The 72,089-nt window shown below is 39.5% G+C and overlaps 1 protein-coding gene across 1 annotated transcript; it reads left to right on the top strand.

Annotated features, from left to right (window-relative positions):
• The first annotated feature begins 35,906 nt into the window (after positions 1-35,906).
• On the top strand, positions 35,907-37,682 carry LOC127101850 (membrane metalloprotease ARASP, chloroplastic). Its single transcript, XM_051039285.1, has one exon. It carries the CDS (start codon positions 36,060-36,062, stop codon positions 37,404-37,406), a length of 1,347 nt encoding a protein of 448 aa, XP_050895242.1. The 5' UTR covers positions 35,907-36,059; the 3' UTR covers positions 37,407-37,682.
• Positions 37,683-72,089: the final 34,407 nt, after the last annotated feature.

Here is a 72,089-nt window from a genome sequence, read left to right on the forward strand (position 1 = left end):
CAAATTACAGGTCACCTGCTATTTTTGGCAAGTTTTGATCTGACCTCAAATTCTTCAATGTTGATGTTTGAAATGTCAAATGAGACTTGTTTACACATGAATGAGGCATCTCTAACCATCTCCCACCTCCAAATCCATAGTTGAACTGACAATTGACTTCTGTTGACTTTTTAGGGTTTCAGATGATTTGCACATTGACTGATGATCTCTGTGCCTTCAATGCTTGACCAATCCACTTCAAAATGATCCTTGGGTCACATGAACTCATTGTACCAACCCTAGGGCTTTGATTCCATGGAAAATGCACTTGCTTGCTTGCACAGTTGAATCTTCTGACCAGTCTGACTGATGACATATGATGGACTATGCAAATGAAATGCAATGTTAATGACCTAAAATGAAAATGCACGTACAAAATGAGAGGTGCAAATTTGAGGTGCTACATACGGAAAATTGGTTGCACAACTTCAGTTCTGATGTTGAACGACCCTGGTTGAAATACCAATCTGGCTCTATTCTTGTTCTCGGTAATTTCCACCATACGACCTTATTTGTCAATGATGCCAGCATGAATGGCCTCTTGTGCATATTTCAAAGAAGACATGGGTGCCCCAGGTTTCTTCATTTCATCAGCAATAGATAATGCTTGGAACGGCGTTCCAACCTCCTCCTCAGTATCAACATAAGTGAAAGATGACAGATGGCTCACCAGCAATGCCTTCTCTCCACCAACAACGACAAGCTTGCCGTTCTTCATAAATTTCAGCTTTTGGTGTAGAGTAGACGTCACAGCTCCCGCTTCATGAATCCATGGCCTTCCCAACAAGCAACTGTAGGTCGGGTGGATATCCATTACTTGAAAAGTAATTTGGAAATCACTCGGACCTATCTTCACTGGAAGCTCCACTTCACCAATGACAGTTTTACGAGAACCGTCAAACGACTTGACAACCACGCCGCTGTACCTCACTAGGGAGCCTTGGTAAAAGAGTATTGATAAAGTTGATTTTGGCATCACATTCAAAGATGACCCAGTGTCAACCAACACATTGGACAAAGCGTCCTCCTTGCAGTTCATTGAAACATGCAATGCCAAATTGTGATTTCTGCCTTCCTTAGGAAGCTCTTCATCACAAAAGCTTAAATTACTACAAGAAGTAATGTTGGAAACTATGTGGTCAAACTGATTCAAGGTCACATCATGCTCAACATAAGCCTGCTCTAGCACTTTCTATAATGCTTCTTTGTGTGTCTCATAATTCATCAACGATGAAATCATAGAGATCTTTGACGGAGTTTGGAGCAACTGCTCTATAACATTGAACCCATTTCTCTTAATCAGCTATAAAACTTCATCATCATCGTTAGCCTTCAATTTGTTGGATCCACCAGACTGACACATTGAAGCACTAACTAGATTCACTTCAGGAATCTCTGCCTTCTTACTTGCGGAAACATCTTCTATTTCTTTTGAAAAAACTAGACCGAACACATGACTGCTACGGGTCACCTTTGCTATATCTACAATATTTACTGAAATTCTGGTATCAGATATGAGATGTCGAAGGTAATGTCACAACACTAATATCTGAGTAAAACAAATAGGATAAAGATAAAGAATAGTAATGCAAGAGACACAAGCAATTGTTAACCCAGTTCGGTCCAACTCACCTACATCTGGAGGCTACCAAGCCAGGAAGGAAATCCACTAAATAGAATCAGTTCAAAGAATCTCACTACACTCCACAAGTTACAGTCTTTTTCACCTAATCTCTTCCCGTGCGACTTCTACCTAAGAACTCTTAGATATGAGAACCCACTCACTCCCCCTCAATCACACCTTGTGATATTAAACAAGAATTATTCTGAAAAGAAGACACTCTTCAAAGACACACACTTGATTTTACTTAGCAGTTTCAATCAAGTAGACACACACTTGATCTTGCTTAACAGCTCCAATCAAGCAGACACACACTCTTGCTTACAAGCTTAGAGTGACAAATTACAACTCACAAATCACACCAATTCAATCATCTATGGATGAATTGAATGGCTTACAAGTCACACGACTAAACAAGACACAAACCCTTGCTCTCTCTCAGTATTTCGCTTTGTATTGGTTGTGTATCAAATTAGGTTTTCCATGTCCTATTTATAGAAGCATTCAGCTGGGCTTGGACATCTTGAAAACCCTAAAACTATTTTCCAATTAAATCTTCTCATGACAGTTGGTTAGATCTCTTTGGAAAATAAGTAAATCAGGTTGTAATTAATGATTGAATGCGCCTGCAAATCAGATCTTCAATCATACATAGATTGTCATTAAATGCGCAATCACATAACACATAACATTCACCCTGAATGTTCTGTGTACAGGATGTCATGACATCGGGTCTGACATCCTGGAACAATCCTGCATAATTCCATTTTAAATATCCAGCAGGTACATGATATTAGATGTCATGACATCGGGTATGACATCCTGAAACAATCTTGCATAATTCCATTTTAAATCTCAAGTAGGTACAAGATATCTTATGTTAAGACATCTCATGCAACATCTTGTGAACACTCTTTGTTTTACCAAAATTGCTGCCAACACTTAGAACCAACAAACTCCCCCTTTGGCAAATTTTGGCTAAAATATATATCTGTCCATTTTGTTCACAAGAAAAACTATCAGTAGTTAAACAGCATAACAGCAGTTTAAGCAGCAGCAGAAGCAAACAGAATTACGAGCTATAATAGCAACTAGTAAAACACACAAATGCACAAGGGTACTTCTTTTCCCCTAAGTCTGTTCAATACAGACATCTCCTTTAACAATAACAGCACCTGTAATAACAACACATGTAACAATCAGAGTATCCTTCTGACATCTCCTTCAACATCTGTAGCATTCAGAATCACATTTTGACATCTCCTTTAACATCTCAGAACATAACACCATTCTGTCTTACATCAGACATCTCCTCCAACATCATAGAACAGAATATTATTCTGTCATCATTATGTCTTACATCAGACATCTCCTCCAACATCTGTAAACAGAACACCATTTTGTCTTACATCAGACATCTCCTCCAACATCATAGAACAGAACATCATAGAACATCATTCTATTCAACATCATCAGCTATCATCTGTTTAGCCTAGCTAGCTACATCAGCACTGCAGATCTCCACAACCACACATTTAACTGCGAGCTCTCCACATAATCACTTCTCCCCCTTTTTAGTCAAAATAGACCAAAGGTGACCAATTAGACAAAATAAATGTCAATCAGCCTAGAAGAGAATGTCACAAGAGATGTTATAACATATAAAATGTTAAAATATAAATGTTAGGAGATACAAACCATAATTATACACAGCTACAATAGCTGAGATAATCAGAAATCCAGGGAACTTCTAAAGAGCCCAAATATTACTTCATGGCATCAGACAGGACTTCCAAACATCAAATCATCCAAGCATCTAAAACAGCATCCAGAACACACATGTCATCATAACAGGGGGAACATCAACACCACAACTTAGTCCGAGGAGGTAGCATCTTCTTTACATCAGATTCAGAACTGCCACTAGAATTGTCTTGACAATCAGACCTCTCACTTGAGGTATGGGTATCTGTCTCCTTGGCTTCCAATTCAACAGCTCCTTCTGTTCCTCTTCCTAGGAACTTATTGATTATAGTTGGGGAGAACCAAACACACCTTCCTCTCACAAACACCTTGCAAAATTCTTTGTTGTTCTTGTCAGAAATATCCTCAGGGATATTCACCACAAACTCCTTCAAAACACGGGGGTAATGCACTAACAGTTTTCAATAGACATGCAGATTTGATCAACTCCATAACCTCCTTCACTTCCATAGCATCTTTCCCTGGTTCCTTCTCCACATCAACTCTCTTCTATATAACAAATTTCCACTTGGCTGCACCATCTTCCAGATGAAAGGAAATGTTGCCCAAATGCACATCTGCAACCTTAACAGGAGATTTTCTAACAGATTGCCTTTTAGCAGTAGAGATATCTAGGACATCGTCTTCGACATCATCTTCAGAGTCAGAACTTTCTCTGACCTTTCTTTTCTTGACTTCCACTTTACTCCATGATTTAGAAGGACCTACAACAACAGCCTTCTTACTTGTTCTTGCTATCATCAAATGAGCCACATACTTGCCTTTCCTGGTCTTCATTTTCTTTGCAACACTTGGTTTCAAATGATGAACCAAGGTGTCATCTTTCTCGTCTGAGCTTTCTTCTTCCAAATCAATTACCTTCTCAGCAGTGTCATCTTCCTTATCTGAGTTTTTTCCACTCCACATTAATTGCTATAAATTCTCATGGATACAAATCCCCAATTTCCCTCTTAAACATTCAAATTGATTAGCATCCAAAGCCTTTTTAAATATGTCAGCTAATTGCATTTCAGTTGTAACATGCTCCAGTGCTATGATTTTCTCTTACACAAGTTCTCTAATGAAGTGATGACGAATATCAATGTGCTTTGTCTTGTTGTGCTAAATAGGATTTTTAGAAATATTTATAGCACTCAGGTTGTCACAGTACATTGTCATGACATCTTGTGTGACATTGTATTCTGTCAACATTTGTTTCATCAAAACCAGTTGAGAACAGCTACTTCCAGCTGCTATGTATTCAGCTTGATATCTAGCACAAACACCATTTTCATCTTTCAAATGTGTAGGAGCAGGTGTCCTTTTATGATCTGCATTCTCCATGCCAACCTTTTTAACCTTGTTCTTGGCATATTTGCTTTGAGATAGAAAAATAGACTCTTCTATCTGCTTGACTTGTAGCCCAAGTCCAACAAGGTTCATCTCAACCTTAGACTGCATTTGTCTAACAACATGTTCTACCATTTGATCTGACCTCCCAATATTATCCACATCTATTTGAGCCACCATGAGCTTTTCTTTTTCATTATTCACAGATAGGATCTTGTCAATACCTCCCCTCTTGTAACCATTGTTAGTGAGGAACATTATGAGTCTCTCATACCAAGCCCTAGGAGTTTGCTTCAAACCATAGAGGGATTTCTTCAATCTGCACACATGCCTTTTAGGTTGTTCAACATATACTTCCTCTTTCAAGTAGCCATTTAAGATTACTTCCCTTGATCTAGTTGTGACCCTTTTACTTGGATCTCTTCGAATGAGATCTTTGGGCTGATCCTCCTAAACTCTGATGGAGGGTCCCTTGTTGACTTTGTCAGGTTCAGCTTGAGGAGGTTCATTCACCTTGTCTGAGAAATCAGCTAGGGGATCATTCAGAGATGTCTTAACATCGTCTGAGACATCAGTCCGTTGATCATCAACCACACCATTAATAGATTCCATCATTATTTTGATTCTGGAATTAAGGACTCTATATGCTCTGTTGTAGCCCAGAAATAATCTTTTAGGATCCATCTTCCTTCTTTGTTCACTTCTAATTTTGATAACTTGACTTTTCTTTTCTCCTTGAAGTTTTAGAGAAAGATCTTTGAAGACTTCAAACACATCAGATTTGTTTCTTATAAAGTTGATCCAGGTGTATCTGGAGAAGTCATCCACCACTACATATGCAAACTTCTTCCCACCAAGGCTTTCCACCTGCATGGGTCCCATCAACTTCATATGGAGGAGTTTCAAGCCTTTGGAAGTGATGTCATGTCTGAGTTTTTGGTGTGACATCCTTGTCTGACATTTCCCACATACTTTTCTTTCATCAATCTTCAAGTTGGGAATTCCTCTAACAGCTTCAACAAATATAATCATCTTCATACCTTTAAGATGTAGATGGCTCAATCTTTGATGCCATGTCTTCACTCCTTCTTCTTTGACTAAGGTACCCTTTGAAGAATAACCAATTTGAGAACTCCACATGTAACAGTTGTCTTTGGTCCTGACTCCTTTCATGATCACTTCACTTTCTTTGTTAGTAATCAGACATTCAGTTTTAGTGAAGTTAACATTTAGACCTTGGTCACATAGTTGACTGATGCTTATTAGATTTGCAGTCAAGCCTTTAACAAGTAGGACCTTGTCAAGTTCAGGAACTCCAGGGCCATCAAGCTTACCTATCCCCTTAATTTCACCCTTTACTCCATCACCAAAGGTTACATAGCTCGTGGCATGAGGATGAAGGCCAGTTAGCAGGTCTTTGTTTCCAGTCATGTGTCTGGAGCACCCACTGTCAAAATATCAATCTTCTTTGGCTGAAACTCTGAAGCAAGTGTGAGCTATTAGACTTGTAACATTAGCCTTAGGAACCCATTGCTTCTTGTTGACAGGCCTGTTATGTTTGGGTCTTGGTTGATATTGAGTCTGATGATGAACAGGGCTAGGATAACCATACAACTTATAGCAGAAGGGCTTCAGGTGGCCAAATTTTCCACAGTAATGGCATTTCCATCTTTGGTGTTTCCCTTTCTGTTGTCTTCCCTTCTGATGTTGTGACATATGATGTGACATCTTAGGTTTGATTTTAATATGGCAACACTTAGGTTTGGATTTAGGTTTGCCACTAGTGTAACTGCACTCAGGCTTAGATTCATTATACCCAATGCCAGATTTGTCTCCTGTTATTTGTCCAGTTTGGAGAATCTTGTCTAAGGAATCAGATCCATTATTTAACATTCTTACATACTTGGTCATCTCTTCCAGTTTGGGATTCAAGAACATAGCTTCATTTTTTAACTTGGAGATGGTTTCCAGATGTTCTGCCTTCTCATTCTCCAACTGTACTATCACTTTCTTTTGGCTTTCAACTTGTTGACTTTCATCTAGCCTGGCATTCAGAACCAATGCTTCTGTTTTTAATTTTGAGATGGTTTCCAAGTGTTCTACTTTCTCATTCTCAAGTTGAGTTATTACCTTCTTCTTGCTTTCAACCTGTTTACACACCTCAGCACTTTTGTGACACAGCTTTCTGTAGATAGTGGCCAACTCTTCAAAGGTTACTTCATCATCACTTGAGTCTTCATCAGAACCCCATCTTCCAGTCAAGGCAATTACCAAATTTGCAGACTCTTCTGTTTCACTCCCATCAGACCAAGTGGCAGAAAGACTCATCTTCTGTTTCTTAAGGTAGGTTCCACATTCAGTTCTAATGTGTCCATACCCACCACATTCATGGCACTGTACTTCTTTTCCTTCTTTGGGCTTATCATCGGACCTTGTTCTTCTTCCAGCATTGTTGGATTTACTGATGTCAGATGAGATGTTCTTGACATTAGCTTTAGATTTTGCATCCATCTTTTTCATAAGTCTGTTGAACTGTCTTCCCAGCATTGCTACCTCATTTGCCAGATCGTCATCAATATCTTGACCACCTTCCTCATCTTCCCCTTCAGTGTTTGACATGAAGGCTATGCTCTTGGCTTTCTTTTCAGATCCATCACATATTCCCATCTCAAATGTTTGGAGGGATCCAATTAGCTCATCAACTCTCATTTTTTAGATGTGTTGAGATTCTTCTATGGCTGTCACCTTCATAGCAAATCTCTTAGGGAGTGACCTGAGTATTTTCCTCACTAACTTTTCATCTGACATCTTCTCTCCCAAAGCTCCAGAGGCATTGGCAATTTCAAGGATACTCATATGAAATTCATGAATATTTTCATCTTCTTTCATCCTTAAGTTTTCAAACTTGGTGGTGAGCAGTTGTAGTCTAGACATCTTCACTCTAGAGGTGCCTTCATGAGTGGTTTTGAGAATGTCCCAAGCATCTTTAGCCACCTCACAGTTGTTTACCAATCTGAAGATATTCTTGTCTACCCCATTGAATATGGCATTCAATGCTTTAGAATTTCCAAGGGCTAGATCATCCTCCTCCTTGCACCATTGTTCTTCAAGCTTCTTATCAGTAGTGGCTTCTCCATCCTTAGTAATTACTAGATGTTCCTAGCCTGTTAACACAACCTTCCAAGCCTTATTATCAAGAGATTTTAGGAAAGCTACCATTCGAGGTTTCCAATAGTCATAGTTAGATCCATCCAAAATTGGTGGCCTGTGAACAAATCCTCCATCTCTCTCCATAGTACCAGAAAGTATTGTCCCTAGATCTCACCCAGAACCAGAGCAGGATGCCTGCTCTGGTACCAATTGAAATTATGGTATCAAATATGAGATGTCGAAGGTAATGTCACAACACTAATATCTGAGTAAAACAAACAGGATAAAGATAAATAATAGTAATGCAAGAGACACAAGCAATTGTTAACCCAGTTTGGTCCAACTCACCTACATCTGGAGACTACCAAGCTAGGAAGGAAATCCACTAAATAGAATAAATTCAAAGACTCTCAGTACACTCCACAAGTTACAGTCTTTTTCACCTAATCTCTACTCGTGCGACTTCTACCTAAGAACTCTTAGATATGAGAACCCACTCACTCCCCCTCAATCACACCTTGTGATATTAAACAATAATTATTCTGAAAAGAAGACACTCTTCAAAGACACACACTTGATTTTACTTAGCAGTTTCAATCAAGTAGACACACACTTGATCTTGCTTAACAGCTCCAATCAAGTAGACACACACTCTTGCTTACAAGCTTAGAGTGACAAATTACAACTCACAAATCAGACAAATTCAGTCATCTATGGATGAATTGAATGGCTTACAAGTCACACGACTAAACAAGACACAAACCCTTGCTCTCTCTCAGTATTTTGCTATGTATTGGTTGTGTATCAAATCTGGTTTTCCATGTCCTATTTATAGAAGCATTCAGCTGGGCTTGGACATCTTGAAAACCCTAAAACTATTTTCCAATTAAATCTTCTCATGACAGCTGGTTAGATCTCTTTGGAAAATAAGTAAACCAGGTTGTAATTAATGATTGAATGCGCCTGCAAATCAGATCTTCAATCATACATAGATTGCCATTAAATGCGCAATCACATAACACATAACATTCACCCTGAATGTTCTGTACAGGATGTCATGACATCGGGTCTGACATCCTGGAACAATCCTGCATAATTCCATTTTAAATATCCAACAGGTACATGATATCAGATGTCATGACATCGGGTATGATATCCTGAAACAATCCTGCATAATTCCATTTTAAATCTCTAGCAGGTACAAGATGCCTTATGTTAAGACATCTCATGCAACATCTTGTGAACACTCTTTGTTTTACCAAAATTGCTGCCAACACTTAGAACCAACATTTACCATGGAGTCTGCGACTGGTAGAGGAACCTCTTGACCATTCTTAATCATTGTGAGGTTGTATTGATATGGCACAACTTTATCAGATACATATGGAACAGGGTCTGTAACACCCCGATAAAAATATGATAATTATTTAATTTAAGTTAATAGTATATTTATTAATTTAATTAAATAATTGGATTATTATTGGAATTATTATTATTGGAATATAAAGTTGGAATCAGTAAAAAGTCCCATTTTTGGTAAAAAGGGTTTTTTTCACGTGAAAAGGGAGAAGCGACAGAAAAGTGGAAAAGGGCAAAAAGGAAGAGCAAGAGAACAAGGGTTGAAGAAAAGGAAAAGCTTGAAGCTAAAGGATTGCCGGATTAACTCAGGTAAGGGGGGTTTATCGTCGTTTAATGGGTATTATGGGTTAACATGTAATGGGTAGTAATAAACCATTGAATCGACTCTAATTAGGATGATGAATGTTGCAAATTGTGAATTTGTGGATGAATGAGATATGGGTCTATAATTGAAGAAAATTCGTAGGAATTAGATGTAATAAGGTTAGAAATTGTGAAATTGAATGGGTATGATCTGTGTTAGATAATATGAACGAATGCTGTGTAGAAATTGGACTGTGGAAGGTTGGATTTGAGAACCTCGTAGCAGAGAAAAACCCATAGCAGATCTGGAATTTTGGTTCTGGTCATACGCGTATGACACTAGGCCATACGCGTATGAGATGGCTTGGAGGGGAGGAGATTGGCGCTGATACGTGCCATACGCGTATATTACGCGTAGCCTGTGAGTGGTACGCGTATGGGGTGAGGCCATACGCGTATGAATGAAGAAGATGATGTTCTAAACGTGGTTTTGTCCCTGTTGGTACGCGTATGGGAGAAGTGGTACGCGTATCATACGCGTATGAGACAGGCTATACGCGTATGGGCAGAAGTGGGATTTTTCTGAGCTGTTGTTGTGCAGTTTTTGGTCGTTTCAGCTGAGTGATGTAATTTAGATGATGTATGATGGTATGCATAATGTTGTGAATATATCTATTGTGTATGCAATTGTGAATGGACTGTTTATGGCTTAGAGTGTGAGCATATGTCTATCTTGGATTGTTGTTGATGTTTGCATGCTAGGTGATTTAGCGTGTATAGCATGGCCTTTATGGTGGTAGCTAATTCCCATGGTGAGGAATTAGTGAGTGAGTCACTAGGTCTCAAATGAGTGGGACTAGTGAGCTTGGTAGCCGTATCTGGGTTTGATCGGTGAGGTTGAACTATGTGTTCACGAATAGTCGGTACCGCATGCATGGAGTCTCATTGCATAATGTATGTATGGCGTATAATATGAATGGATGTATTCCAATATTATACGTGTGTTTTGTGTTTGTGTTGAGTATGATTTTGAGTTGATGTTGCCGTTGCTGAATGTGTGATCTGATTAGGGTGATGAATGTGTTAATTTACTTAGCATTACATGATATTTTATAATGCTTATTATATCGATTGAGGAACTCACCCTTACAACTATGTTTCAGGTAACGAGCAGTGATTGAGTAGAAGCTAGTGCTTGGAGTCTAGTGTAGTTCCTTAGTGGGTCATGCTCTGGTATATGTAACATCGGGACGGGATGTTTACTTTGTTGTCATTTGTGGTTGTTGAACAGTTTTACATGTAATGTGATTACATGGTTTGCATGTTGTTAGATTTCTATCCGCTGCGGATTGTGCAATGCCTTGTTTTGATTAATAAATGAGCATGACCAGTTAAATTGATGAGTGGTGTGAAGTGTCAAGTGTAACACCCTGAAATTGCATATCTACTCTGATTTATATTTTGTTGTTTTAATTAATTATTGGGGTATTTTAGAAGGGTGTTACGTTAGTGGTATCAGAGCATAGTCGGTCGAGTCGAGTCGTAATTATTCTGTTTCCCTGTATGTGATAGGTGTTGTGTAACCCTATCAGTACTTATTGTTTTAGCTTGTTGGATTAACTCAGAATAGAGATGGCTGGAAGAGGTAGAGACGATGCTGCGATTGCTGAGGCTCTGGGTATGCTAGCTGGAGTACTTGGAGGGAATCCGAATGTTGTGGGACTGGGAGCTGCTCGTCAACTGAGTGAGTTCCAGAGGAACAATCCTCCAATGTTCAAGGGAGCATACGATTCAGATGGTGCTCAGAAGTGGTTGAAGGAGATCGAGAGGATCTTCCGAGTGACTGAGTGTGCCGATAACCAGAAGGTCAGGTTCGGTACGTATATGCTGTCAGAGGAAGCAGATGATTGGTGGGTTGCTGCCCGCACTGGGTTGGAAGCTGTTGGGAGTGCTGAGATCACTTGGGCGGTGTTCAGAGAGAGATTCCTGAGGAAGTACTTTCCAGAAGATGTCAGAGGAAAGAAAGAGATAGAGTTCTTAGAATTGAAGCAGGGCAATCGGTCTGTTACTGAGTATGCTGCTAAGTTCACAGAGCTGTCGAAGTATTACACTCCCTATGATGAGGCTACTGGGGAATTTTCAAAATATGTGAAGTTTGAGAATGGGTTGTGTCCCGAGATCAAGCAGGCCATTGGGTATCAGCGGATTAGAGTGTTTTCTGACTTGGTTGACTGTTGCAGGATTTTTGAACAGGATACCAAGGCCAGAGCGAAGAGCTATCAGCAGAGGGTTGATAGGAAAGGCAAGAATCAGAATGATCGTGGGAAACCGTATGCAGCTGGCAGAGGTTTCCAGAGACAGAGTGGGATGAAGAGACCTAGTGGGGGAGACTCCAGTGCCCCTGCTAAGTGTTACAGATGTGGTCAGGCTGGACATCGTATCCATGAGTGTACCAGTACTGAGAAGAAGTGTTTCAAGTGTGGCAAAGGTGGTCACTTGGCTGCAGAGTGTCGGTTGAAGACTATGACTTGTTTCAACTGTGGAGAGGTGGGTCATATCAGTCCACAGTGTCCTAAGCCGAAGAAAGAGAACCAGTCGGGAGGCAAGGTCTTTGCGTTATCGGGTTCTGAGACTTCTGCAGATGATCGTTTGATCCGAGGTACGTGTTATATTAATGGCTTTCCTCTTGTAGCTATTATTGACACAGGTGCGACTCATTCCTTTATATCTTTGGGTTGTGCTGTGAAACTTAAATTAGAGATATCTGAGATGCATGGGAGTATGGTGATTGATACTCCTGCGAAGGGTTCAGTGACTACTACTTCAGTTTGTTTAAATTGCCCTTTGAGTATTTTTGGTAGAGACTTTGGGATGGACCTCGTGTGCTTTCCACTAGTGTAGATTGATGTTATCTTGGGTATGAACTGGTTGGTGTTTAACCGAGTTTATATCAACTGTTTTGATAAGACTATGATCTTTCCTGAGATTGAGGAAGGAAAGAGTTTGTTTCTATCAGCAAGGCAGGTGAATGAGGCAGTAGCAGATGGGGCAGAGTTGTTTATGCTGTTAGCGACTTTGGAGGCTAAAGATAAACTGGTGATTTGCGATCTAGCCGTGGTGTGTGATTTTCCCGATGTGTTTCCTGAAGAAGTGAATGAATTACCGCCAGAGCGTGAAGTTGAGTTCTCGATTGATTTGGTACCTGGTACTAGGCCGATATCGATGGCTCCGTACCGTATGTCTGCCGTTGAGTTAACTGAATTGAAGAGTCAGTTGGAAGATCTGTTGGATAAGAAATTTATTCGTCCAAGTGTGTCACCGTGGGGCGCACCAGTGTTATTGGTTAAGAAGAAAGAAGGTACTATGAGGTTGTGTGTGGACTACAGACAACTGAATAAAGTGACGATCAAGAATCGGTATCCTTTGCCGAGGATTGATGATTTGATGGATCAGTTGGTTGGTGCGAGTGTGTTCAGCAAAATAGATTTGAGATCGGGGTATCATCAGATACGTGTGAAAACTGAGGATATTCAGAAGACTGCTTTCAGAACAAGGTATGGACATTATGAGTATTCTGTAATGCCTTTTGGTGTGACTAATGTGCCTGGAGTATTTATGGAGTATATGAATAGGATTTTCCATACGTACCTAGACAAGTTTGTTGTGGTGTTTATTGACGATATTTTGGTGTATTCGAAATCTGAAGAAGAGCATGCTGAACATTTGAGAGTGGTTTTAGGAGTTCTACGAGATAAGAAGTTGTTTGCTAAACTGTCCAAGTGTGAATTTTGGTTAGAAGAGGTTAGTTTTCTTGGTCATGTGGTTTCAAGAGGTGGTGTTGCTGTTGATCCTTCTAAGATAGAAGCGGTATCTAAGTGGGAAGCTCCGAAGTCAGTTTCTGAGATAAGGAGTTTTCTTGGACTTGCAGGTTATTATAGGAAATTCATTGAGGGATTTTCTAAGTTGGCGTTACCGTTGACGATGTTGACTAGAAAGGGGCAAGCGTTTGTTTGGGACTCAAAATGTGAAGAAGGTTTCCAAGAGTTAAAGAGAAGGTTAACTACTGCTCCTATTCTGATATTACCAAGTCCGTCGGAACCATTTGAGGTTTACTGTGATGCTTCATTGTTGGGTTTGGGTGGTGTTTTGATGCAGAATAAGCAGGTTGTAGCTTATGCTTCGAGACAACTGAAGGTTCATGAGAGGAACTATCCGACACACGATTTAGAGTTGGCAGCTGTGGTATTTGTTCTGAAGTTATGGAGGCATTACTTGTACGGGTCAAGATTTGAGGTTTTCAGTGACCATAAAAGTTTAAAGTATTTGTTTGATCAGAAAGAGCTGAATATGAGACAGAGGCGATGGTTAGAGTTTCTGAAGGATTATGACTTTGGTTTGAATTACCATCCGGGTAAAGCAAAGTGGCTGATGCATTGAGTCGGAAATCATTGCATATGTCTATGTTAATGGTTAAGGAACTGGATTTAATTGAGCAGTTTAGAGACTTGAGTTTGGTATGTGAGAGTACTCACAATAGTGTTAAATTGGGAATGTTGAAGTTAACGAGTGGTATTCTGGATGAGATTAGAGAGGGTCAGAAATCCGATGTGCTTTTGGTTGATAAGTTGACTCTAGTGAATCAAGGTCAAGGTGGTGAATTCAGAGTTGATGAGAATGGTGTTTTGAAATTTGGTAATCGGGTGTGTATTCCGGATGTTACCGAACTTAAGAAGAGTATTCTTGAGGAAGGACATCGTAGTGGTCTGAGTATTCATCCTGGGGCTACGAAGATGTATCATGATTTGAAAAAGTTATTTTGGTGGCCGGGAATGAAAAGAAAAATTGCGAGTTTTGTTTATTCTTGTTTGACTTGTCAGAAGTCAAAGATTGAGCATTAGAAGCCGTCTGGGCTAATGCAACCGTTGGCTATTCCAGAGTGGAAGTGGGATAGTATCAGTATGGATTTTGTTTCTGGTTTACCGAGGACAATTAAGAATTTTGAAGCTATTTGGGTGATTGTTGACAGATTGACAAAATCGGCTCATTTCATTCCGATCAGAATGGATTATCCGTTAGAGAGGTTAGCTGAGTTGTATATTGAGAAAATTGTAAGTTTGCATGGTATTCCGTCGAGTATTGTTTCGGACAGAGATCCTAGATTTACATCGAAGTTCTGGGAAGGTTTGCAGAGGGCTTTGGGAACTAAGCTGAGATTGAGTTCTGCATATCATCCGCAGACTGATGGTCAGACTGAGAGGACGATTCAGTCACTGGAGGACCTTTTGAGGGCTTGTGTTTTGGAAAAGGGAGGTGCTTGGGATTGTTATTTACCTTTAATTGAGTTTACCTACAACAATAGTTTTCATTCGAGCATTGGTATGGCACCGTTTGAAGCTTTGTATGGTAGGAGATGTCGGACACCTTTATGTTGGTATGAGTCCGGTGAGAGTGTTGTGGTTGGACCGGAGATTATTCAACAAACTACGGAAAAGATTAAGATGATTCAGGAGAAGATGAGGATTGCTCAGAGTCGTCAGAAGAGTTATCACGACAAGAGGAGGAAGTCACTTGAGTTTCAAGAGGGAGATCATGTGTTTCTTCGTGTTACTCCGATAACTGGGGTTGGTCGAGCTTTGAAGTCGAAGAAGTTGACACCTCGATTTATTGGTCCTTACCAGATTTTGGAGAGGATAGGGGAGGTAGCCTATCGTATCGCTTTACCGCCGCCACTTGCGAATTTGCATGAGGTTTTTCATGTGTCTCAGTTGAGGAGGTACATTCCTGATCCGTCGCATGTAGTCCAAGTAGATGATCTACAGGTGAGAGACAACCTGACTGTTGAAACATCACCTATGAGGATCGAGGATCGAGAGTTGAAGCAGTTGCGGGGTAAAGAGATTGCTTTGGTAAAGGTAGCTTGGGGAGGACCAGCAGGTGGTAATGTGACTTGGGAACTTGAGAGTCAGATGAAGGAGTCTTATCCGGAGTTATTCGCTTGAGGTATGTTTTCGAGGACGAAAACTCTTTTAGTGGGGGAGAGTTGTAACACCCCGATAAAAATATGATAATTATTTAATTTAAGTTAATAGTATATTTATTAATTTAATTAAATAATTGGATTATTATTGGAATTATTATTATTGGAATATAAAGTTGGAATCAGTAAAAAGTCCCATTTTTGGTAAAAAGGGTTTTTTTCACGTGAAAAGGGAGAAGCGACAGAAAAGTGGAAAAGGGCAAAAAGGAAGAGCAAGAGAACAAGGGTTGAAGAAAAGGAAAAGCTTGAAGCTAAAGGATTGCCGGATTAACTCAGGTAAGGGGGGTTTATCGTCGTTTAATGGGTATTATGGGTTAACATGTAATGGGTAGTAATAAACCATTGAATCGACTCTAATTAGGATGATGAATGTTGCAAATTGTGAATTTGTGGATGAATGAGATATGGGTCTATAATTGAAGAAAATTCGTAGGAATTAGATGTAATAAGGTTAGAAATTGTGAAATTGAATGGGTATGATCTGTGTTAGATAATATGAACGAATGTTGTGTAGAAATTGGACTGTGGAAGGTTGGATTTGAGAACCTCGTAGCAGAGAAAAACCCATAGCAGATCTGGAATTTTGGTTCTGGTCATACGCGTATGACACTAGGCCATACGCGTATGAGATGGCTTGGAGGGGAGGAGATTGGCGCTGATACGCGCCATACGCGTATATTACGCGTAGCCTGTGAGTGGTACGCGTATGGGGTGAGGCCATACGCGTATGAATGAAGAAGATGATGTTCTAAACGTGGTTTTGTCCCTGTTGGTACGCGTATGGGAGAAGTGGTACGCGTATCATACGCGTATGAGACAGGCTATACGCGTATGGGCAGAAGTGGGATTTTTCTGAGCTGTTGTTGTGCAGTTTTTGGTCGTTTCAGCTGAGTGATGTAATTTAGATGATGTATGATGGTATGCATAATGTTGTGAATATATCTATTGTGTATGCAATTGTGAATGGACTGTTTATGGCTTAGAGTGTGAGCATATGTCTATCTTGGATTGTTGTTGATGTTTGCATGCTAGGTGATTTAGCGTGTATAGCATGGCCTTTATGGTGGTAGCTAATTCCCATGGTGAGGAATTAGTGAGTGAGTCACTAGGTCTCAAATGAGTGGGACTAGTGAGCTTGGTAGCCGTATCTGGGTTTGATCGGTGAGGTTGAACTATGTGTTCACGAATAGTCGGTACCGCATGCATGGAGTCTCATTGCATAATGTATGTATGGCGTATAATATGAATGGATGTATTCCAATATTATACGTGTGTTTTGTGTTTGTGTTGAGTATGATTTTGAGTTGATGTTACCGTTGTTGAATGTGTGATCTGATTAGGGTGATGAATATATTAATTTACTTAGCATTACATGATATTTTATAATGCTTATTATATCGATTGAGGAACTCACCCTTACAACTATGTTTCAGGTAACGAGCAGTGATTGAGTAGAAGCTAGTGCTTGGAGTCTAGTGTAGTTCCTTAGTGGGTCATGCTCTGGTATATGTAACATTGGGACGGGATGTTTACTTTGTTGTCATTTGTGGTTGTTGAACAGTTTTACATGTAATGTGATTACATGGTTTGCATGTTGTTAGATTTCTATCCGCTGCGGATTGTGCAATGCCTTGTTTTGATTAATAAATGAGCATGACCAGTTAAATTGATGAGTGGTGTGAAGTGTCAAGTGTAACACCCTGAAATTGCATATCTACTCTGATTTATATTTTGTTGTTTTAATTAATTATTGGGGTATTTTAGAAGGGTGTTACAGGGTCTGCTAACCGTATAACCAACGGTGATACCTATCTATTGACATTGTTATTATTGCTGCTATCAAACTGGATAACTACCTGCTTAGGGGTCTTGAATACAGGAACAGTCACATTCACATCATCCATATCCTCGACTGTTGAATCTAGACTACATTCTCATTCAATAACTTCTGGATATCCCTCTTGACAATCATACACCCACGGGGGTTCACACTGCAGATCACACAACCATCATGGTATTGTTCACAGCCACTGATTAAACACAAGGTTCTATGCATTTCTACCAATGAGCTACAGATACGTCGCACATCAAAAACTCGAAAATTCCTTGGACAACCGTCCACCATGTTGACAGTAGCATTACCATGAGCTGTAATGGTTTGGCTTTCACATTTGGCGCTCTATCCTCAAAAGACACCATACCAATCTTCACAAGATTTTGAACTTCATATTTCAATGGTTAGCAGTTTTCTATGTCATGGCCAGGGGCTCCCTGGTGAAAAGCACAGTGTAAATCAGGTTTGAACCACCACGGAAGTGGCTCAGGAATTTGCGGAGGATTTCTTGGTTGGATCAGATTTTTGAGAACCAATGACGGGTACAGTTCTACATAAGTCATAAGAATAGGGTCAAAGGAGACCTTCTTCCTCTCAAAGTTTTGCTGATGATTATTGTTGTTGTTGTTGTTGGCTCTTTATTGCGGTTGTTTTTGATGTGTTGTTGCTGAATCGAAACTGATTGATTAGAATTATTGGAAAATACAGGAATTACTGATGAAACTTGGTGTTGATGTTGACGGGGTTTATAAATCTTTCTGACATGAGGCCTATTCTGCCTCCCCACTGACACTGAATTAGTTTCTCCTTCCTTCCTCTTGGAGAAACTCCCGCCATACTTCTTGCTAGTTGATGCCCCTTCTTTAGACAAACGTCATTCACGGACTCCTTCTTCCAGCCTCATCCTCATATTTACCATTTCGGTAAAATCATTGGGGGCACTCGCAATCATACGTTCGTAATAAAATGAACTCAGCGTCTTTAAGAAAATCTTTGTCATTTCCTTCTCTTCTAATGGTGGACTAATCTGGGCAGCCAACTCTCTCCATCTCTGGGCATACTCTTTGAATGTCTCCTTATCCTTCTGAGACATAGACCTCAACTGGTCTCTATCAGGCGCCATATCCATGTTGTACTTGTACTACTTGACAATGGCCTCGCCTAAGTCGTTGAATGTACGGACGCTTGCACTACTCAAACCTATATCCCATCTTAAAGCAGCTCCAGTCAAACTGACTTGGAAATAGTGAATTAGCAACTAATCATTATCAGTCTGAGTAGACATCTTTCTGGCGTACATAACAAGATGACTTAGAGGGTAAGTATTCCCTTTGTACTTTTCAAAGTCTGGGACCTTGAATTTCACCGAGATCTTAACATTGGGGACCAGGCAGAGTTCAACAACACTCTTCCCAAACAAATCTTTTCCTCTCAAAATCTTCAACTCTTTACGCAGCTCGAGGAATTGATCTTTCATCTCATCCGTCTTCTCATACATATTTGGACCCTCATAGTGGTAGATATATCCTCAACACGAGGCAGAGTGTGAATAACAGGAGGTGGCACTAACATGACGGGGCTAGATGCCAGCAGAGAAACAAATGTGGGTGCATACCCTTCTGACATAAAGATTGGTGGCATCCCCCAAGGGAATCCAGCAGGCATAGAGGGAATAGATTGAGTGGTAGCAACAACGGGAACAGTTGAGGTAGTCACCTCAGAAATTACAGTCCTCCGGGGAGGAGTTGTAGGAGTTGGTGATGACTGGTTCTGTGCAGCAATGACAGATTCCATCAGCACCGTTAATCTAGCAATCTCATCCTTCAATTCTCGGTTCTCTTGCTCTAGATGCTCCATGATCCTTGGTTGATTAGCGCGAGTGTTATAACGGTGAGTCGGCTTGGATGATGCATAAAAGAAGAACTGATAAGACATCTGGAAGAAGAAAACCTGTTATGCAAATGATGCATGAAATGCAATGTTTTTGATTGTTTTAATTTTAAGAAACATATGAAGTTTTATTTACAAATATGTAATAATAACAACAATTTGATTGACCATAAAATTTCCTTTTATTCATAAAATTTGGAAGGATTACACTGAGTACAATTTCAGAAACCAAAGTACAAATACAAAAGAAAAGGAAACTATCATCCTAAGGATCCCTTAGCAATTGTATCAAATGGTCTGGATGTGGGTGCATACTTCCTTCGGATGTGTAGAATCTCGGACTCAAAGGACGTCTTCATCTGAGCCTTCTTAAGAACTAGCTGATCAACAATCTTCTTCAAAGCACCGGAAGGTTGAGGCATACAAGGGGAAGATGGACCCTTTGGATCTATCTACCTCTTCACTACTTGATCCTCAAGAATCTCAATAAGTGCATCCTTGTCTTTCGACTCAAGTTGCAACTCTTCATGCTTTCGGCTCAAAGCATAGAACCACTCTTCCCACATATCTTTGTCTTGCTTCATCTTGATGAGTGCGTCTTCTAACTCCTCTACATCTTGGTTCAGGAAAGTTAATGGCTCAGCCACAACCAAAGACATAGGTCTTTCACAAGCATACAACATCTTCAGCTTCAAAGCTCTCTTCTTCACCCAAATAGTGTAAGCTTCCAAAGCTACACAGTTGTGTAGGCCAAGCTCAGATCTTCCTTTCCTATGCATATTATGCCAAGCATGTACCATATTTTGCTTCAAATGTTGGGGATCTTTACCCTTTTGATAAAATAGACCTTCTAACTGGGTGTTATTAGGTTTATCTCTCTAGGGGAACCCAAGTTGACGACAAGCCAAGGCAGGGTTGTAGTTGATTCCTCCTCGTGTAACAATAAGAGGCACATTAGAGAACTCACTACAACTATCAATAATATCCACACTACTAAATGCAGAATCATACCAAACAATATCATCATTAGTGATAGACATAAGTCTCTGAGACCACCGTAGACATTTTTTGTTCTCTAGAAAAGAAGGCGGCTGAGACAAGTGTGAAATAAACCACTTGTACAGAAGAGGAACACATCACGCAATAGTACCACCACCTTTATAATTCCTCAAATGCAAAGATAAATACATATCACCCAACAGAGTAGGAACATGATTCACAATCAAGAAGATTCTAATGGTGTTAACATCAACAAAACCGTCAATGTTAGGGAACAAAGCTAGACCATAGATGAGAAATACAAAGATAACTTCAAACACATCAATGCTACCGGCCTGAGCAAAGACAATAGCTTTACCAACGAGGAACTCAGAAGTCAACCTAAGAATACCTCCTTTATTCACCAAATGAGCATCAATCTCAAATTTCTTCAAATGAAGAGCTTCAACTATGACATGAGATTTGGGAATCTCCTCCAATCCATTAAAAGGTACTTTGTTAGATACGGGTATTCCCAAGAGGTGGGCATACTCCTCTAACATAGGCACAAGCTGATAATCGGGAAAAGTGAAGCACCGGTAGAAAGGGTCATGGAACTGAACCAAAATACTCAGAAGTCCTTCAACCACATCAGTAGATAATACAGACAAAAGCTTCCCATGACGTTGCTTGAAGTCCAAGGGATCTAATACAATAGATGACAACTTCCTTAGCTCTTTCAAATCAGGACATCTGAAACTATACTTCCTAGTGTTCCTTCATCCATAATCCATGGTCTGAAAATATTTGCAAGCGAGACCTCAGTTCCTTGAAATTTATTTCTCTATGATGAATGTTTTGATGCGTATGTATGCATGAATGCAACAATCATAAACAAGGGATCACACACAAGGCAAAAAAAAAGGTCAAGGGATGGATTAAGTCATCATCAAGATCAATCATCCATCTGGGTGGATTATGGTTTTCACCTTATCAACACCCAAGTTCCATTGATATTGACAGGACTTGATCGGATCAATCAAGAATCAAAGGGTTTGTTGTGAGTCACGAGCATGGAGTCAGGTTAAGAACCATCCCAAAGGAGTGTACTAAGTATAAAAACCTGTAGATCATGTTCTAAGAAGTTCCCAGAGTCTTGATCCCATCTATTGGATATTACAAGTTAGGATGAATGACTCATCAACCCATAATATTCTCAAGAGAAACTCATCTGAGTGTAGTATCGCGTAACAACTCTTATCAAGTCTACACCTGAACAGTCTCTGCACTACGTCCTAAATAGGCCAAGTTAGGTTAAATGTTCTACGGTCCTCAGCTTCTCGGACCCCAAATCAGAGAAAGTAATGCCTAACCATAAATACCTTGTGTGACATTAGTAACCAAAAAAGGGTCTCCACTGAGTAGATGTGTCTCAAGCCAACTTGTTAAGGACTACTCCACACAAGTTGAACATGACTATACCATCCTCCTATCTTAATTTCACTCAAGTTCGGGTTAAAACTTATCTCACCATTCAGAGATCACCAAGCACAAGAGACAGATTATATCACACAATCAATATACAAACATCAAATATACAAATATATACACATAAAAAAGTAGGTTAAACCCACTGAGGACTAATCCCCAACAGAGTCGCCATTTAATATTTGTAGCGGTAAATTCATGACCATCAAGCTATGGGTGAGATTAACGTCAATAAAAACAGAGTCGCCACCACGCTATTATTGTTTCCAAAGGAAAATGGAAAAGCACGAACAAAACCTAAAGATAAGAAGTTTTCAAATCAAAACTAATAAAATGCCAGAGATTACATGTAAGGGGGTTGGTTACACAGAGGGAAGATGTTAGCATCCATAGTGTCCTAGGTACTCCTAGGGAGACCTTTTTTATGTGTGTATGTGTTTTTTGGTATACAAGATGTTTGAGAAAAATAGAGTGTGGGGATGAGAAAAGAATTCATTGATTATATTTTGTGTTTGACATGACCTTCGGTCTTGTGCCTACGTACCAACATAAAAATGAGGGATCATAACCTCGTAGTTCATGGTAAAAATTTCAAAGTTAGTTGGTGAATTGCTTTTAACAAGAGTTTAATAAGAAAGGCACAAAGGGCCAAAAGTTTGAATGAAGTTGTTATTTCTTTTTGTCTCTTGAAATTTTAAGTCAATATGATTAAGTTTATTTACAAATTTGATTTAAGAAAGAAGTTTGAAAATTCAATGGCATAAGGCCAAAGTTTCTAATCATTAAAACAAAGTTTAAGTTTGAAATTACAAGCAAATAAGGTTTTTGAAAGGAGATAGAGATTTTTAAATTTAAGAAGTGGGAGGAGATGAAGAGGTTTTCCTAAGCACAAATTAAAAGTTAAGAGTTGAAAAGATTTAACCAATGGGATGCAATCCAACAGGCAAGAGTGTCATATAGAAAATAGACTTTCCCTTTGGATTTTGAATCAAGCAATAATCAATGAGAAATTAGGAATATCTAGACATTATGAAGATTAGGGCATCAAATAAAGATAACCACATCCAAGCAAGTAAATCCCATAGCTAGCAGTCTTCTTTGTCTTCTTATGTATCAAATGAAATATTCCTTGATCAACTCAGAGCAAAGCATCAGACACAAGATCAAAATAACAATTAAGTACACATACAAAGTAGCAGATGAATTCAAACAAGATCCAAGGCTTGCATCAGATGAAGGCTCAGTTCACAATATCTTGGTCTCAAAATGTTGGCATTGGCCAAGTCCTTTTTGGACAGGGAATGTTGCCTAATCCTAAGTCCAAGAATTCAGATCAAGATCAACAGTCCACCAGATGTTTTTTTAGGGTTTTTGTTGTTATTAAGTATTTTAAGGTCCTAAGACCACAAACAAAACCAAAACACACAAACAATATATACAATCACAAGATATGGCTCAAATGAGCAAAGTGAAAATGGCATAAACATAAACAAGTTAAACGAAGTGTAAATGACAATGAATGATAAATGACTGAAGTTTAAAGTGCATAAAGTAAATAACTTGAAAGTAAAGCAATATTAATAAGAATTAGTCAATTGTTAGTCAAGTGTTAGTGGTGATTTTTAATTGATTAAGTCATTTTTCGGAGAACACTCAACCATTCTTTCACAAGTATGAATCCTTAAACCAAGACATCTTCCATGAGAAGGGATCTAACTTGGATAATTCAACAAGTATGCCACTAGATCTCATGAAAGGAAAAAAGATCAAGTCTCCACACAATACCATGAATAATGGGAGACTTACAATCTCACTTACTAGAATATTATGCCATTAGGGTCAAATTTAGCTCTATGTTAAGCAATCGTAATTGGACTTATGTAGAAGTCACAACTATCTAAGGTCGGGCAAAAAAAATTTAGGTGTTAATGCATGTTAAAGATTTGGTATGGAGAACCAAACTCCTAAATATACCACATAGTAAAAGAAAAGATCAAGAGGGAGAGACATATCTCAGTCATACTTGTATTGGTTCATCTGACACAATGTCATTGATGAACCAGTTAGCCTTAAGACATTAGAGATTTCATTGGTCAAATGAGGGAATGGCAAAAAGTTTAGGGATGAAGATGAAGAGGGAGGGGAAGATAGAAACACAAATTGGTCATAGGAGGAGTTTCATCAAATCAAAACCACTCATTCATTTTGGGAGATGAAATGTACATTTCACCAATCCCCTAAATTCAATGGTTTTGATCCAACAAAAGTCAAATCAACCTTGACCAAGGCCCAAACAGAAAGTCAAACATCATAAGACCATAAAAATGGCTCAACACAATTTTTAAGCATTTAATCAATTAAAAATCCAATTAAAAGTGAATTAAAATACATTTTAATTTGGTTAAAACCTAAAATCTATTCAAAACACCAAATAAGTGGCCAAGAGACTTATCCTAGGTCAAACAAAGTCAAAGGACCTTAGACAAAAAATTTCACTATTTTTGAAAAGTTAGAAGTATTTTTAAACAATTAAAAACATGTACAAAAACATTTAATTCATGAAAAATATTAAAAATAATCAAAAAAATAATTTTAATTCAGAATGTGGAAGATAAAAATATTTAAAGATTTTTGGTGAAAGTCCCATATATTTTTGGATTAAAAATGAAATTAATATGAATTAAACAAAATAAAAGGATTAAATGAAAATTAAGAAAATAAAAAGAAATTAGAAAAAACAAGGCCCATCAGATCTCCCTTATTAATTGAGGTGGCAGATCTGATGGCCAAGCGCGCGCTTCCATCATGTTCAGTAGTCAACACCTGTACACGCATGGTAATTAGGAAGGAGGGTCAGGATTAAAACGTTTCAACATGATCATATGGCCAGGAGGTGTGCCAACACACCCCCGGAGCTAGGGCTCAAATCATCTTCTCCGTTGACCTTCACCGGATTGGTCCAACTTCATCTCAATGGAAAATGAAAAACAAGGACACTATTTCAAAGAGAAAATGCTCAGGATCTCTAATCTGGCCTCAATTTTCTCCAATTCCAAGTATATCAAAAGATACAAGGATTTGAATTTTGAGGATCATGAACTGAGTTGCTTCAATTTGACCTCAAAGCAACTCAATCTTGTTACCTACATTAGTAGGACTTCATCCAACCAAAAATCAAAGAGAATGGTGAAGAATTGAGAGAGAATCGAAGAGATGAAGTTTCTGAATAATCACCTTTGAGGGAGCTTAAATCTTGCTTCCAATTGGCCTTGGCTTGACTTCAGAAGCTTGCAGGAGTTGAATTGGGTCAAGGAAAGGTTTGGATTCTTGGAGTTTCAACTTCAAAATTGAAGTGAAATTTAAAACCTTCAAGTTTGTCCTCTAATGGTGAGGGTTAGGCTTGCAGGTTCAAAGCTTGGGCAAGGTCTCCTTAATTCTGAGCATGAAGGGTCTTATTTATAGGCCATGCATTTACTTTCCACACACTTCATTCAAAATGGAAAAGATAGAAATCTCCCTAGCATGGATGCATGGGTATGTGATAGGCCCATCCAATGATGCCAAATGATCCATAATTCCGTGTTATCCAACCTGAAATGATGTCACATTGCCATACATAAAGGAAATGAATGTTAACCATAAATCTTACCAAATGGAACCTTATGAAGAACTCATGCGCAAGTCCCTCAATGCTTGGCCAAATGAGATTCTCTTGGACTTTTTGGAAAGTTGATATAAAGGGGAACAACTTTCATGTTGAACACTTTTCCATTTGAAGCTTGGATCGTGATGAATTTTGAGGTGGAAGTTTGGAAAATCAAACATAAATGAAAACTTTCTAAGTACCAAGCCAAATGTTCACTTCTTCCACCTTGAATAACTTTTGCTATGGGCTTCAAATGGAAAAAGTTCCTTCATAAAAGTTGTATATATTTCAAACCTCTTAAATTTGGTCACAAATTGACCTCATTTGGATTTGGCATGAAGGAGTTATTCATTTTAGAAGTTGAGGGAAATATCTTGTTCAATGGTAATGGCCCAAAGTGACCTATAATGTTTCCTCTTGGAACATGCATTTGCAAGTTGAATTTGAATTTCTTAAAAGAATAAAAGTTGGATAATGCATCTTGAATTTGATCATGAAACTTTAATGGCCTTCATATCATAAACATTTAGTAAGTTATGATCCTTGGAAGTTGACCTCCTAACTAGGGTTCAGACAAAATGACTTATAACCTTTCACCATAAACAATGACTTTACAATAAAAAATAGCTCTTGACTTCAACATGAAAGTTGTTTTTAATGTCATAAGGAGTAACTTGGATCTTGGAATCATTTTCATATGACAAAAATTGTAGGAGATAGGGTCTAGTGAACCCCAGTTTTGACCAGTTGACTTTCTCTGGTCAACCACCATGAACCATCTTGCAAACTTGATGTTCTATTGATCTATTAGACTCATGGAGGATCATATATGTATAAAATGATTTAATATGAAGTATCCCTTGAAATATTTGATCAAATGATGAAGAAACTTGTTGAGGAAGTCACACAAGATACCCAGATGAAATAGGATTTCCAAGGCAAACAAGCTTCAAACTCTTGATGAATTCTTGATCAAAATGATAAATGGAGATCATGGGGATACATATATGTTGTCTATAGTCAATTTTAACCATCTCTTGATTAGTATCCTTGCATTAAGGGTCTCAAACCTTAGATATGAGCTTGATGGAGCATGGGTGGATGCACACACTACCTACAAAAGAAGTAAAACTATACATAGACATGTTTTTGGCATTTTGGTTAGTAAACAAAGAAAAATAAAATATGATACAATCAAATGTGCTTGGTGAACTCCCCCAATGCAAACCCAATGAATGAGGGGTAAGGAGGATGCCAAGGTGTTATCCCAAAGCCAATGCATATGATGAGATAACATGAGGGATCTTAGGGTTAAAATTGGGGTCTTACACCTCGTAGCTTGGCGTAGGGCTCTGAAGGGAAGGTAAAGTTTACATAGTGTTTGGGTTATCAATTTGAGCTGCATTTACCTGGCGTGAAGGTCTTCCATGTACCTTCTAACAACGGTCAATAGTATGTCCAAGCCGGTTATAATGGTCACACTTGGGACGAGGTTTGGAGTTGGATGACCCTCCTCGAAGGCAATTCTGATTGTTGCCAAGATGCAAGGGCAAAAGTGTCACCTGGTGTCGGAGCAACAATAGATGGAGGGGAAACTGGACCAAATACATGAGGTGTAGCCAAACGCAACAGTTGTTCACTAACTGCGTCATAGTTAGGAACAATAGTACCTGATAAAATCTGGTTACGAATGGACTCGAGTTCTGGTGGTAGTCCCTTAAGTCCCATGACCATGAAAAATTTACTTTGTTGTTCAGAATGAGTTGTTGCATCTTTTGCACAAGGCATGAGGGTTGTGTAACTCTCTTTCAAGGCATCAAGCTTACTCAAATAGGCTTTCATATCCATATTTTACAACTTCAGTGTGTCGAGTTTGAGGATGACCCTGTATAGAGAATGAACGCCGTTGGAGAAGACTCTCTTAGCCTTTTCCTAAACCTCAATGCAAGTGTACCAAGCAGTGATAACACGACAATGATAAGATGAATGAATGGAAATGGATGAAGGTTGTGAGGCCAAGAACTTGGGTTAGGACTAATGGGCTCAAGCACAAATGAATGGAACCAAAACTAAGGAAATACCATGGATGAGAAGTTGAGTGAATCAAACAACATATACAACTAGGGTTAAGAGGCCCACCAATGAAAATGAGACCCTATTAGGGTTTAGATGAACCAAAGCATGCCACAATGAAGTCTCTTGAATTAAAGATCAAGATATTAGGGTTTGAAAGCCCTGAGGGGTGCCATGATGAGATCTTATTGAATAGATGATTCAAAGACCAAGAAATTAGGGTTTTCACTCCCAAGATGATCAGATGAATAGCCAAGTCATACCTTTAAGGTTTGACCCACACACAAACCCTAGGTTTGCAAGCCACGAGCTTTGAATTTGTAGTGATCAATTATCAAGTATCAATGAATGAAACATGAATTTGTACATATGAATATCAAGTCAAGGGTTGGATGAAAAAATGAAAAAGGGAGGGCCAATTTTGGGGTATGATAGGGGGAACTAAAATCAACAGTCTATTTATGCCTACTCACCAAATAGATGGAGAAGTAGTAGATAAAGCCGATTCTCTTTGGATCATAGAGGAAAAGAGAAAATTTGAAATTGATTTAAAAACCAAAAGTTTTATATTAATGTCCTTAGATATTAGTAAACTTCTTTATGTTTATAATTGCAAAACCTCCAATAAAATATGGGATACTATTGAAATGATATATGAAGTTTCTCCAAGTATCAAACAAGAGAAAATGAACACACGAGGCAAAAAATATTGGGGTCTCTTTAATAAATTAAGAATGTTAGAAATTATATTGGAATGTTTGTTGCTAACCAATATATAAGAATTAAGAATTAGAAACTTAATCCAATCCTTAAATCAATAGATGAGAATATTCATGAATTTCAAGAAAAATCAATGGAGGATGAAATCATAGAAAATTTGAATAAACAAGTTCAAATACTTGAAGATGATAGAACAAGCTCAAAGATTGAATAATCGTCAACTTCATCAAGGTAATCAAATCCTCGCATTGATGATAATCACTTAATATCTTGGAAATCTTGAACATTCAACCGATTGGAGCCATAAGCCAATATATTGGCACACCAATTTTGGAATATTTTGATCTTATTTTGAATATACTTGCAACAAGTACACATTCAAATTTGACATGAGGCATGCTATAAATAAGTACTCATCTCTCACTTTTTTGAATCTCAAACTTTCTTCTCTTTTAGTATCTTTCTTGTGTGAGTTTTCCCTCTCACCAGAAGTATCATCATGGCCTTATCAAAAAGTTATAAATCTGAAGATGCCCCAAAGAGATATGTTTTCACTGTGGGTCCAATAGAAATAATTCAAGAGAAGAAAATGGTGATACTATGAAAGAAGGTGATCTAACCATGAAACATGGAACAAAGCTTCATAAGGAGTTACAAATCGTATTCTCAGATCTGTTAAGCATCTCTAAAGGAATTCTTTACAAAGGTACCGGATAGAACATTTTAAAACCTTATAAAAAGAATTTTATTCAAACTTACGATTATAGGAACATTCCTAAGATCACTTGTAAGAGGAGTGGAAATAGATATCCACACGAATAATTTTGGTAGAATTTTTTAGTTAACCAGTTGAGTGAACATTCTACACATATGAGGGACCCTTAGGTTTCACGAACTTCAAGCGTTCCATGACCTTATTCTACACATCGGAAGTTTCCTTTCAAATCAACCTTCTTGAAACCAAAGGTTCGCATAATCCACTACCTTCAAACAATAATACTTTTTTTACAAGAAGTGCCAAACTAAACTATGTAATTAAAGAAGACATTATACCCCTCGGATCTTAACACAAGAAGTTCCAACAAACTGGATGGAAGGAATATTTCTCCATATGATTCGCTCCAAAGATAGCCAGTCAACTGGACTTCCCTATAGAGCAATGATCACTAAACTCTTAGAAACTTTTAATGTTGATACCATGGGAGAAACTATAGACTCATACAACCATAAGATCAACTACACAACTCTAAGATATATGAAGGTTATCATCAAATATGGATAATTAAGGGATGACTCAGTGGTTGAACAAGAAGACCTAGAAGAAATAGAAGACATATCAATTAACAAAGTCTTTGAGATCTACCAAAGCATAGCGAAAGAAGTGGTGGAACTAAAAAAGATCATCACAATTAGTGATTATGTTCATGGCAAAGAATAATATCACTTATATGTCTTAGTTTCAAATTGTGTTAGCATGTTTTCCCTATTTTTTGTACTACTTTTGAATTCTGCAATTTTTTGACTTTTTGTACTTCAATTATAGTATGATTTAAATTAATAAAGTGCTTCCCAAAAAACTAATAATAAAGTGTGATGTTATTCCTTTCCTAAAAGTTTGTGTGCCAATACATTTTCATATTTAAATTCTTGCAATGCATCTTTTACCCGTCTTTTTAGTTTTGATAAAAGGTCGAAGTATACTCTCAGAGACAGTAGAGTATACACTCTACTTAATTGAGGGGAAGTTTAACCACTCCAAATATATTTGTTTTGTTTCTTTTACCACCTCTCTGAGAGCACGATGTCATCATAAAAAAGGTGGAGAATATGGAACCGTGTTTTGCAGGTAATCAACAGAGCTCTCAATAAAGTGCTTTTGATGATGACAACTAAAAGAAGTGTTTGAAACCTATACGTAAACTGGTCACCTTTACCATCTATGAGGATTCAAATATCACAAACGGTTAAAGATGCAAGCAGAAAAGTTAGAGTTTGATGATCACTGCAAACATTCTCTGATGATGGTACTTAACTTGAATAAATCTCAAGCCCCATCTTCAAGACGAATTCAAGCAAATGTCTATTTGACTGAGTTACCTAATAAGTCTTAAAGTTTCAAAGTGTTAAAGAGAGGAAATGTGAAATCTCGCGATGATGCGTATGAGTGAACAATATGTTGCAAAAACACAAGGGCTTTCTCGTAAAGTTATACGACTAAATCACACACACACACATAATAAAACAATTTTAAAGTTTCTTTTTCTTAAGAAAATATTTCTAAAATGTTTTGGAGTCGTGCCAGTTGAATGAAGAGCTGGTGTAAATGAATATTGTATCAAGAATAAGTTTCTATGAAGAAAAAGTTTCTCAAAAAAGAAAAAGAACCAAGTTATATCATTCATGTAACAAATGAAGATGGTTAAGAATTAAGTGAAGTTTGAATCATTGGAAGCATAACTAAGGTACACGTTACAATACATACTATTACACATTCAATTGTTCATAAAAATCATGTTTCACTTCATCTAAACCCTTTTTGCATTATCATTCATGTTCATACATTGTGTCATACTTTAAAATGTAGTTTTTAAGCAAAATGGCATAGTGGTATTCAAATATCATACCGAAGTATTCGAATACCAGTTGATTTTTTTTTAATTTCACTTCTGGAAGGAGTGGCTTTCGATTACCACTTATTCATATTCAAATACCAACTTTTAAAAATTGAATTTTTTGAATGCTTGAAATGTGGTATTCGAATACCACATTATGGTATTCAATTATCAACCTGAAGTAGTACAATTTTTCAAATTTAAAATGTTTCTAACACATTGAAATGCTTCATGGTTTGTTTCAAAAGTTGTGCATCATTTCATAGCAATGTTTCATGATGTATATATATGCATGTTTACAATAGAAACAAAGTCTACCTCTTTCCAAAAACTAATCTTCATATCAATCCAAACATATCATTAAAGTGTTCATTCATTATTTTATTTGAAACTTTGTGCATCATTTTTCAAATCATCCAAAATTTTCAACATCCATTCTGAGAACTTGAATTACTTTAGTTTGAATTATATCATTGTGAAAGAGAAGATAAAACTATCATCTTAGAATCATCTCAAGAATAAACTTTATTCAAATTGTTCAAGGTGTAGATTGTGTTAACTTAATAATAAAAGTGTTGGTGATAAGTTTTTATAAAAGAAAGTGGTATGCTTTCTAAAGATGTGAAAAAATGGTGTGCTTTCTTTGTTTATGATAATAAGTTTGTACTTGGTCTTGGTGTGATACTTGCAACAAGAATTTCATCATAATGGAAAATCTTTCAAGGTATGAAGGGAGTAGATATACCTTTGGTTATAAGTGGAACTAGAATACTTCCTTGTGTTCATTTATTCGTCTGTAATTTATTTTCTGCACTATTCATTCAAAGAACCATTAGATCCGATAGTTACTTTGTTTAAAATAAAATAAAATTCAGAATCCTTCAATAAAACAAGAAAAATCCCATGAGTGAGGGAACCTTTAATATCGGGCGATTCTGAAAAACTAAATCATAAAATACCACTTAACTTATTTAATATATATATATATATATATATATATATATATATATATATATATATATATATATATATATATATATATATATATATATATATATATATATATATATAATTACAAATACCTCAAATTTCCAATAGTTGCAATGCAAGGATACATGATTGTTGTATTGCATAAGCACAGTCAAGCTGATGGGTCCTCCTAGAAACCCATCTGCGACCTACTCTCTTTAGAATTGTTTACCCAAATACCCCTAATTTAAAAAAAAATTACCAAAATAACCCTGTTTTCAAAAAAAATCCCAATCTACCCCACTTTTAAGATGAGGCGCCAGACCAATTGGCGCCAGCTACTAATGTTAGAGAGGAGGCGCCAATTGGATTGGCTAGGGCACATGGTGCTACCAATCCAATTGATACCCATGTGTTACTTTGTAGAGGAGGCGCCAATTGGTCTGGCGCCTCAGTGTAAAGTGCAATTTTTTTGGTTATAAATAGAGGTGTTGTGTGAATCATTTTTCCATATGTTATTTCATCATTCTGCAAACATGTTTGGTGTTCGTCGCCACTATGGAAATGTGGTTTATTCGAGAGACAAACTTCTGATGTTGATGCTCTTCTGGAACATCACTAGTTTCGATCAACTGAATAGGGAGTTGGTTCGTTGGTTAGATGGAAAAATACCAGAAGGGGAAAAATTAGAAGTATTGAGACTCGACAGTATATTTGGTTGATTGCGAGTCAAAACTGATAAGGATGCTAAGGAAATGATGTTTGAACGAGATGACATCAGTTTGATTGTTGTAATAAGTTAGAAATATTATGTTTTAAGTTTGCTTATGTTGTAGTGATGTTTGTTGTGAACCTTGTTGTAATAAAAAGTTAATGATATATAAAAATCCAAGGCTACAAAAATTAAAAGGAGATACTATCTTATGATGAAAATGTTGATCCTCGATTGGGACAGTTGTTCTTGTTGTGTCCTGGTTGACGACATATACTATATAGTCTTATCATTTTATCAATCGTATCCATTTCTGTTCTAATACGCGTGCTGTTTGGCCGTCCTTTTTTCTTTCTTCGTATCTCGTCGTTGTGCCAAACTATGTCACCTTCATATGGAGGCCAGTATTCCTCCATTGGTAGCACTTAGAAGCTTTTGTTATACACATTCATGACGGTAATGGCCGTGTAAACATCATACAGACGGCTGTAAGCGTCATGGCGAGTATGTGCGCATGCCGCAATGACATGGGAACAAGGAATACGAAAGGCCTGGAACTTTCCACAGTCGCACCAACTTCTATTTATTTTGACAGCATAAGATAAATTTGGTCTCCCCTCATTGTGGTCCATTGTTTCCTATACGCTAAAATTTTGCCTATGATGGTCAAACACTGTTACCGCATGTGTGCTAGCTTTGATTCTCCCCTCTTTCATCACTTTCATACAACATTCATTGAATTTTTGCCCAGACATTAACACTGCACTCCATCTTTCACCTCTGGTTGCGAAGGTAGAAGCCAACCAATAATAGGTTGATCTGATCAAAGCGATTATTGGTAGATTTCTAATCCCTTTGAATACGCCATTCATGCATTCCACAAGGTTTGTTGTCATGTGACCCCATCGACAGCCTCCGTCAAATTCCCCTGTCCATTGCTCTACTGGTATATTATCCACCCATCTTCCTGCATCTGTATTAGACAGTCTAATTTCATCACGGTAATATTGAAATGACGACTGAGTTAGAGCATATCCAGCATTCACCACTTTAATTAAAAATAACTGATGATTTATACTTTAATTGTTACAGGACCGCGTCCCGTTAAAGGTGCTCACCCATTGGGAGAAGTTGAAAAAATTCTCAGATGTCCAGATGATTGATAAGGTCAGACAGATTGTTGCTGATACCAATTTGCGTCCGTTGGTAGACTATTCGTTGGCCAAGCTCGAGGCTCCACTGTAGTTCATGTTTGTTGAGCAATGGCCTAAGAAGACATCCTCATTTCATCTTCAATTTTGTGAGATAATGATTACCATGGTTGATGTATCATGTCTCTTCCATCTCCCAATTGTAGGTAACTTCTTCACGCCCCTCTCATTAACTAGGAGCTTGCACCTATTATTGACGATACTATATGCCATCCTTGGATAGGTGATGTCTTTAAGACGAGGCACCTTGATGGTTATATGAGTCTATTTCATGTATGAATATTTATTATGTTTTATTTATCTAGTTCTTATTTATCAAATAAATTTTGTATATGTAATTTCTTCTTCTTGTGCAATGTTGGATACGCAAACATTTCCTGTCCATTTGTCGTAAGCGTGTTTATGTTCCTATCACTAGCTCCCCACAAGCTACTAGATGGAAGGCCAGACATTCACATTCAAGAGGTCTTTAGGAATACAAGCGGATGACCAATGCACTGATCATAGACGATGCCATATGGACACCTTATGTAGAGCATAAAATGCACTAGGACTTTGATGACACTATCCTATTTTTGGGTTATCTGCGATGGGAGAGTTCAGCGGCTAGATATTTACCTAAGATGTTTCTGCGCCAGTTAGGGTATGTTTATGGAATCCCTCGATCAGTCCCCGCTATTCCATTTGAGGGGATTGATAGATGGTTTGTGACTAACATTGTCAACAATGCCATTGCTATTAGAGATAATGCAGTGAAGGTGCAATTCTCTAAGCAATGTAAGGATGGTTACTTGAAGTGGTACGTTATAATATCACACTCTCAGATCATTTCACTTGCTCAAACCTGTTGATGATGTTAAACCTTTTATGATGAATGACCTTTAGATGACGTGCAACTGCCTCCACCTAGTATGACTGACTAACAACAACTACCGAGGATACAATTTTTTTCAGATAACCTCATGCGTTTGGCAAACCCAGATGGTGAGATGTATGTCAGGTTGTCTCAGATATCACACATTACCCGTGGTGGACCTAAGTATATTTTATTAGTTTGTTTATTTTTTGATGTTGCTGACATTATTTGTATATTATTGACATCTTATCTTATTTTAACATTTTATTAAAAGAAAATTAGCATTACATTGCTTAACACAACTTAACAAAATAATAAAATGAATAAAACTTAAATAATACTAGTTGATTAAAGAAGATTTAACATCTTGATAATATCGTCGACATATCTGACAATTGTTGCATTCACCTCGATCGAACCCTTTGTTTCATATCGACGATATGTGTTCCATATGACTTTTAAATCTTCATCCGTCTTCAGTTCGAATTTACTGAATCTAATTTTCCCTTCATTATCGATTGATGGTGAACGATACTCGATCTTAACCATTTTTTTGTTGTCAGTATGATGCACATGGATGATCCAGTTTGGATTTCAGAACATCAAAAGGAGTGTCCTCTGCGAGCCTAAAATCAACTAGAGGTTTCACATCGTTGAAGTACACAAACGCGAGATACCAATTTTGAGACATTGTGAGATGTTTTTTTAACAACATACAATGTATATTTATACAAGTTTGGAATCATACCACACAAAATTTTCGGTGCAATCACAATCCTACAAAGTTGTCGGCAAAATTCCATCGTTAAAAATTAACACTACTAAATTTTTCAGGGGTATCAGAAAAATCTGATAATCATTGGTATTTTAAAAAAAACCGACAATCTCTGGAGATATTTGAAAAAACAGGTAAATTAACACTATCGAATTTTTCAGGATTATGAGAAAAATTCGACAACCTCTGTTGTTTTTGAAAAAGACCTATAAATTTTGACATGTACTATTTCTTTTAAAAAAATCGATAAAAGTAATTCTTATTATTTAATGGGATATCAGATTTTTTGATTGCTTGCCGTATTTTTAATTGGTCTACCGAACTTTTTGCACGACATCTTTTGAATATTTTGTTTTGGTATCACGAAAAATAGAGGGTTCGGGTTTAAAGTTTAAGGGTGCCAACGACAAATTCTTCAAATAAACTACTCCATAGACCCATGGGCTTTGGTTTAATTGTTTGAACCCAAATAAACGATTACCTAAACGTGACAAACAAAACAACTTGTGGAAAATAAGAGGAAGACATGTCTCTCACTTCTCCTCCACAATTCCCAAACAAGAAAAAAACCATTAAGCCAAAATAAAACAAAATGAATTATCCAAACCCACTTTATGTACACTTCTCACAGTCACACACACCACCACCAAGCTTTTTCAACCTTATTACCACCACTTCAATTTCTCCAAAACCATGGTCATATACCTCTCTCCCTCTCCACCTTCCCATTCAACTTCCATCACTCAATTCTCCAATTCAAAGAGACCCATTTTAGAATCTTCATTAAGGCTCAAAACCCATTTCTCAAAATCACTTCTTTCTCCTTCATTCACTTCCCCAAACGTGAAACTTACCACCAAGAAGCAGTTTTTACATCAAAACAGAAACAGGGTTGTTGATTTTAGAACCTCTGCTATTGGTGGTTTTGATTATGGAAGCTTTGAAGGTCCTCAGTCTGTGCTTGAGGCTGCTGCTGTGCTGACAGCTATCATTGTTGTTCATGAAAGTGGCCACTTTCTTGCTGCTTCTCTTCAAGGTATTCATGTGAGTAAATTTGCTGTTGGGTTTGGTCCAATTTTAGCTAAGTTTAATGCGAAAAACGTTGAATATTCCATTAGAGCTTTTCCACTTGGTGGATTTGTAGGGTTCCCTGATAATGATCCAGATAGTGATATTCCTGTGGATGATGAAAATTTGCTTAAGAATAGACCAATATTAGATAGAATCATTGTGGTTTCTGCTGGTGTTATTGCAAATGTTGTTTTTGCATTAGTTATTATATTTGTTCAAATCCTTGCTGTTGGTTTGCCTGTTCAAGAAATATTTCCTGGTGTCAATGTTCCCGAGGTTCGGCCCTTTTCGGCTGCCTCTCGAGATGGATTGCTTTCGGGGGATGTGATCCTTGAAGTTAATGGAAATGAGTTTCTTAAACCTGGTCCTAATTCTGTTTCTGAAGTTGTTGATGTCATTAAGAGTAGTCCCAAGAAATATGTTTTGCTTAAGGTAAAGAGAGGGGGACAAGACTTCCAAATTAGGGTAACACCGGATGAGAGTTTCGATGGAACCGGTAAAATCGGAGTTCAGTTAGCTCCGAATATTAAGTTATCTAAGGTTAGACCGAAAAACGCAGTGGAAGCTGTGACCTTTACTGCAAAAGAGTTTTGGGGTTTATCGTCGAATGTTCTCGATGGGTTAAAGCAGACATTTTTTAACTTTTCTCAGACGGCTAGTAAGGTTTCGGGCCCTGTAGCAATTATTGCTGTCGGCGCAGAAGTTGCGCGGTCGAACATCGATGGTCTGTATCAATTTGCAGCCATACTCAATATTAACCTTGCGATTATAAACCTTCTTCCTTTGCCTGCTTTGGATGGAGGAACATTGGCGTTGATTCTCGTCGAGGCTGCTAGGGGCGGGAGAAAGCTACCTATAGAAGTTGAGCAAAGGATCATGTCATCGGGAATTATGCTGGTTTTGATTCTTGGGTTATACCTTATTATTCGCGACACTCTTAACCTTGATTTTATCAAGGAAATGTTGTAATTGTTACGGAGTCATGACACTAATCTGCAATGCTGTTGCGTCTGGTTCGTAGCCGATGATGTTTTATCCGTAGAGGAGACAAGATCAATGTAAATGGTTGACACGAGTTCTTCCTCTAGTGATGTTATACTTATGCGAGATGCATCTTTGTTACGAATTCATTGATATGATAGAATCGAATTTGTGGTTCTGGAATATCAATTTACAAGTTACAAATACTAGTTTTTATATTTATTTTGCCTCAAAACGCATAGAAATACAAGTTTTATTTGTGAAGTTTGATATATTTTAGCCTGCACTTTTTATGGTATTCATTTTATTATCCTTTAAGGGTGTATAGATATATGGTTCTGCATTGATTTTCTGTACTATTTGATCTGAATTCCTTCCCTGTCTCTTGAAATATCATTGATCTGTTTGTGAAAGATAAGGATTGAAGATAGGGTTAACATTTGTGTGCATGTTCTACCATCATGTTGAAATCCAACATTTTTGGATTGACATACAAATATTAGGCTATATTTGTGAGAGTTGGAAAGAAAGAGAATAGAAGGATTTTTGGAGAGGAGAGGAGGTATAAAAAATAGATAAATCTTCTATATTTGTTGAGTGAGTGCTGTTTCTTAAAAATGATATTAATATATTTTTAATTTTTTAAATATATAGATTAAATTTGAAAATTTTATATTAATCCCTTCAATGTTCTCTTTTAATATAATATTTAGTTCTTTTTATTATGTGGAAATTCAAAAATTATATTGAAAGATTTAAATAAATTCTTTGAATCTAATTTGTGTTTTAAAAAAAACATATTAATCATAAATAATTGTTTATCATTATATACAAAAAAAAAAAAATTATTTATTTTTCTCGCTACTTCCCTTCCTCTAAAATCATTCATTCTTCTCCCATGGAAACTAGCAAACAAAAGTCTAGTGTTTGTTATCTTCTCGAATATTAATTATCAAACAAGAGGGTCACTAGGAGTTCATAAATAAGTGTAATAATTATTGATAAATTCTTCGGTATCATGAATTTAAGTTGAGAACTGGTATTTTTAGTATAAATCATTTTAAAATTTTATTTTATTTTAAATTAAAATAAAATAAAAAATGATATAACATTGAATCATAATTTTTGATTGGTTTAGAATATCGATACCTAATTAAATTCAAGAATATCATAGTGTTCCCCATAATTATTTGATCACAACTATTATTTGAAGCAAGACAACGTGTCTATAAAAATGACTAAATGTCTACCTTCTTGTGTTAGCTCAGCCAAGCTATCTTTACGGAATCAACTAGAAGGTAGTATCATTCTTAGGCAAAGTAATTCGAATAGGCGTGTCTGTGACCATTTTAATTCCATTGTATTAGAAGAAGAAACGATTGATCGAGGGGAATTCTTGATATTTGAAGACGAATAATTTCGAAGTGTTTATTGAAAATTCTAATTAGATTGATTTTTGTTATATGATGGTTGGTGCAACATTTGGCCTAATAGAAGCCAACTTGCATTGATCTCAAGCATACCTAATCATTGTCCAGTTATATGTTAATTAGGACGATGACCTTATCTTTACTAACTTCGTCGGGTTATCGTCTAACTGGACAGTCTCAAAATCTCCGTCTAGAATAAGTCTTAGGATCTTCGCTACGATCTCGGTTGAGCGTCCCAACTCGTCTCCCAACGTGATTCCTTCTTTACGAGCATTGAGGTCGGCGATGTCTGTTACATTGATAACTTCCTCGACTCCTCCCTCGGGTATAATGGCAATTGTTAAAGGATTTTTCAGTATTGCTTCCTGTATCCCCACAAAGATTTGTTTTGATTACCATAAGTTGGCCAAAATCGTTGTGATACTTTAACTTCAAGTGCGTTGGGGAAGCCACAACGTCTAGGGATGTCAGGAATGGTCGGTCGAAGATGCCATTATAGACACTTTCACATGTAATCACGAAGAAACGAACATCCATTGTTCTCTTACCTCTTCCTTCCCTCTGGAAGACTGGAAAATATACTTGTCCGCAAGGAGGAGTAAAAGAATCGTTGAATGCTAAGAGGCTCTTCCATTTGCACGGTCTCAGATCTTGTTTTCTTAAGCCAAGTTCAACAAGATTTATGAGGCAGATCAGATTGCAAGAACTTTTGTCATTTACAAGGATCCCTGAGACAAAATGACCACTGGTGGTAGTGGTAATGACAAGCAAGATTGTAGCATTCAAGATCTTGTCTACCTTATCATGATCTTGGAACCCCAAGATTAACCTATCTTCACCTTGCTCGTTATCTAGAGAGATAGGTTATCCAAATCCTAACAATGGAGGTTATGTCTGCTTGAACTGGTCTTCACCGACTTGTCTATGGCAAGCATCTACGAAGAGTTCAATTTGGGGTAGAAAAATCTTTTGGAAGGAAAATTGTTGTTACTTCCATCTTACCATACCAGTCGAGTTGGCTAAGATTTAAATCGGAAGAGATATGATTGAATTAGGATAAATTTGATCAAATCAGAGATCTAATCATGGAATTTCGTAGGAATCAACAACCAGTTCCCATAAACGGCGCCATTATTCTACGATGGAACCAAATTTAATGATGTGGGTCTTTGAAGTGGTGAAACGTTGCTTCGTGTGGTGATGTAGTGATACGTGTTGTTTTAATGCGGTTGCACGAAGTGGACCTGCAAGATTATCACTCAAACACACAAGTTATCTAGCTTAGAAGTCCACTCCATGCAACCACATCAAAATAACGTGTATCACTACATCACTATACCTATCGTGAGTTCTCTTTATAAGCTTGTCACTATAGTTCAGGAATCCAAACTATTTGAGGTCATTGATACACTTGTTTCCTATAATCATTTGACTTTCCTTAAAGGGAGGTTGTTGTTCATGGATGGAGTGATTGTTGTAAATGAGTTTCTTCATTTGGCTATGAAAACAAATAAAGTGTCTTATTTTTAAGGTTGATTTTGAAAAAGCATATGATTGAATTAGTTAGACTTTTATGGATTATATGCTTTTTAGGTATGAAATTAATGACAAACACCGGGAACACCGGTCTTGGATTCATGCCTGTGCTTTTTTTCCTGGGAATATTGTTGTGTTAGTTAATGGCTGCTTGACCCAAACTATTAATATTCAAAGGGGGATGTATAAGGAAACCCCTTAGCTCCATTTATTTTTCTTCTTATGGTGGAAGGTATTATTGGATTGTTTACCAGAGATGTGGAGTTTTGAGTCTCTTTTCTTTGGTTTTAGGGTGGACTCTTCTAATTTGGTAATTTTGTTGGTGTAAGCCCTAGAGGCCAATACTTTTGGTACTTGTATCGAATTATTTAAAGGCATTTTCTTTATTATGGTTGATTAATAAAGTCCCTGGAATAGATAGTCCGTTTAATGTATTAAGTGTGACTTAATTATGAGAACACATTAAACATAAGGACACTATTCTTAAAGTATCCGTAGTCGAGCTTTAATGTGAAGTGGGATAACATTAAAGCATTAAGACTATTATGTTTGTAGACTGATGATCACATCTCATGGATCATGGATAAAGAGTTATCAAGTCTTAAACATAGGTATGATTATTAGGAGTAATATTTATACCGGATTGACCCGCTATGAGAATACTATATAGAAAGTTATGCAAAGTGTCATAAGTTATTCTCATGGTGATAATAGTGTATACCACTCTTCGACCTGAAACCACTATGGATCCTAGATGTAGAGTCGAGTGCTTTGTTGCTGATCCAACGTTGTCTGTAACTGGATAACCATAAAGACAGTTGATGGGTACTCCACGAAGCATGCTGAGGGACATGAGTGTCCTAGATGGAATTTGCCAATCCTGCGTAACAGGATAAATGTCTATGGGCCCAATATTGAACTGGACAAGGGTGACACGGTATATACCTTGTGTTCAATATAGACATAAGGGCAAAGGGGTAATTATACACATAATTATTATCACAGGAGGTTTTGTCAGATCACATGACATTTTCGTGACTTGGGTAGCAGTGATGTGTTGCTAGATACCGCTCACTGTTTATTATGTTAAATGCGTGATTTAATATAATTGCCAACGCCGCGAAAACCTATAGGGTCACACACAAAGGACGGATTGATGAGAGATAAAGTAACTAAGGAACACCGTAAGGTACGGTGCACTTAAGTGGGAGACGAAATATGGTAAGGTACCAAATACTTAAGTGATTTTGGGCATATTATAAGATATGGGCCAAAATACACTTAAGTGGGCTTTTTAGCTTGAAGCCCACACAGGTGGTTCTATAAATAGAAACCCTTGGGTAGAAGCATTGTCACTCCAATCCACTCAGACAGAAATTCAAGTAGAGACTTGGAATTTTGTTTCCCTCTTTCTCTCACTCAAAGCCTTCATTCATAACAGCTAGCACTGCGATTAAAGGAATCCGTTCGTGTGGACTGAGTAGAGACGTTGTCATCGTTCAACGTTCGTGATCACCCCGTGGATCTGTATCAAAGGTTTTGATCATTATCAGAGATCTACACCAAAGGTTTGAATCGCCACAAGAGGTAACGATTCTATCACTGATCATGCCCATTCGTAAGGATCACTAAATGGAGAAATTTTTAAATTCCGCTGCGCCTTGGATGGCAATTCTCCTACAGTGGTATCAGAGCCACTTACGAAACCATGAATCTGATATTTGTTTTTGTTCTGTAATAATATGATTAAAGACAGAATGAATCAAAGGTTAAATTGAGATCGATCAAGTTACATATATGTGATATATGTAATCCTGATGCAAAATACATTATATATGATATAGTGTTCTCGTTTTGTTCATTCAAACCCTCGATGATTGTTTTCCTTTGAGCGCTCAATGGTCGTTTGCTTCTTGATCCGACATTAGTATGGTGAAGCAATGACGTGTTGATCAATCATACTGAATTAACAATCGAGATGTGTTTGACGGTCTGAAATTGGTGCATCAGGGTTAGTGACGACACAAGGGTTGTGTTGTCAGAGAGTTATGCGATTGGGGTTTGACTGCACAAGAGTTGTGCTTTCTAAACACTTTTTGGAACAGTGTTAACCGGTTAACGCATATGGTTAACCGGTTAACGCATATGGTTAACCGGTTAACGCAATGCGAAATAATTTTTTTTTTGAGTTTTTAACAGTGTTAACCGGTTAACGCATATGGTTAACCGGTTAACGCAAGGCGGAAAACAGTTTTCCAAGACATTTTCAAACAGTGTTAACCGGTTAACGCATTTGGTTAACCGGTTAACGCAAGGCAGAAAACATTTTTTTTTTCAGATTTCAAACAGTGTTAACCGGTTAACGCATATGGTTAACCGGTTAACGCAAGGAAATTTTCACCCGTTCGGCTAACTCAGTGCTTTAAAAGTGTCAAGTGTTGATACGAAAAGCGACATCGATTTTAAATGAATTGTTCATTAAAATGTGATGATCGGTCGTCGAAATTTAATTTGATTTTAATTAATTAAAGGAATTAATAATAATAATAATAAAGTGTTTATTATTGTCTTGTGGTGATCGGTTATGGCCTTAGTTTTCCTTTGTTTTGTTTTGGGTTTTTAAAATACGACCTGCGTGTCGTGCCTCTCTCTTAATCTCCCAAATGTAACTTCTTTTCTCATCTCACTCCCTCGTATGTAAAACGAGTTTCTTTCATGTAATGTAATGATATGAAGAAAGCAAAGAAGTTAGTGCCAAAGGAGGACAACCTTGAAGATCTTGCTTGGAGAAGCTTAGATCGTTGTAGGTTAGCTTAGGTTCTCTCATTGGCTTGGGAGAACAATTGCGCTAGGGGCCATAACTGTTTCATTATGTTTGTATGTATGTTGATGCATGTGAATGTATGTTGATGCATGTGAGAGACCGTTTATATGATAAACAAGCCGGTGAGATCAGAAAAATTGCAATTCCCTCAAAATAAATATTAAGTTTTAAGCTTTCCAAGTTTTAACACTCATCAAGACTAGTATCGAATAATGTAGGTTTCGCCTACGCGAGGTGCATGTTCTATATTAGTAAGGTGCGATGGGATAATTGTAATATCCAACTATTAAAACAGTGGGTCAAACTTAACCAAACAAATTATAATAAGATTATATATATGTTTAGAAGCAAGAGTTGGGAATGATCCATATGATGGATTGGAATAAGGAGTTATTCACCCAACTGAAATTTTCGAGAGTTGTATGAGATACAATTGGAAGGAGTTCCTACCTAAATAACCTAGTTTTGTGTAATCCGCCTACGCGGACTTAGAACAAAGTGAAATATGGATCTCGACCCACTAGAAAATCTTCCAACGGGATTTTCCGAATCAGATGATGAGGGTCATTTGTTTTGAGTAAAATAGTGGGAGCATGTTTAATTAAAGGCCTAATTAATTATGTCAATGATACTTATATTTTCATTAATCCTTGTGTAGATTACCATGACAACAAACACCTCTAACAACATATTGCGATCAAACCTTGAGAAGGAAAAATTGTCTGGGACAAATTTTCTGGATTGGTACCGAGACATGAGGATTGTCCTCAAACATGATAAAGGGAAAGGCAAGGAAGTTGCCAAACCCAAACCCACTAGTGCTGCTTTGAAGCCTAGTGGAAGCATAGAAAAGGAAGGCACCTTCTTCCATTGCGGTAAGACTGCACACTGGAAGAGGAACTGCCCAAAGTACCTGGAAGATAGGAAGAATGGAGTAGAGACTCCAACTTCAGGTATTTTTGTTATTGAAATTAATTTATCTACTTCTGCATCATGGGTATTAGATACTGGATGCGGTTCTCACATTTGTACAAATGTGCATGGACTGAAAAGGAGTAGAGATTTGGCAAAAGGTGAAGTCGACCTACGAGTTGGCAATGGAGCAAAGGTTGCTGCCTTAGCCGTAGGAACTTATGAATTGACTTTACCTAGTGGTTTAATAATTCAGTTAGAGAACTATTATTATGTACCAGCAATTAGCAGGAATATTATTTCCGTCTCTTGTTTGGACAAGTTCAGTTTTTCATTCATAATAAAGAACAATTGTTGTTCAATTTATTTGAATGATATATTCTATGTTACTGCTCAAATGAACAATGGATTATATGTCCTTGATCTTGAAGTGCCAATTTATAACATTAATACTAAAAGGATGAAACCTAATGAGTTAAATCCAACTTACCTCTGGCATTGTCGATTAGGCCACATAAATGAGAAACGCATTTCCAAACTCCATAAAGATGGACTGTTGGACTCTTTTGATTAAGAATCATATGAGACATGCAGATCTTGTTTAATTGGAAAGATGACAAAGTCTCCATTCACAGGAAAAGGTGAAAGAGCTAATGATCTTTTGGCCCTCATACATACTGATGTATGTGGACCACTGAACATACCAGCCAGAGGAGGTTTTCAGTACTTCATCACATTCACTGATGATTTCAGTAGATATGGTTATGTGTATTTAATGAAACATAAATCAGAGTCCTTTGAAAAGTTCAAGGAATTCAAGAATGAAGTACAAAACCAACTGGGTAAGAATATTAAAACTCTTCGATCAGATCGAGGTGGTGAGTATTTAAGCCTAGAGTTTGATGACCATCTGAAAGAGTGTGGGATCCTATCCCAACTCACTCCTCCTGGAACACCCCAATGGAATGGTGTGTCTGAGAGAAGAAATCGAACCCTGTTGGACATGGTCCGATCCATGATGAGTCAAGCCGATCTTCCAAACTCCTTTTGGGGACATGCGCTGTTGACCGCAGCTTACACACTTAACCGTGTTCCATCCAAAAAGGTTGATAAGACACCATATGAGATATGGAGTGGTGAGAAACCACATATGTCTTACATGAAGATTTGGGGTTGTGAAGTTTATGTGAAACGACAAATTTCAACTAAGCTTGAGCCCAAATCTGACAAATGCTTATTTGTGGGATATCCTAAAGAAACAAGAGGATATTACTTCTACAATCCTTCTGAGGGCAAAGTGTTTGTCGCTCGAACTGGAGTTTTCCTAGAAAAGGATTTTATTTCCAAAGGAACCAGTGGGAGGAAAGTAGAGCTTGAAGAAATTCAAGAATCACAAGGCATCGATACACCTATGGAGGAATTAGAGCAGGAAACACAAATGGTTGTGGAAGAGCAACCTGCTCAAGTAGAACAAGACCAGCGTAGGTCAGGCAGGATACGTCACCTACCTGAGAGATATGGATATCTCATAACAGATCAAGGTGATGTATTACTCATGGATCAAGATGAGCCTGTGACCTACCAAGAGACCATAACTGGTCCCGAGTCTGAGAAGTGGCTAGAGGCCATGAAATCCGAAATAGATTCCATGTACACGAACCAAGTTTGGAACTTGGTAGAGTCTCCTGTAGGAGTTAATCCTATAGGATGCAAGTGGGTCTTCAAAAAGAAGTCTGACATGGACGGTAAGGTACATACCTATAAGGCAAGACTAGTTGCAAAAGGATATAAACAAATTTATGGTGTTGACTATGATGAAACCTTTTCACCAGTTGCAATGCTTAAATCTGTTCGGATTTTACTTGCTATCGCTGCATATCATGATTATGAAATATGGCAGATGGATGTCAAAACTGCTTTCCTTAATGGGAATCTTCTTGAGGATGTGTACATGACACAGCCTGAAGGATTTGACATACCAGAAGAAGCCCATAAGATATGTAAGCTACAAAGATCAATCTATGGATTGAAGCAAGCTTCCAGAAGCTGGAATCTTCGTTTTGATGAAACGGTAAAACAATATGGATTCATCAAGAACGAAGATGAACCTTGTGTCTACAAGAAGGTTAGTGGGAGCATGATCGTGTTCTTGGTGTTATATGTAGATGACATATTACTCATTGGAAACGATGTCCCTACCCTGCAACAAGTAAAGACTTGGTTGGGGAAATGCTTTTCTATGAAGGACCTAGGTGAAACAGCCTATATATTAGGAATCAGAATCTATAGAGATAGATCACAAAAACTGCTTGGCCTAAGTCAGAGTACATACATAGACAAAGTGCTGAGACGCTTTAATATGCATGATTCCAAGAAAGGATTCATACCTATGCAACATGGCCTGTGTCTATCAAAAACACAATCCCCTTCAACTAAGGAAGAAAGGGAACGCATGAATAAGATTCCATATGCATCTGCAATAGGATCTATCATGTATGCCATGTTATGTACTCGACCAGATGTCTCGTATGCTTTAAGTGCAACGAGTAGGTACCAATCTGATCCTGGTGATGCCCATTGGGTAGCTGTTAAGAATATCCTTAAGTACTTGAGAAGGACTAAGGAATCATTCTTGATAGATGGAGGTCAAGAAGAGTTGGCTGTAATTGGTTACACTGATGCTAGCTTCCAGACAGATAAGGATGACTTTAGATCGCAATCTGGTTATGTGTTTTGCTTGAACGGTGGCGCTGTGAGCTGGAAAAGTTCGAAGCAAGATACAGTTGCTGATTCTACAACCGAGGCCGAGTATATTGCTGCCTCAAATGCAGCAAAGGAAGCTGTTTGGATCAGGAAGTTCATTAGTGAACTTGGCATAGTCCCTAGCGTTGTGGATCCCATTGGTCTCTATTGTGATAACAATGGTGCTATCGCACAAGCTAATGAGCCTAGATCTCACCAACGATCCAAACACATACTTAGGCGTTGTGCAAAAATATGTAAAGTACCTACACTTGACAATGTTGCTGACCCACTGACAAAGCCTCTTGTGCAGCAGAAGCATGATGGCCATACTAGATCATTGGGCATACGGGGTATGCCTGATTGGCTCTAGTGCTAGTGGGAGATTGTTGGTGTAAGCCCTAGAGGCCAATACTTTTGGTACTTGTATCGAATTATTTAAAGGCATTTTCTTTATTATGGTTGATTAATAAAGTCCCTAGAATAGATAGTCCGTTTAATGTATTAAGTGTGACTTAATCATGAGAACACATTAAACATAAGGACACTATTCTTAAAGTATCCGTAGTCGAGCTTTAATGTGAAGTGGGATAACATTAAAGCATTAAGACTATTATGTTTGTAGACTGATGATCACATCTCATGGATCATGGATAAAGAGTTATCAAGTCTTAAACATAGGTATGATTATTAGGAGTAATATTTATACCGGATTGACCCGCTATGAGAATACTATATAGAAAGTTATGCAAAGTGTCATAAGTTATTCTCATGGTGATAATAGTTGTCGCATCGCGCGAAAAACCGGCGGGAAAAGAAAGAACAACAGAGCCGCCACCGTGCGTTATTTATCCCAAAAGAGGGAAAGGAAACGCTCAGAGTAAACCTGGGAAAGAACATGGTCTCGCGACCAAAAAGAATGGGTTCGGGAGTCGGTTATGCGAAGGGAAGGTATTAGCACCCCTACGCATCCGTAGTACTCTACGGGATCCACGCACAAAAGGAAGGAATATTGGTTGCTAAACACTGCTCAAACTCACACACACTGGCTGAAGGAGACAAAAGAGACTGACTGAAACTGACTCGGCAGGATGTCGCATCCTGGGCCTACTTAGTCTATCAGGCATAGACATCAGAGTCGAAGTAGTTCGGACTGGGGAAACGACACATGCTCGCTAGGATATCGCATCCTATGCATACGTATCTTCTCGGACGAGAGAAGAATCAGAGCATTCGTAGCTCGGCTGACACGCACACAAACAAACACAGGCAAAGGCAAACGTGGAGCCCGACTGCCAATCACTGGACTTATGTCAGCATCCGAACCAAAACACACGCAAAGAGGCAAACATGGAGCCTGAATGCCAATCACTGGACTTACATCAGCATCCGAACCAAAACACACACACACTGGTACCCAAATGCCACTCGAGGGACTTATATCAGCTTCCAAGCACACAACAACATAACAAGTTACTAGGGAGTCGGGGACTCGGGCCTATAACTGTCAAGCACACACTCAAACAGACAGGCAACAAATTGCTAAGGAGTCAGGCACTCGAGCCTAGCAACTGTCAAACAACACACACAAAAAAGAAAAAGGGCGCCCGGAGAGATCAGCTCAATCTCCTGCCTACATACTTCATCTGGTATGAAGATCAGGGCGATGTAGTTCCCCTACGCAGGGACAAAGGTTCTAGCCTAACCAGATAACAGAGGGAGACACAACTAGGGAGACTACGACTCGAGCCTAGATGTTATCATGCAAAATCATCCCTAAGTTAAGGTTTCTAGCTAAATGGCACAAGGGCCAACCTATCCTAAGCATGGCTCACACAGGAAGCAAACCACACACACTTAACTTGCACAGGAAGCAAGCCAAGCAAAACCTAACTTGCACAGGAAGCAAGTCTAAACTAATCCTAACTTGCACAGGAAGCAAGTCAAACTATCCTAACTTGCACAGGAAGCAAGTCAAACTATCCTAACTTGCACAGGAAGCAAGTCAAACTATCCTAACTTGCACAGGAAGCAAGTCAAACTATCCTAACTTGCACAGGAAGCAAGTCAAACAATCCTACAAGCACAGATAGCACACGCTATACACAAACAAGTGGCTCAAACAAGGGTTAGGTTTTAGTCAAGGGGTCATATCAACCTCAACAAACAAACCTCTGGAACTGGGTGAATGTTGCTCTTAACCTTGCCATTGAGAGGCTAAGGTGAAGCAGATGAAAGGATGAAGTGAGGATGAGACCTCACAGCTCTTATCCCTGGCCTGGGAGAGCTCAAGACAAGAATGTGTGGGTTCAGAAAGTGGGAACCCTTCTACACATTAAAACTGACTCAACCGTACAATTGTACAAGATCTTGGGTTTGTATCTGCGATGCATCAACACAGTGGTGTGAGCAAAGCGGATGACACACTGAATAGTGGGGGATAGATTGCATATCCCTACCTTCCACCAATTGCCTCTTCACTTAGGAGGTCTTTGACTCTATGCAAGGACAAAAATAAACAGTCACAAACATTGCCTCTTAAGGAGGACTTCAGACAGTTGCCTGGCCAAGTAACAGGCCAGGTCTTCCAGACTACATGAAGTACAGGAGACATACCTCAATGCAAATTGCTTATACAAGCAAAGCAAAGCAAAAAGTTCACAAGGAACTAAGCAACTAAAGCACCTGAAATAGTCAAGCAGATGTTAGTATGCAATTTCAAACAAAACAAACAGAAACAGACACCAATAGTCAATTAGAGGCACATGGATGTGCAAGGCACAAGGCTTAAGGCATGTGAGCCAAGCCACCTACAAAACAAACAAGTTAGTCAATGATAATCAAGCAAGCTCAATCAAAAGAATTGGTCTCAAAGGCCATTTGTTGGTCAACCTGAAAACACAAACTCAAAGGTGAGTAACAGGACCACTAGGGCAAGCCTAGGGTCAAAAAGGAATGAGAAAGTCCAAACAGCAAGGGGTAAGTATCCAAAATCATGTTCAAACAATTAGGAAACAAAACCAATTGGGTTCACATTCATATCAATCACTACCATCATTTCATGAACCATTTAGGTAAAAGCATGGCAAACAGAAGCTCATAGAAGTCAACAGCAAGACTTGCATCAAAAGCAATCTAAACATTTTCCAAAAATCACCAAATAAATCATGATCATTCCTAACTCATGGCATGGTAAGCATGTCAAATTTCATCCCATTTGGACAAGTGGAAGGCAGTCAATAAAAATCAGAAAGTCAAAGCAAATTTGAACATGCTCAATGAAGTCAACCAATCATGCATCAACTTAGAAAAATCATAAGTCAAGAATGGTGTATGATAAATGAATGGGATCAAAACCATGGCAAAGATGAGGATGTCTAGTTATCTCATGCAAAATTTCATGTCCATCCAATAAATTATGAGAATTTCACAAATGAAATGGGAACATGTGTCACACAAAGTCAACATTTGTCTAGGCAGGGAAGAAAAATCTCAAACAAATGGAAAATAGTTCAAATAAATCCAAGAAAATTCACAAGGCAACTAGACATTCAAGAGTAGGCTCATGCAAAATTTCAATCCATTTAGAGGTCAAGAAGCATAGCAATGAAAATCATGAAGTTGGTCATCAATGGTGTGACACAACTTGTCACACCCTAGTTCAAAAAATCATATCTCACAAACCACAAACGATAAATGCACAAACTCTATACCAAAATCACCATGAATGTGTCTAGTTTAAGCACAAAAAATTTGGGAGCCATTGGATAAAGTAACATCATTTCACAAATGTTTTGGCAAGATGTACAAAATTTGGTCACATGTCACAAACCCTAGCACCATTTAAAAACCACTCACCCAAAAATTCTGGAAAAATAATGATAAAAAAGTAGAGATCATGATGAACACAACACAAAAAATCCCATTGAATTTGGATCAAAAATGAGCAAGTTATGAATTTTGGAAGATTGGTAATCAAAGTGAAGAAATTAATTGAATTAATATTGAGAAAATGGCATTTTGGTAATATTTGGATCCACTTAATGAAGTGATGTCGTTTTGGCCAATAAATGAAATAATCTGATTGGTTCTTGAAGCTAAGCCATGTACACACGAAAATGGGAAGAAAACTGGGAAATTCACAGGCTAGGGTTTTACCATTCCAAATCGTGTTTCTCAATTTTGCCCAGAAATCGAAATTGATTATACCATGGTGTTCATCAAACATCATACAACAACATCCTAAAATGGGTTTTCATTAATTCGAGCTAGGCAATAAGAAACAAGCAAAACAAGTTTGAATCATCCATCTTCATTTCAACACAACTCGACCATTACTCAACCATTTTTAAAAACACAAAGTGCAGTGTGATCAGGGTGAAAAGACCTATGAGATGTACATCACAATTTTTGAAAAGATTGAGGTCGAAAACTCACCTATTTTTGAAGTAGAAAGAGGAACAGTGGTTGTTTGGCCTTTTAATGGTGAAGCAGATGAAGCAAAGCCTTCCAAGTGTTGATTGGTTGAAGAGCTCTGGCTTGTGGATGCTTGGAATGACCTTAAACAAACCCTGCCATGGCTGTATGCTTCTTTAGAACAATGCTGGCAAATGAACTCCCAGTTGATGAATGGTGCTGCAAGTAACTTCCAAATGATGGCCAGATGATGGAACAACAAAGGGATCCTTGAGTTCTTTAGAAGTTTTTTGACAGACTGTTTGAAATGCCAACAATGAAGCCCTTTTTAGAATGAATGATTTCTGTCTTCTCATGTGTCATGGCTGCTGCTAGCTGGTTTCATTTGATGGAAAATGTTGAGGAAATGCTGTGTTGAGCAAGGCAGGTTTTTGTTCTTTTGAGGGTTTGACAAGTTTTTTTGGAGTTTGGCCAAAGCAAGGTGAATGGTTGATCTTGGTTGGTCTGTTTTGTTTTTGACAGCAAAATTTGCAAGATGTCTGGTGTGTTGGCTGCAGCTAGCAAGGGTTTTGATTGGAAAAATGAGTGAAGGTTCTTTGTGGTTTTTGAGCCTTGACAGTTTTCTTCAAATCTGTCAACAACAAGGTGAATGAAAGATGAGTGGAATATGGTTGGCCATGTGTTGCAAGGCAGGGTTTGACAATGTTTGCAAGTGAAGGTTGCTAGGCTGCTGCAGGTTTTAAACAGGGTTTGCCAATGAAGGTTGCTAGGTTGCTGCTGTTAGAAGTTGGCAAGGTTTGGCCATGAGAAATTGAGATGAACAAGACTGGTATGGTTGGCAAGGCAGGACGGATTTTGAGGGAAAGAATGGTCTATGGTCTTGTGCTTGTTGGTTGCAGATTTTAAAGCAAGGCCAAATGGATGCAGTTAGGAGGAGTGACCTTTTTGCTGCAAAATGTGTTGGCTTTTGATGAATGCTAGTGGTTCAACATGATGAGGGGTTGTGGAAAATGCAATGGCTAGGTTTAGGTTTTGGAAGTTTTGGACAGCAAGGGTTAAATGCAAATAACAGGATCCTTTTTGAGAGGAGTGTGAATCAATGAAGTGCTTGTTATGTTGGTGCTATCTAGTGAGGTTTTTGCCATGGCAGGAAAAATGATGCAGTATGTTCAAGCCAGCCTTAGTTTGTTGGTTTAGGACTTGACAGTTTTTTGTAAGATGCAAGTAAGCAAGGGTTTTAGTTGGTCTTTGCTGCAGTTTTTTTTTCATGACAGAAAAAGGGTGGTGAAGCTGTTGGTTTGTGGTTTTTTCAATGACAGAAAATGCAGCATAGAACCTGCTGTTGGTCGTTGTTCTATGGTATGGCAGGGTTTTGAGTTTTGTAACTTTGGTCTTTTGGATCAGGTTTTGACAGAAGAATGCAAGGCAAGGTTTGGTGCTGCTTGAGTTTGAATAGGCAAAGTTCAAATGCCAGTAGCAAGGTCAGTTGAGAGAGTGAGAGAACCAATGCCTCCTGCTGTCCTGTGTTTTATGCTGCTGCTGGTTTTGTTTAATGGGAGTTTTGACAGGTTTTTCTTGGCAAAATGCAAGTGGGGTGGTTGGTTCTATGTGGCTGCTACTTCTGTTTTGTTATGACAGAAAAACAATGCTTAAGTCCTCTGTTGGATGTTGCTGCCATTGATTCCTCATGACAGAAAAGGATTTGAAAGTCTTGTTTGGATGTGTTTATGTGGGAGAGCCAGGGCCAAGGTTTTTGTCTTTTGGTCCTGTTTTAGCCAACAAATTGGAATCTGCAAGATGTGTAGTGTGGTGACAGAAAAAAAATAGGAAAATGCAAGTAAGGGTCAGTTCTTTTTTTGAAAATGAGGATGCATCCCTTTGATTTGCCTTGGCCAAAGTGGCTTTGTCCTGCTGCCCCTGCTGCTACCAGTGACAGCAAATTATGGCCTTGGTCTGCTATGAGCAGTACCAGGCATGGCAAGGCTCATGCTTTTGGATGCTTTGACAGCCAATTAGAAATGCCACAGTAAGGTGAGATTTTTAGAGAGTGAGTGGTATGCAATTGGTTATGTGGCTGTGTTATGTGTGTGTCCAAAACAGAAAATGATGGCCAAAATTCTGCTATGTGAGAGTGGTACAAGTATGGTTCATGAATTGGATTTGTTGTAAACATGTCCTTTTGCCAATGTTCAAGTAAACTAGTAAGGCCATATGTACTTGTTGGTTATTATGCTGCTAAATGAAGCTTCAAAATGACAGCAAATGATGGTTTAGATTTCTGTTTCCATAGTACAAATCATGGTATGGTGGAATGTATGGACAAGCATGGTTGAATTTGTACTTTTCTTACAATTCAAGCAACCAAGCAATGGCTTCATGTACTGCATATTTTGACTTTGCAAACACATTCTAAATGACATTTATGAGCTGTTCCAATTGGCCAAATGTTGAAAAAATGTTTAAATCAAAAAGTCAACTCTTGGTCAAACTTGCATTTAAATGAAAAAGGTCAAAATATGCCATTTTGATTGGTGAAGTTTTGGCTCATGAAATTTATATTTTTGGAAAGAGGGGATCAAATGTGACTTGTAGGAAAAAACCCCACCAAAATTGGCCAAACGGTTTGAGAGATATGGCCCTTTGAAGTTCAAGATTTTCTGAAATCGATTCGATCATAACTTGCCACCCACACATGGGAATTGAGAGTTCTAGGACTTTTTGGAAATGGGAGAACAAGATCTTCAACTTTCATGTTTGGCAAAAATTCATTTGAGGCTTGTATCAAGATGTAAGTTTGAGGATCAAGACTTTCCATTTATGGCAGGTTTCAGTTACAGGCCCAGTTTCCATTTTGGGAATTTTTTGATCTGGCTTCAAATTCTTCCATGATGGTGTTTGGCATGATGTATGATGACTATTTGGACATGAATGAACTCTCACAAACCAATTCCAATCATCCAATCACTGATTAAACAGACAGTTGACCAACAGTTGACTTTTAGGGTTTCTGACCGATTGTGCATTGACTGATGACTTCCAAACCCTAATTCCTTGAGGACTTGACTTCAAATGATGTCTCAAGTTGTATGGACTCTTGATTATTGACCATGGTGCCCAAATTCCACAAGAATGACCACCATCCACTGCTTTGACTGACAGTTGACTTTCTTTGACTTTTGACTGTCTGTGTATGAACTGCTGACCTCTGAGTCTTCAACCCTTGACTTTAACACTTCAAATGAACCCTCTAGTCATGTGAACTTGTTGCACAAACCCCAAGGCCTTGGTTCAATGAGAAATTCCTTTGCTTGCTTGGTTGACTGATCAGGAGATTAGTTTGACCTAATTCTTGATTGCTTGCTCTTGAGGCAAAAGAAACAATGCAATGCTATGTAATGAACCATGACATGCTATGACCTAATATGAAAATGTATGCATGATGATAGGTTCAAATTTGAGGTGCTACAGCTGCCCCTATTCAATCAGCTGGGAACCCGAATGGATGAGAGCAACGGCTGTCAGACTTTCAGGGTAAACAGGGATTGAATACCAAAGAACCGTAGAATTTGCACAGTACTGGATATGATGCAAAAGAACCACGTCATTTACCGATGACAAACTGCATGACAGCTTCAGAAAAGCAAAACCATTTACCGATGGTTGGAGAACTGGAAACTTGATATTTACCGATATCAACTTCAACACGACCATTTACCGATGGCGGCTGGGGAAAACAAATTTCTGAAAAGCAAAACCATTTACCGATGGTTAAAACTGGGACCTTGATATTTACCGATATCAACTTCAGCCAGACCATTTACCGATGGCTGCTGGGAAATAAACTTCTGAAAAGCAAAACCATTTACCGATGGTTAGAACTTGATATTTACCGATATCAACTTCAGCCAGACCATTTACCGATGGCTGCTGGGAAACAGATTTCTGAAAAGCAAAACCATTTACCGATGATGGCTTCAAAGAAATTTGACATTTACCAATGTCAAACTTAGCAAGACCATTTACCGATGGCTTCTGCAACTGGGAATTCGACATTTACCGATATCGAAGGTAACTGGGCCATTTACCGATGGCATCTCCACTTGGGGAATCAGACAAGACGTTTACCGACGACTTCTGGGGATTTTGATTTTACTGACCAGACATTTACCGATGACTGGGATGAGACTCGATGTTTACCGACATCGAAAGATGATGTTTACCGACATCAAAAGAAATGACCAGACATTTACCGATGACTGGGATTGAGAAATTTATTGGGGAGATACAAATATTTGCAACAGGAAACCGGGTAGGACATTTACAGATGACTCTACTGGGGATTTCTAGTTGGGGAATTATCAGACATTTACCGATGGCTGAAGGAAAGACTCGATGTTTACGGACACCGAAACAATGGTGTTTACCGACACCAAAAAAAATGACCAGACATTTACTGATGACTGGATAAAATACTCGATGTTTACAGACACCGAAACAATGGTGTTTACCGACACCAAAAATGATGACCAGACATTTACTGATGACTGGATAAAATATCCGATGTTTACAGACACCGAAACAATGGTGTTTACCGACACCAAACAAAGAAACACACGCGGGCGCTAGCATGACACTTACTGGTATCACAAGAACGACATCTGAGATATGTCAAGGCAAGGTTGACCACTTGCTGGGGGTCTCACTGAGGAGAAACAAACTTTCTGTCACCATCGGGTGAGGAAATAAACCTCTGTCACCATCGGGTGAGGAAAAAAACCTCTGTCACCATCGGGTGAGGAAATAAACCTCTGTGGGGAAAATCAATTCTGAATGCTGTCAAGAGCAACTGTAGCAGTCTTGGTGCTGATGTTGAACAAAAATGATCCGCCTCTGTCGGGGATACGGTCCGGCGAAGTTAACACATGAATGCATATGTTTGAATTTTTCTATGGCGTAATGCTCCATATGGAATGGAAATGCCACGCAATTTGAGGATGCAATGATTACTACATGCAAAATGCAAATGAACCCTGGCTAGGGAGCCAAAATGATCAGATACTCTGACTCTGTGGGGAGACTCCTCTTGGGGAAATATTCTGCGGGGAACTCTGCTTGAGGAATGGTAAAGTGACTTCACACTCATGTTTGAAGAACAGTACTGCTGCTGGGGAAGGGTAAACTCCGCCGGGGATATCCTTCAGTCCACAGGTAGGATAAATGTTGGAGGTAAATCTCAGTGAACCTGCCTCACTCGGGGAGGAAAACGGCAAATACAGGCCTGCTGGGGATAGGCAATCCTTAGATCTGTTGGGGAATAGAAAGCACTATCCACAGACGTCTTCGCAGGGGAACATAGCTCTGATAGCCTCCGAACTTGCTTTGGGGAAAATATCTGCTGAGGAAACGTCCTCACAGATGCCAATCTGAAAAAAAACAGCACAACAAGATGCCCCCAGGGGGTACCTGGACAAGATACGCTCAAGTGTCCTCAACATTCAAAATGATTTTCAAATGTTTTGTCATCCTGCAAGCTATTGTGTAGCCTTCATGTTTTTATATGCAATGCTTATCAAAAATTCGGACATTTTTTGCAAACAAAACAGTAAAAGTAAAAACAAAAGAGCTATTTATCTGAATAACAATTTTTATTGATTAAAAATGTGCCTGAAGAGGCAAATACATTGGGAAGCAATTCCTAGAAAGAGGTAACTGCGCACAAAAGGAAAAATCTATCCTAATGGCAATGTGAACACGGCATCCACTATTTCCCAATTCTGTTATAACTCACAGATCATCAGTTTTCCTCCCAATTCTTTGCTTTCTGAGAAGAACGACTGGACGGATCACATCTTTCGAGATGGCAGACGACAAAGCTTGATGAAGTACAGACAACTCAGACTGTAGTCTTCGCTTTAATCCCTAACTTTTGCCTGGATCGCCCTTTCGGGTTTTCAATCCACCGGGATACCCATTTTTGCCTAAGCCGCCCTTGCGGGTTTTCGACTTACCGGGTGTACAAATTCTTTTCATTTTATCCCTAATTTTTGCCCGAACCTTTTCTTTCTGTTTTTTGGTTCGCCGGGATGCCCATTTTTTGCCTGGACTCTTTTATTCTTTTTGTCCAGCGGGTCAATTTATGCGAAGTATTTTTTGACTACATCTGAGTTGACAGGAGACGGAAAATCTTCACCATCCATAGTTGTAAGCATCAAGGCTCCACCGGAGAAGACCTTCTTCACAACATACGGACCTTCATAATTAGGAGTCCACTTGCCCCTGTTATCTGCACCGGGAGGGAGGATCCTTTTCAAAACTAGATCACCAATCTGATAGCTTTGAGGACGCACTTTCTGATCAAAGGCTCGCTTCATCCTTCGCTGATACAACTGTCCATGACATACAGCTGCTAGCCGTCTCTCCTCGATAAGGCTCAACTCGTTAAACCTTGTTCGAATCCACTCGGCTTCGTCCAGCTTGACATCCAATAAAACTCTCAGAGAAGGAATCTCCACTTCAACAGGTAGGACAGCTTCCATACCATGCACAAGGGAGTAAGGGGTTGCCCCGGTCGACGTACGTACTGAGGTACGGTACCCATGCAAAGCGAAAGGCAGCATCTCATGCCAATCCTTGTACGTAACGACCATCTTCTGCACAATCTTCTTGATATTCTTGTTTGCCGCTTCCACAGCACCATTCATCTTCGGTCTGTAGGGAGAAGAATTGTGATGTTCAATCTTGAAATCTTTACACAGCTCCTTCATCATCTTGTTGTTGAGATTCGAACCATTGTCAGTGATGATTCTCTCAGGAACTCCATAACGACATATGATTTCTTTCTTGATGAACCGGGTAACCACTTGTTTGGTAACGTTAGCATAGGAAGCTGCTTCCACCCATTTGGTGAAATAGTCAATCGCAACCAAGATGAAGCGATGTCCATTAGAAGCAGTAGGCTCAATCTTCCCAATCATATCAATGCCCCACATAGCAAACGGCCAAGGCGAATTCATGATATTCAGAGGGCTTGGTGGTACATGCACCTTATCAGCATAGATTTGACACTTATGGCACTTCCGAGCATACTTGAAACAATCGGATTCCATAGTCATCCAGTAGTAACCCGCTCTCAACAATTTCTTAGCCATTGCATGTCCGCCGGCATGAGTACCGAAGGAACCTTCATGAACTTCTTGCATTAACATGTCTGCCTCGGGTCTATCCACGCATCTGAGCAAGACCATGTCAAAGTTTCTCTTATACAACACATCATCCTGATTCAAATAGAAGCTTCCAGCTAGCCTCCTCAGGGTTTTCTTGTCATTCTTCGACGCACCTTCAGGATACTCCTGAGTCTTGAGGAAGTTCTTGATGTCATAATACCACGGCTTCTCATCAATCACAACAGACTCGGCTGCAAACACATACGCAGGCCTCTCGAGTCGATTCACCGCAACATGTGGCACATGGTTCCACCAATGAACTTTGATCATAGATGACAAAGTAGCCAAGGCATCAGCCATTTGATTCTCATCCCGGGGGACATGATACAACTTCACCTTCTTGAAGAACGTCAGTATTCTTCTGGTGTAATCTCTATACGGAATCAGATGCGGCTGGTTTGTATTCCAATCTCCGTTGACTTGATTGATCACTAGAGCGGAATCTCCAAATATATCAAGAGTTTTGATCCTCAGATCAATGGCTTCTTCTATCCCCATGATACAAGCCTCATACTCAGCTTCGTTGTTGGTGACGTCAAACGTCAATCTGGCAGAAAAAGGTATATGAGCACCTTTAGGATTGATCAATACTGCCCCAACACCGTTACCGTTCATATTCACAGCCCCATCAAACATCAGTGTCCATTTGTCATCCGGATCCGGTCCTTCCTCGACAAGAGGCTCTTCGCAATCTTTCATCTTAAGATACATGATGTCTTCATCAGGGAATTCAAACATCATAGGCTGATAATCTTCAATCGGTTGCTCGGCGAGGTAGTCTGACAGAATACTACCTTTGATAGCCTTTTGTGACGTGTATTGAATATCATATTCTGTTAGAATCATCTGCCAACGGGCAACACGTCCGGTGAGAGCTGGTTTCTCAAAGATGTATTTCACTGGATCCATCTTAGAAATCAATAAGGTAGTATGGTTCAACATATACTGTCTTAGTCGGCGAGCAGCCCAGGCCAAAGCACAGCAAGTTTTCTCGAGCAGTGAATATCTTGTTTCACAGTCGGTAAACTTTTTGCTAAGGTAGTATATGGCATGCTCTTTTCGACCAGACTCGTCATGCTGTCCCAATACACACCCCATCGAGTTCTCAGTCACTGACAGGTACATTATCAGAGGTCTCCCCGGAACTGGAGGTATCAGAATTGGAGGTTTCTGTAAATACTCCTTAATCTTGTCAAAAGCTTTCTGACAATCATCATTCCACTTGATAGCCTGATTCTTTCTAAGCAGTTTGAAGATTGGTTCACATGTAGCAGTTAGATGAGATATGAACCTTGCAATGTAGTTCAACCTCCCTAAAAACCCACGGACTTGCTTCTCCGTTTTCGGTTCAGGCATCTCTTGAATAGCTTTGACTTTTGCTGGATCAACCTCAATCCCTTTCTCACTGACAATGAAGCCTAAAAGCTTCCCTGATCTCACCCCAAACGTACACTTGTTCGGATTCAACCTCAGCTTGAACTTTCTCAACCGGTCAAACAGCTTCTGCAAATTAACCAGGTGCTCCTCTTCTGTCTGCGACTTCGCAATCATATCATCCACGTACACTTCAATTTCTTTGTGCATCATGTCATGAAAGAGAGTCGTCATTGCCCTCTGATAGGTAGCACCAGCATTCTTTAGCCCAAATGGCATCACCTTATAGCAGAACGTGCCCCAAGGTGTAATGAATGTCGTCTTTTCCATGTCCTCTGGCGCCATCTTGATCTGATTGTATCCGGAGAAACCATCCATGAAAGAGAATACCGAGGATTGAGCCGTATTATCAACCAATACATCAATGTGAGGTAATGGGAAATCATCTTTCGGACTCGCTCTGTTCAAATCCCGGTAATCGACACACATTCTGACTTTACCATCCTTCTTCGGCACAGGAACGATGTTGGCCACCCACGGTGGATAACTGGTGACAGCCAGAAAACCCGCATCCCACTGCTTCTGAACCTCTTCCTTGATCTTAGTTGCCATGTCAGGACTCGTTCTACGAAGCTTCTGCTTGACTGAAGGACATCCTTCCCTAAGAGGTAATCGGTGCATCACAATATCTGTATCTAAACCAGGCATATCTTGGTATGACCAGGCGAACACTTCCACATATTCTCTCAGCATCTCAATCAGCCTCCTCTTGACAGAGTCCTCTAAAGCAGCCCCAATCTTGATTTCTCTTTTGTCGTCCTCAGTACCCAGATTAACAGTTTCCAACTCCTCCTGATGAGGTTGGATGACCCTTTCCTCTTGCTTCAGCAATCTGACCAATTCTGCAGGGAGTTCACAGTCTTCCTCACTCTCCTCTTCAGCTTGGTAAATGGGATTGTCGAAATCATACTGAGCCATAACAGAACTGTTCATAGTGAATGCCATAAGATCGCTTCTGCATGTTTGATGCTTTGTTTTAGAAAAAGAGTTCAAAAAGTCACAAAAAACAAAAAACATTGCCATTTTTATTGTTTTTTGGAAAAGAAAATGAAAACAAAAAATAGAAAGACAAGGATCACAAAGTTTGTTCAAAAAATGTCCTTCATTAATGATAATCATTAAAACATGATGAGGCCCTACAAAAATGAATCACTACGCCTTGGGCAGAACGTAGGATTTTCATGCAAAATGACAAAACAACAGAAAATTACTCTGTTAGAAGAGTAACTTGAACCACTTCTTCAGCCGTCCAGTTGTTGATAGACCCCCCTGGTGCACACGGGCGAACCCAGTTGTCCAAATCACGATCACTGTCACAGTCTTCACTGCCGGTTGCAGAAACGTCGCCATGATTCATCAACCCAGCGCTGGTAAAGGTACTCGGACCCGCTTGACCATTCTGCTCTGCTAGGAGAGGCTCATAACCAACACCAAATTTGTCTTCTTTAACCGGCAAATCCACCATCTTGCCCCAGCCTTCAGCTTTGCCAGAATCAACAACCTCCTTAGCCTGCTTGTAAGAAGTAATTGAAACACCCGGCTTCCTCTGCTCAGCGTACGCCACCTTCTCAAGAGCCACAGTCTCAAATGCCTGACATAAGGTTTCGTGGATCTCGCCATCCACCTCAACATATTTGAACGAGGACAGATGACTCACCAGAATCTCTTCTTCACCGCACACAGTCACGATCTGACCGTTCCAGACATACTTGAGCTTTTGATGGAGAGTCGACGAGACTGCCCCTGCTGCATGAATCCACGGACGCCCCAATAAACAACTGTAGGCGGGCTGGATGTCCATAACATAGAAGATGATATCAAAAACCTCAGGACCTATCTTCACAGGCAAGGTAACTTCCCCACACACAGAACGTTTGGATCCGTCGAAAGCACGAACGATCAGGTCACTGGGATTAAGCACAAACCCTTCCGCATCAATCTTCCTCAGAATCTGCTTAGGCAACACATTTAACGACGATCCGGTGTCTACCAATACGTGAGACAACACTGCCCCCTTGCATTCCATGGTGATGTGCAAGGCTTTGTTATGGTTTCGCCCTTCAGGCGGTAAGTCCAAGTTGGTGAAACCCACACCATGCCTGGTGCTCACATTGGCCATCACACCCTCCAGTTGATTGACAGAAATCTCCTGAGGCACGTAAGCCAGATTCAACATCTTCAGCAAGGCATTACGGTGTGCCTCAGAGCACATCAACAGCGAAAGTATAGAAATCTTGGACGGAGTTTGATTCAACTGGTCTACAATCTTGTAGTCACTTTTCTTGATTATCTTCATAAACTCCTCCACGTCTTTCTCAAATGAGCCCTCGGGCGCTTCCTTCTGAACAGGCTCTTCCTCAACCACAGCTTGTTTACCCTTTGCTTTGGCGAGAGCTTCGGCATTATTGTCCCTCAAAGGCTGCGGTGCGAATAGACGACCGCTTCTGGTAAAACCTCCTGGACCCCCTACATTATCCACAGCCGGACCAACAGTTGCAGGAACTCTATTCGGTAAACCAATTGTCACTGGAGTTTGATTCACTGGTCTTGTCTGACTTTCAGCCCTTCTGTAATTGCGGTGAGCATTATCATACTTCCACGGCACAGCTCTACTATTCTCAACAGTCCTTCTTTCAGACGCCACGATAGTAGTTGGAACACTGATGGTTACAGGCACGGGAATGGTAACTGGGGTACCATTTGCTGCAGGTGCACTGACGACCCTTTGTCCACGTTCTTCAGACGGTTTAAAGTAAATGGTGATAGTTGACGCTGTTCCACGATCTTTTACAGCCCTACTGAATTGCAAACAACCTTCATCCATCATACCTTGGATACCGGCCCTTAACTGATCACAACCATTTTCGGATTCTGCACAGCCCAAACAATCTTCATCACAGCCCGGGTAGACACCCCCATTCAGCAGACGACCCTTCACGACTAGCAGAGAGGTCTGAACATCATCAACATTAACAACCAGATCTTCAGCTTCTTTCCCTTCAATATTGTTCACTCTATGCCCACCATGCTGAGGCATAGGGTTGTTTACGACATTAGGCACTGGAGCGAAGTTGATTGCCTTGGCATCGATCAAATCTTGAACCTTGTGCTGGAGAGCTCGACACTTCTCAGTATGGTGGCCTGGTGCCCCAGAGTGAAAGTCACAACGGGCGTTGGCGTCGTATCCAGGAGGCAATACTGTAGGCGGAGCCATTGTACGCAACTCAATCATCCCCAACCTGAGTAGTTCGGGTAGTAGCTCTGCGTAAGACATAGGCAGAGGATCAAATTTTCTATCAGCCTGTAACTTCTGCCTAGGCTGGAAAGGACGTTGCTGTTGTTGTTGATGTTGTTGCGGTTGTTGAACTCTTTGTTGTTGTTGACGAGGTTGAGGTGTCGGAATAGTTACTGCAGCAGCTTGACGGTATTCAATTCTGTTCTGATCTCTGCGGTGTTGAACAGCATTAGTTTCACCCTCCCTTCGACGAGGTGCCCCAACAAACGGCTTCCTAGAAGAAGAGGAACCAGCATCTTGAATCTTCCCAGTTTTAATCAAACTCTCAGTCCTCTCTCCACAAATGACAACATCAGAAAAACTACCGAATGGGCAGCTCCCCATCCGGTCCATAAACACACCTTGAAGAGTACCGATAAACATATCTGTCAACTCCCTCTCCAGCATAGGGGGTTGAACTCTAGCAGCCAATTCACGCCACCTCTGGGCATACTCCTTGAAGCTTTCATTGGATTTCTGACATAGACTCTGCAGCTGAGTCCGGCTCGGTGCCATGTCCATGTTATGTTTGTATTGCCTCAAGAAGGCCTCACCCAGATCTCTCCAGCATCGGACAGAATCTCTCTTCAATTCCATGTACCAGTCCAAAGAAGCCCCAGATAGACTATCTTGGAAAAAATACATCCACATCTTTTCATCATCGGTATACGCAGAGATTTTTCGATAATAGGCCTGCACATGGGTGCGAGGGCAAGAAGTACCGTTGTATTTGTCGAAGGACGGTGCTTTGAACTTGTGAGGGATTCTCAAACCTTCCACTAACCCCATATTAGTAACATCAAAACCAAGAGAATTTTGACTTTCCATAGCACGGATCTTCTCAGCAAGAGCTTCAACTTTACGGTCTCTCTCATTAACCCTTCCCAGAACGTCTTCGTCTTCACTGAGCAGAGAGAACATATCCTCTTGTCTGTCAACAATCGGAACAGGATTACGGGCCGGAGCACGGACTACTCTGGCATTAGTGACATCTGGAACAATAGGTTGACCGTTGATTCGAATACCCCCCAATTCATCACCTACAGCATAGTTGTTGACGGGTACAGCAGCAGCGACATTGTTATCATTGACCGGGCCTCCCTCTGGCGGAGCATGGTTGACCGGTGGATTTGCAGCCTCTTGTCTCTGAACCATAGCTCGAAGTTCTTCTTGACCTTGCGCAACCCCTTGCATCATATTCATAAACTGGGCCATGCTAGCCTTCATCTCGGCCAACTCGGCTTGAAATTGATCCATACTTCTCTGTTGATTCAGTCTTGTTGAGTAGCGGTGCGGACGTTGATCAGCTATCCTGCCTGAACAGGAACCAAGAGTGAGAAGTCACGACCAAGAACACCTGTTATGCAAAATGATATGAGTATGATGCTAATGATGTGTATGATGCACATGATATGCTCATTTCTCAGGCATTCAAAGAGCCTGACCCATCCTGAAAAGATGGCAACCTGCAGCAACAAGAGAACAAAACAGATACAAGGAAATGCTGACATCCTTATATATACATAAGGGTAAAAAGGCATACAACCAATGTCAACAGAATATCTGAATAAACAACATACAAAGAAAAAGAATCCCATCCAACAAGCCTGAAGGTGATTCTCAACAAAAAGATCCAAGAGATGGCTTACACGCAAATGAATCCCATCCAACAAGCCTGGAGGTGATTCTCAACAAAATACAATCAGAGATACAAACTAAGACAGACGGTCTTCTGGAATGAGGGTCTTCAGGTAATGGCACTGGTCTATCAACAGCGAGCATTCTGAGCATTCTGGTAGAGGGGTAATCTTCTCCTTCAACTGTCTTCTCAGCTCCCAGACTTCTCCTCCAAGGTGGTCCTCTGATGCCTGTCTCAAGTCTACTTCCTTCTTCAACTGGATGTCTTTATCTCTGAGTTGCTTCTCCAAGTCTCTGATCCTCTTCTGATAACTGGCTTCTGCTCTCTGCAGCCTCAAGCACTCCCGGTGTTCCGCATCTAACATGCTCTCCATCTCCTCATATGACCTCTTCTTACCTCTCAGTCTGCTAGCATCTTCTTCTCGCGCTCCTCTGAGTTGATGGGCCAAGTGCAGCTTATCAGCCTGAGCTTTGTACAGCTCCATACGGGTGTCTTGCTCCTTCTCTCTCAAACGACGATTCTCCATTAGGGCTTGCTTATAGTATTCAGCAGACACACTATCAGCAAGGATCAAAGGTGGTTGCTCCTGCAACGGCTCCATCCTATCATAGGGTAACAACAAAGTTTCCACTCTCTTCTTGACCCAATCAGTGTAATCGGGCATAGCAACGGCAAACTTCTTCCCCAAGACGGATCCATCCTTCACACCAATAGACTTCCAAGCTCTCCCTATCTGTTCCAACCTAACAGGGTCACTCTGCTTCTCAAAATACACACTTTCAGCTACCTCAGCCTCAAGTGGTCTTCCCTTTATCACAAACCCCAACTGGCGAAGAGAAAGAACCGGGTTGTAATTGATGCAACCTCTGGTCCCTACGAGTGGCACATTACGGAATCCTCCACAGCTCATAATGACATTACGCACATCCATCCGGTAAGATTGCCACCTGATATCATAGGAGGTAAGAGACATAACCCTCTGAGTCCATTTATGCGTGCTCTGAGCATCCACAAAAGGTCCACTGACTGGCAGAAGAGACAAGAACCATCTGAGCAAAAGTGGGAGACAACACCTGATAGCCCCACCCTTACCATGCCTACTGTGAACAGCATAGTAAGTGTCAGCTAATAGAGTAGGAACTGGATTTCTTCCAATGAAAATACTGACTGCAGCATAGTCAACAAAATTGGGCATACTCGGAAACAAGACGATCCCATATATCATGACGGCCAATTGAGCATGAAAGGCTTCCCAACTCCCCTTCTCTGCTTCTTCTCTAGCTACCCTCAACAAAAACTTCAAAGGCAATCCAACAACATCCCCACTGGACTTCCAACTATCACTGACTTCCTTGATACCCAAGTGGAGAGCTCTGGCAACAACTCTGAAATCAACCTCCTTGGGCACATCCAAGAAAGGAACCTGATGCTGGATAGGAACACCCAACAGAATAGAGTACTCCTCGAGAGTAGGCGCCAACTGATAATCCTGGAAAGTGAAACAATGAAGCTCTGGGTCGTAGAACTGTAGAAGAGTCTGTAACGGCACCGGATCGACTACCATCTTCAACAGTGTCAGAATATCTCCATACTGGTCAACAAACCCCTTCTGGTTACCACTGGTCATAAGGTTACTCAACTCAATCAGAGACGTCAAAGGCTCACGGTGAAAACTGTAGGAACAAGTCTTCCGCTTCAACTCTGGGACTGTTGCCATCTCTATCAGTGAACAAGCTCTGGAATGTACCTCAGAAATGATATGCATGCAGAGATTAATTTTTTTCTTCTTTTTTTCTTTTGATTTTTGATTTTTTTTTTAATGCGTTTCTTTTGAAAAATAAATATGCTATGATGCACATGATGCAGACACGGCTGGCTGGTTGTGCAATCTCTGATCACTAGGTCGAAGCTTCAGTCAAAATCAGAACATAAATCCAACTTAAGGTCAACTGAACACTGTCTGAACACAAAGTCACCATCAGAACCAAGTCACCAACAGAACCGAGTCACCAACGGTACCTGTAATGAAATAACCCTTCCCCACTCACGGGTGTAGTCTAGGCCAGGGTAAAGCTTGAGAGAAACGCAGCATAAATAACCTTTCGCAGAATACTGTCATATACACACCCGAAGTATGTAACGACAGCATCCCACCAGGGTCTGAACTGCTCGTGATATCAATGTTCCGCTAAGTGGCGCCATACCACCCGCTTCCCATGAATCACTCTATTCCTAGGTATCCTAGATTGCACTCATGGCCTGGGTATTGGGCCTTTTACCTCATAGAACTCCCACCCCAACAGAGAGAAACAGACAACCAGCCAAGTGAACAGATGAATAAATGCAAACATTAATGCAAACATAAATGCAAACAATAAACAATGAATGCAAACAGTAAATAATGAAAGCAATAAATAAACACAGCACAAAGCAACCAAAACCCTAACCTAGAGAGCGCTAGGAGAGACTCGCTCAGGGAAGATGGACCAGCACAGGTCAACTTCTCTATTATCCCCAGCAGAGTCGCCAGCTGTCGCATCGCGCGAAAAACCGGCGGGAAAAGAAAGAACAACAGAGCCGCCACCGTGCGTTATTTATCCCAAAAGAGGGAAAGGAAACGCTCAGAGTAAACCTGGGAAAGAACATGGTCTCGCGACCAAAAAGAATGGGTTCGGGAGTCGGTTATGCGAAGGGAAGGTATTAGCACCCCTACGCATCCGTAGTACTCTACGGGATCCACGCACAAAAGGAAGGAATATTGGTTGCTAAACACTGCTCAAACTCACACACACTGGCTGAAGGAGACAAAAGAGACTGACTGAAACTGACTCGGCAGGATGTCGCATCCTGGGCCTACTTAGTCTATCAGGCATAGACATCAGAGTCGAAGTAGTTCGGACTGGGGAAACGACACAAGCTCGCTAGGATATCGCATCCTATGCATACGTATCTTCTCGGACGAGAGAAGAATCAGAGCATTCGTAGCTCGGCTGACACGCACACAAACAAACACAGGCAAAGGCAAACGTGGAGCCCGACTGCCAATCACTGGACTTATGTCAGCATCCGAACCAAAACACACGCAAAGAGGCAAACATGGAGCCTGAATGCCAATCACTGGACTTACATCAGCATCCGAACCAAAACACACACACACTGGTACCCAAATGCCACTCGAGGGACTTATATCAGCTTCCAAGCACACAACAACATAACAAGTTACTAGGGAGTCGGGGACTCGGGCCTATAACTGTCAAGCACACACTCAAACAGACAGGCAACAAATTGCTAAGGAGTCAGGCACTCGAGCCTAGCAACTGTCAAACAACACACACAAAAAAGAAAAAGGGCGCCCGGAGAGATCAGCTCAATCTCCTGCCTACATACTTCATCTGGTATGAAGATCAGGGCGATGTAGTTCCCCTACGCAGGGACAAAGGTTCTAGCCTAACCAGATAACAGAGGGAGACACAACTAGGGAGACTACGACTCGAGCCTAGATGTTATCATGCAAAATCATCCCTAAGTTAAGGTTTCTAGCTAAATGGCACAAGGGCCAACCTATCCTAAGCATGGCTCACACAGGAAGCAAACCACACACACTTAACTTGCACAGGAAGCAAGCCAAGCAAAACCTAACTTGCACAGGAAGCAAGTCTAAACTAATCCTAACTTGCACAGGAAGCAAGTCAAACTATCCTAACTTGCACAGGAAGCAAGTCAAACTATCCTAACTTGCACAGGAAGCAAGTCAAACTATCCTAACTTGCACAGGAAGCAAGTCAAACTATCCTAACTTGCACAGGAAGCAAGTCAAACAATCCTACAAGCACAGATAGCACACGCTATACACAAACAAGTGGCTCAAACAAGGGTTAGGTTTTAGTCAAGGGGTCATATCAACCTCAACAAACAAACCTCTGGAACTGGGTGAATGTTGCTCTTAACCTTGCCATTGAGAGGCTAAGGTGAAGCAGATGAAAGGATGAAGTGAGGATGAGACCTCACAGCTCTTATCCCTGGCCTGGGAGAGCTCAAGACAAGAATGTGTGGGTTCAGAAAGTGGGAACCCTTCTACACATTAAAACTGACTCAACCGTACAATTGTACAAGATCTTGGGTTTGTATCTGCGATGCATCAACACAGTGGTGTGAGCAAAGCGGATGACACACTGAATAGTGGGGGATAGATTGCATATCCCTACCTTCCACCAATTGCCTCTTCACTTAGGAGGTCTTTGACTCTATGCAAGGACAAAAATAAACAGTCACAAACATTGCCTCTTAAGGAGGACTTCAGACAGTTGCCTGGCCAAGTAACAGGCCAGGTCTTCCAGACTACATGAAGTACAGGAGACATACCTCAATGCAAATTGCTTATACAAGCAAAGCAAAGCAAAAAGTTCACAAGGAACTAAGCAACTAAAGCACCTGAAATAGTCAAGCAGATGTTAGTATGCAATTTCAAACAAAACAAACAGAAACAGACACCAATAGTCAATTAGAGGCACATGGATGTGCAAGGCACAAGGCTTAAGGCATGTGAGCCAAGCCACCTACAAAACAAACAAGTTAGTCAATGATAATCAAGCAAGCTCAATCAAAAGAATTGGTCTCAAAGGCCATTTGTTGGTCAACCTGAAAACACAAACTCAAAGGTGAGTAACAGGACCACTAGGGCAAGCCTAGGGTCAAAAAGGAATGAGAAAGTCCAAACAGCAAGGGGTAAGTATCCAAAATCATGTTCAAACAATTAGGAAACAAAACCAATTGGGTTCACATTCATATCAATCACTACCATCATTTCATGAACCATTTAGGTCAAAGCATGGCAAACAGAAGCTCATAGAAGTCAACAGCAAGACTTGCATCAAAAGCAATCTAAACATTTTCCAAAAATCACCAAATAAATCATGATCATTCCTAACTCATGGCATGGTAAGCATGTCAAATTTCATCCCATTTGGACAAGTGGAAGGCAGTCAATAAAAATCAGAAAGTCAAAGCAAATTTGAACATGCTCAATGAAGTCAACCAATCATGCATCAACTTAGAAAAATCATAAGTCAAGAATGGTGTATGATAAATGAATGGGATCAAAACCATGGCAAAGATGAGGATGTCTAGTTATCTCATGCAAAATTTCATGTCCATCCAATAAAGTATGAGAATTTCACAAATGAAATGGGAACATGTGTCACACAAAGTCAACATTTGTCTAGGCAGGGAAGAAAAATCTCAAACAAATGTAAAATAGTTCAAATAAATCCAAGAAAATTCACAAGGCAACTAGACATTCAAGAGTAGGCTCATGCAAAATTTCAATCCATTTAGAGGTCAAGAAGCATAGCAATGAAAATCATGAAGTTGGTCATCAATGGTGTGACACAACTTGTCACACCCTAGTTCAAAAAATCATATCTCACAAACCACAAACGATAAATGCACAAACTCTATACCAAAATCACCATGAATGTGTCTAGTTTAAGCACAAAAAATTTGGGAGCCATTGGATAAAGTAACATCATTTCACAAATGTTTTGGCAAGATGTACAAAATTTGGTCACATGTCACAAACCCTAGCACCATTTAAAAACCACTCACCCAAAAATTCTGGAAAAATAATGATAAAAAATTAGAGATCATGATGAACACAACACAAAAAATCCCATTGAATTTGGATCAAAAATGAGCAAGTTATGAATTTTGGAAGATTGGTAATCAAAGTGAAGAAATTAATTGAATTAATATTGAGAAAATGGCATTTTGGTAATATTTGGATCCACTTAATGAAGTGATGTCGTTTTGGCCAATAAATGAAATAATCTGATTGGTTCTTGAAGCTAAGCCATGTACACACGAAAATGGGAAGAAAACTGGGAAATTCACAGGCTAGGGTTTTACCATTCCAAATCCTGTTTCTCAATTTTGCCCAGAAATCGAAATTGATTATACCATGGTGTTCATCAAACATCATACAACAACATCCTAAAATGGGTTTTCATTAATTCGAGCTAGGCAATAAGAAACAAGCAAAACAAGTTTGAATCATCCATCTTCATTTCAACACAACTCGACCATTACTCAACCATTTTTAAAAACACAAAGTGCAGTGTGATCAGGGTGAAAAGACCTATGAGATGTACATCACAATTTTTGAAAAGATTGAGGTCGAAAACTCACCTATTTTTGAAGTAGAAAGAGGAACAGTGGTTGTTTGGCCTTTTAATGGTGAAGCAGATGAAGCAAAGCCTTCCAAGTGTTGATTGGTTGAAGAGCTCTGGCTTGTGGATGCTTGGAATGACCTTAAACAAACCCTGCCATGGCTGTATGCTTCTTTAGAACAATGCTGGCAAATGAACTCCCAGTTGATGAATGGTGCTGCAAGTAACTTCCAAATGATGGCCAGATGATGGAACAACAAAGGGATCCTTGAGTTCTTTAGAAGTTTTTTGACAGACTGTTTGAAATGCCAACAATGAAGCCCTTTTTAGAATGAATGATTTCTGTCTTCTCATGTGTCATGGCTGCTGCTAGCTGGTTTCATTTGATGGAAAATGTTGAGGAAATGCTGTGTTGAGCAAGGCAGGTTTTTGTTCTTTTGAGGGTTTGACAAGTTTTTTTGGAGTTTGGCCAAAGCAAGGTGAATGGTTGATCTTGGTTGGTCTGTTTTGTTTTTGACAGCAAAATTTGCAAGATGTCTGGTGTGTTGGCTGCAGCTAGCAAGGGTTTTGATTGGAAAAATGAGTGAAGGTTCTTTGTGGTTTTTGAGCCTTGACAGTTTTCTTCAAATCTGTCAACAACAAGGTGAATGAAAGATGAGTGGAATATGGTTGGCCATGTGTTGCAAGGCAGGGTTTGACAATGTTTGCAAGTGAAGGTTGCTAGGCTGCTGCAGGTTTTAAACAGGGTTTGCCAATGAAGGTTGCTAGGTTGCTGCTGTTAGAAGTTGGCAAGGTTTGGCCATGAGAAATTGAGATGAACAAGACTGGTATGGTTGGCAAGGCAGGACGGATTTTGAGGGAAAGAATGGTCTATGGTCTTGTGCTTGTTGGTTGCAGATTTTAAAGCAAGGCCAAATGGATGCAGTTAGGAGGAGTGACCTTTTTGCTGCAAAATGTGTTGGCTTTTGATGAATGCTAGTGGTTCAACATGATGAGGGGTTGTGGAAAATGCAATGGCTAGGTTTAGGTTTTGGAAGTTTTGGACAGCAAGGGTTAAATGCAAATAACAGGATCCTT

Source organism: Lathyrus oleraceus, chromosome 7, assembly GCF_024323335.1.
Source record: "Lathyrus oleraceus cultivar Zhongwan6 chromosome 7, CAAS_Psat_ZW6_1.0, whole genome shotgun sequence".
NCBI classification, from domain to species: domain Eukaryota; kingdom Viridiplantae; phylum Streptophyta; class Magnoliopsida; order Fabales; family Fabaceae; genus Lathyrus; species Lathyrus oleraceus.

What these genes read in the sequence shown, in the direction of transcription:
- LOC127101850 (XM_051039285.1), top strand. Translation starts at nt 36,060, where the DNA reads ATGGTCATATACCTCTCTCCCTCTCCACCTTCCCATTCAACTTCCATC.